The sequence below is a fragment of the Physella acuta genome, unplaced genomic scaffold, assembly GCF_028476545.2.
Source record: "Physella acuta isolate Inbredline_101_S28 unplaced genomic scaffold, ASM2847654v3 ptg000579l, whole genome shotgun sequence".
Lineage (NCBI taxonomy): Eukaryota > Metazoa > Mollusca > Gastropoda > Physidae > Physella > Physella acuta.
In genome coordinates, this window is record NW_026732098.1 from 1,334,125 (window position 1) to 1,406,213 (window position 72,089).

Consider the following 72,089-nt stretch of genomic DNA (forward strand, 5'->3'; position numbering starts at 1 on the left):
ATAATTTCACTTTAAACAGTGCGATAGACTATGGATAAGAAAGGTTATTATAGTCTTTAAGTGAATCGAATCCGGGCGTCCTCTGTCGCCCAGACAGGGTGCTATTTGAGGCTGGTGTAGTGTGGGCTGGTGTAGTGTGGGCTGGTGTAGTGTGGCCTGGTGTAGTGTGGGCTGGTGTAGTGTGGGCTGAAGTCTGACAATGTGGGGGAAAAGAGCAGAGACTGTGAGTAGTGGCTGAGTGAACCAGTCATATCCTGACTGTCCTTGCTGTCCTGACTGTCCTTACTGTCCTGACTGTCCTGACTATCTGCCTTTATGCGGTGGTAGATGGGCTGATGTTGGAGTCATCTGAGCGTCTGATAAAGTCACTGGACGTCTGATAAAGTCACTGGACGTCTGACTCAAGTCACTGGACGTCTGACTCAAGTCACTGGACGTCTGACTCCAGTCACTGGACGTAAATCAAGAGCAGGGTTAGTAAAACCATTGGTTAGTTATTAAAACGTTTTTTTTCAGTATTTTACATGTTTTATTTACAATAGAGTTACATGACTAAAAACCATTGCGCGCCTAGCTACTGAACGTGATGACGCAGCCATTGAACGTGATGGCGCAGCTATTGAACGTGATGACGCGTGTGGTGTGGTTGCAAAAAATGCCTACTAATTCGGTCCAAATTTTAATTAATTCAAAAAAATTTTTGTGACCGAACGAAAGGATATTTTTGAAAACTTTCTTCGGCAATATTGTTCTAAATTATGGCAGGAATTGATTGGTACATGTTTCAAGTCGCTAAGTGGTCTGGTTGCCGAGATATGGGCAAAAAAGTGCATTTTTTCGAGTTTTTTTGGCTTTTCCGGGAAATCCATGAAAGAAACCCGGAATTTTTATGGCCTCTGCTCATCCTCGTAACTTGCTTAACATAATTGCTTTTGGAACTAGTCCTCGATATTGCTTCGTTGAGGAGGAGATACGACTTAAAGCTGCGAACATACATCCATCCAGAAATGACGGGTTAATAAACGCAATTCTCCAGAATGGAAATTGCGCTAAAAAATAAACCTCACAATGTGAGAGTTTGATCTTTCAAAAGGTGTATATTTGCAAACGAATAAAATACACCTGGCAGAAATTATACGAAGCGGCCAAGGTCAACCCTAACCCAAGGTCAAGTTTCCGTACTAGGTTTTCGCCTCAGGTGACTAATAATTATCTCAGTAATTAATTTACAAAAAGCAAACGACAGAAATCTTTCCCTGGAAGTCTAGTAGCGCTGGATGTACCGTTTCCATGGCTAGCTCCAGTAAACGTGACGTCAGATGGAGGGTTAGCTTCGTTGGGCAAAGACTGGATATGACAACAGAAAACTACTAATTAGCATACATAGATATGACAACAGACAGAAAACTAATTAGCTTACATAGATTTGACAACAGCCAGAAAACTACTAATTAGCATACCTAGATATGAAAACAGCCAGAAAACTAATTAGCTTACCTAGATATGACAACAGACAGAAAACTAATTAGCTTACATAGATATGACAACAGACAGAAAACTAATTAGCTTACCTAGATATGACAACAGACAGAAAACTAATTAGCTTACCTAGATATGACAACAGACAGAAAACTAATTAGCTTACATAGAAATGACAACAGACAGAAAACTAATTAGCTTACCTAGATATGACAACAGACAGAAAACTAATTAGCTTACATAGAAATGACAACAGACAGAAAACTAATTAGCTTACATAGAAATGACAACAGACAGAAAACTAATTAGCTTACCTAGAAATGACAACAGACAGAAAACTACTAATTAGCATACCTAGATATGAAAACAGCCAGAAAACTAATTAGCTTACCTAGATATGACAACAGACAGAAAACTAATTAGCTTACATAGATATGACAACAGACAGAAAACTACTAATTAGCTTACCTAGATATGACAACAGACAGAAAACTAATTAGCTTACCTAGATATGACAACAGACAGAAAACTAATTAGCTTACATAGAAATGACAACAGACAGAAAACTAATTAGCTTACCTAGAAATGACAACAGACAGAAAACTACTAATTAGCATACCTAGATATGAAAACAGCCAGAAAACTAATTAGCTTACCTAGAAATGACAACAGACAGAAAACTACTAATTAGCATACCTAGATATGAAAACAGCCAGAAAACTAATTAGCTTACCTAGAAATGACAACAGACAGAAAACTAATTAGCTTACATAGAAATGACAACAGACAGAAAACTAATTAGCTTACCTAGAAATGACAACAGACAGAAAACTAATTAGCTTACCTGGATGGGTAGCATGTAGAAAACTAGTAATGGACACATTTCTGACACACCAACACACCAACACACCAACACACCAACACACCAACACATCGAACACAACTCACACACGTCGTCCGTGTCAATGTTTTGTTTTAGCACGTGAGTTCTTCTTTAGTTCGACCTTTTCTAGTTGCCGACAATTATTTTTCCACAGTCATAGACACAAGTTAACTAAATCACTTGTCCGAAAATGCAGTTGGTCTTTTTGTTACCATGGCAACACCAGGTTTCACAGACCTAGTTTCTGTGTGTTTGTCTTGTCAAGTGTGTAAACAAACACAGACCTAGTTTCTGTGTGTTTGTCTTGTCAAGTGTGTAAACAAACACAGAATATTTTCAAAAAGAAATTTATTGTAGCATGGAAAGTGGAAGCAAGAATACATTCATCCATAAGGACATCACGTCAGTAATTACGTCAGTCGTAGGTAAGCTCTGTACACATCAGTCGTAGGTAAGCTCTGTACACATCAGTCGTACACAGCTGGAGTGCGAACAAATGACGTCATCAATACGTCCAGCTCTCACACGTCAAAGATGATATCGCAGCTTTGTATCAAGACAAGAGCGATAACTCAAACAATCTTAGTCGAGTTGCAAACCATGCATTACCCCCCTTTAAATATAAAAAAAATGTAACTGCTCACAAAAAAGGGGGGGGGGGGTAAAATTAATTTTTTACCAAAAGCTTAACTCTTACACACCAGATACAAATGTAAGTCAAGTTTTAAAATTACAATTCACATCGGTAGCGTTATAATACATTAAATACAGTCACAATGGCCAACACATTAGCGCTTAACAGGCAGACACATATTTCGATGAAAAATAAATTTGTCAATAAATCTGCATATCTTGAAACCCTTGGGTAGATGTCGTTGACAGCATATCCCATGTATCCACAGACAGCATATCCCATGTATCCACAGACAGCATATCCCATGTATCCACAGACAGCATATCCCATGTATCCACAGATAGCATGTCCCATGTATCCACAGACAGCATATCCCATGTATCCACAGACAGCAGTTGCTCATGTATCCACAGACAGCAGTTGCCCATGTATCCACAGACAGCAGTTGCTCATGAGGTCAGTTGCCCATGAGGCAGACAGCAGTGACCGCTGTCCAGAGATACAGCAACATCAGGTCCATCATGGCTGATCCGGCTGTAAACAAACAACACGTGTCACTTTCTGTACCCAATATTTGTGTAAACAAACAACACGTATCACTTTCTGTACCCAATATTTGTGTAAACAAACAACACGTGTCACTTTCTGTACCCAATATTTGTGTAAACAAACAACACGTGTCACTTTCTGTACCCAATATTTGTGTAAACAAACAACACGTGTCACTTTCTGTACCCAATAGCGTTATAATACATTAAATACAGTCACAATGGCCAACACATTAGAGCTTAACAGGCAGACACATATTTCGATGAAAAATAAATTTGTAAATAAATCTGTCTGCATAACAACATATGTGGCTTCTTGTACCCAATATTTGTGTTAACTAACAACATATGGGGCTTCTTGTACCCAATATTTGTGTTAACTAACAACATATGTGGCTTCTTGTACCAAATATTTGTGTTAACTAACAACATGTGTGGCTTCTTGTACCCAATATTTGTGTTAACTAACAACATATGTGGCTTCTTGTACCCAATATTTGTGTTAACTAACAACATATGTGGCTTCTTGTACCGAATATTTGTGTTAACTAACAACATATGTGGCTTCTTGTACCCAATATTTGTGTTAACTAACAACATATGTGGCTTCTTGTACCCAATATTTGTGTTAACTAACAACATATGTGGCTTCTTGTACCCAATATTTGTGTTAAATAACAACATATGTGGCTTCTTGTACCCAATATTTGTGTTAACTAACAACATATGTGGCTTCTTGTACCCAATATTTGTGTTAAATAACACCATATGTGGCTTTTTGTACCCAATATTTGTGTTAACTAACAACATATGTGGCTTCTTGTACCCAATATTTGTGTTAACTAACAACATATGTGGCTTCTTGTACCCAATATTTGTGTTAACTAACAACATATGTGGCTTCTTGTACCCAATATTTGTGTTAACTAACAACATATGTGGCTTCTTGTACCCAATATTTGTGCTAACTAACAACATATGTGGCTTCTTGTACCCAATATTTGTGTTAACTAACAACATATGTGGCTTCTTGTACCCAATATTTGTGTTAACTAACAACATATGTGGCTTCTTGTACCCAATATTTGTGTTAACTAATAACATATGTGGCTTTTTGTACCCAATATTTGTGTTAACTAACAACATATGTGGCTTCTTGTACCCAATATTTGTGTTAACTAACAACATATGTGGCTTCTTGTACCCAATATTTGTGTTAACTAACAACATATGTGGCTTCTTGTACCCAATATTTGTGTTAACTAACAACATATGTGGCTTCTTGTACCCAATATTTGTGTTAACTAACAACATATGTGGCTTCTTGTACCCAATATTTGTGTTAACTAACAACATATGTGGCTTCTTGTTTGTGTTAATATATAAGGCGGTGTTTAGTAAAGTTCTGGGATCTAAGGTCCTATGTTAACTGGCAGCAGGTAGATGTTGTGCCATGTACTCAACTGTTTGTGTGGTGGCTGGCATGTTTGTACAGCAGATAGATGTTGTGCTAGGTACTCAACTGTTTGTGTTGTGACTGGCATGTTTATACAGCAGGTAGATGTTGTGCTAGGTACTCAACTGTTTGTGTGGTGACTGGCATGTTTGTACAACAGGTAGATGTTGTGCTAGGTACTCAACTGTTTGTGTGGTGACTGGCATGTTTGTACAGCAGGTAGATGTTGTGCCATGTACTCAACTGTTTGTGTGGTGACTGGCATGTTTGTACAGCAGGTAGATGTTGTGCCATGTACTCAACTGTTTGTGTGGTGACTGGCATGTTTATACAGCAGGTAGATGTTGTGCTAGGTACTCAACTGTTTGTGTGGTGACTGGCATGTTTGTACAGCAGGTAGATGTTGTGCTAGGTACTCAACTGTTTGTGTGGTGACTGGCATGTTTGTACAGCAGGTAGATGTTGTGCCATGTACTCAACTGTTTGTGTGGTGACTGGCATGTTTGTACAGCAGGTAGATGTTGTGCCATGTACTCAACTGTTTGTGTGGTGACTGGCATGTTTGTACAGCAGGTAGATGTTGTGCCATGTACTCAACTGTTTGTGTGGTGACTGGCATGTTTGTACAGCAGGTAGATGTTGTGCCATGTACTCAACTGTTTGTGTGGTGACTGGCATGTTTGTACAGCAGATAGATGTTGTGCTGGGTACTCAACTGTTTGTGTGGTGACACCTGCCCTTGAGGGACAGTCTGATGGTGTGGGCTGTGGTGGCCCACATCTGACGCAGATCGCTGGGGCAGCTCGGGTTCTCCACAACTGTCATGGTGATGCACTCAATGAACTTGTGCGCCGTCCTGGGAGTAGCAGGTCACAGGGGTCAGTGAAGGTCACATGGGTCAGGAGAGGTCACAATTGGTAGTGGCGGGATAAAAAAGAAGGACATGGTGTTTGTATAGGAGAAAATGTTGACATCGTGGTCGTGACATGACATTGAGATAAGTGACAGATTGTGTGTGACAGATGGTGTGTGACAGATGGTGTGTGACAGATGGTGTGTGACAGATGGTGTGTGACAGATGATGTGTGACAGATGGTGAGTGACAGATGGTGTGTGACAGATGGTGAGTGACAAAAGAAATGTGACATATGTAGTGTGCTAGATGGAATGTCACAAATGAAGTGTGACAGATGAAGTGTGACAGAAGAAGTATGACAGATGGAATGTGACATCTGTAGTGTGACATATGGGCTGTGACAGATGTAGTGTGACATATTGAGCGTCTTAGAAGAAGTGTGACAAATGATATGTGACATATGTAATGTGACATGTAATGTGACATGTAATGTCACATGTAATGTGACATGTAATGTGACATGCCTGCAGTGTTGTGGTGAGTCCTGTGGGGCAGGGATCCTGCAGTTGTTTTGTAAACAGCTGGCGTCGTCTTGGCCCAGCACGGCTGCGGAGGGGATAAAGTATCATCTGAACACATCAAGTTTAAAGTATCATCTGAACACATCAAGTTTAAAGTATCATCTGAACACATCAATTTTAAAGTATCATCTGAAAACATATGTATAAAGTATCATCTGAACACATCAAGTTTAAAGTATCATCTGAACACATATGTATAAAGTATCATCTGAACACATCAAGTTTAAAGTATCATCTGAACACATCAAGTTTAAAGTATCATCTGAACACATATGTTTAAAGTATCATCTGAACACATCAAGTTTAAAGTATCATCTGAACACATCAAGTTTAAAGTATCATCTGAACACATCAAGTTTAAAGTATCATCTAAACACATATGTATAAAGTATCATCTGAACACATATGTATAAAGTATCATCTGAACACATCAAGTTTAAAGTATCATCTGAACACATCAAGTTTAAAGTATCATCTGAACACATCAAGTTTAAAGTATCATCTGAACACATCAAGTTTAAAGTATCATCTGAACACATCAAGTTTAAAGTATCATCTGAACACATCAAGTTTAAAGTATCATCTGAACACATCAAGTAAAAAGTATCATCTGAACACATCAAGTTTAAAGTATCATCTGAACACATATGTATAAAGTATCATCTGAACACATCAAGTTTAAAGTATCATCTGAACACATCAAGTTTAAAGTATCATCTGAACACATCAAGTTTAAAGTATCATCTGAACACATCAAGTTTAAAGTATCATCTGAACACATCAAGTTTAAAGTATCATCTGAACACATCAAGTTTAAAGTATCATCTGAACACATCAAGTTTAAAGTATCATCTGAACACATCAAGTTTAAAGTATCATCTGAACACATCAAGTTTAAAGTATCATCTGAACACATCAAGTATAAAGTATCATCTGAACACATCAAGTATAAAGTATCATCTGAACACATCAAGTTTAAAGTATCATCTGAACACATATGTATAAAGTATCATCTGAACACATCAAGTTTAAAGTATCATCTGAACACATCAAGTTTAAAGTATCATCTGAACACATCAAGTTTAAAGTATCATCTGAACACATCAAGTATAAAGTATCATCTGAACACATCAAGTTTAAAGTATCATCTGAACACATCAAGTTTAAAGTATCATCTGAACACATCAAGTTTAAAGTATCATCTGAACACATCAAGTATAAAGTATCATCTGAACACATCAAGTTTAAAGTATCATCTGAACACATCAAGTATAAAGTATCATCTGAACACATCAAGTATAAAGTATCATCTGAACACATCAAGTTTAAAGTATCATCTGAACACATCAAGTTTAAAGTATCATCTAAACACATCAAGTTTAAAGTATCATCTGAACACATCAAGTATAAAGTATCATCTGAACACATCAAGTAAAAAGTATCATCTGAACACATCAAGTTTAAAGTATCATCTGAACACATCAAGTATAAAGTATCATCTGAACACATCAAGTATAAAGTATCATCTGAACACATCAAGTTTAAAGTATCATCTGAACACATCAAGTTTAAAGTATTATCTGAACACATCAAGTTTAAAGTATCATCTGAACACATATGTATAAAGTATCATCTGAACACATCAAGTTTAAAGTATCATCTGAACACATATGTATAAAGTATCATCTGAACACATCAAGTTTAAAGTATCATCTGAACACATATGTATAAAGTATCTTCTAAAGACATATGTATAAAGTATCATCTGAACACATCAAGATTAAAGTATCATCTGAACACATCAAGTTTAAAGTATCATCTGAACACATATGTATAAAGTATCATCTGAACACATCAAGTAAAAAGTATCATCTGAACACATGTATAAAGTATCATCTGAACACATCAAGTATAAAGTATCATCTGAACACATCAAGTTTAAAGTATCATCTGAACACATCAAGTATAAAGTATCATCTGAACACATCAAGTTTAAAGTATCATCTGAACACATCAAGTTTAAAGTATCACCTGAACACATCAAGTAAAAAGTATCATCTGAAAACATATGTATAAAGTATCATCTGAACACATATGTATAAAGTATCATCTGAACACATCAAGTTTAAAGTAACATCTGAACACATATGTATAAAGTATCATCTGAACACATCAAGTTTAAAGTAACATCTGAACACATATGTATAAAGTATCATCTGAACACATATGTATAAAGTATCATCTGAACACATATGTATAAAGTATCATCTGAACACATCAAGTTTAAAGTATCATCTGAACACATCAAGTTTAAGTATCATCTGAAGACATATGTATAAAGTATCATCTGAACACATCAAGTTTAAAGTATCATCTGAACACATCAAGTTTAAAGTATCATCTGAACACATCAAGTTTAAAGTATCATCTGAACACATCAAGTACAAAGTATCATCTGAACACATCAAGTTTAAAGTATCATCTAAACACATCAAGTTTAAAGTATCATCTGAACACATGTAAAAATACCATCTGACATAGCATATTTAATTAATATATGTGTAGTTGCTGGTTTTTTAGCCGTCGATGAAAAGAAAAAACAAGTTAATAAAAAGTCTAGTGACAATTTAAGCGCAATTTCGTTAATTAATTTTTTTGTGACCAAACGAAAGGATATTTTTGAAAACTTTCTTCGGCAATATTGTTTTAAATTATGGCAGAAATCGATTCGTAAATGTTTCAAGTCGCTAAGTAGCCTGGCGACCGAGATATGGGCCAAAAACTGCATTTTTTCGAGTTTTTTTTGGCTTTTCTTGGAAATCCAGGAATGAATTCCGGGATTTTTTTGGGCCCACAATCATCCTCGGAACTTGCTGAACATATTTGCTTTTGGAACTAGTCCTCGATATTGCTTCGTTGAGAAGGAGATACGATCTAAAGCTGCGCACATCCATCCATACGGAAATGACGAGTTAATAATCGTTTTTCCTGTAAGAAAATTGCGCTAAAAAATTATTATGGTCGGCTATGGGCCCTTAAATGGCGTGCCGCCCCCCCCCCCCGCGCATTGCGGCGTCTGGAGGCACTGTAGTTCCGCCCCTGACCACACCACTGACCACATCAATGACCACATCACTAACCACATCACTGACAACATCACTGACAACATCACTGACCACAACACTGACAACATCAATGACCACATCACTGATCACATCACTAACCACATCACTGACAACATCACTGACCACATCACTAATCACATCACTAACCACATCACTGACAACATCACTGACCACAACACTGACAACGTCACTGACCACAACACTGACCACAACACTGACCACATTACTGACAACATCACTGACCACATCACTGACCACATCACTGACCACATCACTGACCACATCACTGACCACATCACTGACCACATCATTGACCACAACACTGACAACGTCACTGACCACAACACTGACTACAACACTGACCAGATTACTGACAACATCACTGTCCACATCACTAACAACATCACTGACCACATCACTGACCTAGCACTAGCCCAGCAAGAAAAGCACATCCAAACACGTCCATGGTTGATAGCAGCCCACCACCTCCACGCCAGCTCTTTTATAGCCAGATGGCCAAGGGGAGGTCAATGATCACTTGACTGGTCTAAAAGAGTCACAACAATTTTCGAGTGGTTTCCCTCTAATCCCTTAAATAAAACGTCGAGTTATTAGGGCAGCCCAATGATGGACAGTCAAGTCTAGGTCCAATTTAAGTCTAGGTCCAATTTAAGTCTAGGTCCAATTTAAGTCTAGGTCCAATTTAAGTCTAGGTCCAATTTAAGTCTAGGTCCAATTTAAGTCTAGGTCCAATTTAAGTCTAGGTCCAATTTAAGTCTAGGTCCAATTTAAGTCTAGGTCCAATTTAAGTCTAGGTCCAATTTAAGTCTAGGTCAAATGGTCCCAACGAGAATGACCTTGAAGTTATTCGAGATGCCCATTCAATATTTTTAAAATTATTCACGGTGTAATTAAAATTAAATAAAATTCTGACTTTTTTTTTGTTCTTGTGGATGTAATTGACGCTTTGGTATTTTCGGTAATTAAACACAATTTTAAATAAACCGAGAGTGATCTCCCCTAAACTTTCTCGAATATTCTAATATAAAATTACGAGGGATGGCAACTCAGGACATAGACACTATTTGTTATCCATTTTTAATTACTTAAATTTTTATAATAGAATAGAATCTCGTAAAAACAAACCGGGAGTGATCTCCCCAAAACTTTCTCGAATATTCTTATATAAAATATCAGGGGATGGGAACTCGGGCTATAGACATGATTTTTAATCCATTTTAAATACTTAAAGTTTTAAAAATAGAATAAAATCTCGTAGACAAAAGAATTGCACACCAAGTGAATGCCAAAACAAAATGTGCATAATAGTGCGCAATATTATTAGTACTTTATAAATTTACATGCGTTTTTTGAGAAATCGGAAGTAGGGTAAATTACTACTTCCGGTCAACGGAAATTACTCAAAATGTAACAGAAGGTAGAGAATTAGATCTTTTACTTACATGTGAAATTTCATTTATCTATCTGAAATAGTACTCAAGTTATAGGCTTTTGAAAAATTTAAAGTAGGAAAAGTACCACTTCCAATTATCGGAAATCGCTCAAAAATTGATACGGATCTACGATTTTGATAAAATACTTATATATGAAATTTCATCAACCTAGCTGTAACGGTACTCAAGTAATCGTGTTTACACACGGACAGACACACACACACACAGACATACGGACAAGATTGCAAAATTATGTTTTTCCGTATCAGTGAGGTGTAAAACGTCGAGATTTGTAAAAATCTCGACTTTTTTTTGCACGATTACAAGACTTTCTCTATACTTCGTATATACGAGAAAGTAAAAAAGGCAAAAGCAATTTGGCTATCACGTAGTGATGGCGATATCACGAAGACATTCTGCTATAGGCTAGAATAAATGTACATCGTTTGCCTTGCGATATTGGATAAAAAGTACCAGCGGTATTAAACCACCGACCTTGTACACATATCAATATATCAATTGCTATGATTTAGACTAGTCTTAGAGTCTTAGCACCCAATGTCTTATATTTTCTTTATTTTATGTTTTAAAGCTACTGACCTACGTTGTTTCTATCATCATTTTTTTTTTTAAAAATATGTAAGTTTACTTTCAAGACATTCGAATCTACATGGATTAAAGATTATTTCAAAAAAAGATTATTTCAAAAAGATTATTCCAAAATAATTATTTAAAGAGATTATTTCAAAAAGATTATTTCAAATAGATTATTTCAAAAAGATTATTTCAAAAAGATTATTTCAATAAAGATTTTTTCAAAAAGATTATTTCAAAAAGATTATTTCAAAAAGATTATTTCAAAAAGATTATTTCAAAAAGCACTTCAGAGATTAGTTTACTACTCGCACATTTTACACTTGAAGCTGACATTTTATACTTGAAGCCGACATCTGCTAAAACAAGTTAATTAAAAAGTCTAGTGACATTTAAGCGCAATTTCCTTATGTTATCTAAAAATAGCTCTGTCGTAGCGTAAATCAAGAGCAGGGTTAGTAAAACCATTGGTTAGTTATTAAAACGTTTTTTATTAATTTTTTTTCAGTATTTTACATGTTTTATTTACAATAGAGTTACATGACTAAAAACCATTGCGCGCCTGCTGAACGTGATGACGCAGCCATTGTACGTGATGGCGCAGCTATTGAACGTGATGACGCGTGTGGTGTGGTTGGATAAATATGCCTACTAATTCGGTCCAAATTTTAATTAATTCAAAAAACTTTTTGTGACCGAACGAAAGGATATTTTTGAAAACTTTCTTCGGCAATATTGTTCTAAATTATGGCAGGAATCGATTGGTACATGTTTCAAGTCGCTAAGTGGTCGAGATATGGGCAAAAACTGTTTTTTCCCCGAGGTTTTTTGGCTTTTCCGGGAAATCCACGAAAGAAACCCGGAATTTTTATAGCTTATGTTCATCCTCGTAACTTGCTTAACATAATTGCTTTTGGAACTAGTCCTCGATATTGCTTCGTTGAGGAGGAGATACGACTTAAACCTGCGGACACACATCCATCCATCCATCCATCCATTCATTCATACATTCATACATTCATACATCCAGAAATGACGGGTTAATAAACGCAATTCTCCAGAATGGAAATTGCGCTAAAAATATTTGATAGGCAGGGCATCAAGTCAAGTGTGATCTTGTTTGGCCCACCCTGCCTCACTCTGCCTCACCCTGCCCCACCTGCCCCACCCTGGCCTACCCTGGCCCACCCTGCCTCACTATGCCCCACCCTGGCCCACCCTGGCCCACCCTGCCTCACTATGCCCCACCCTGCTCCACCCTGCCCCACCCTACCTCATCCTACCTCACCCTGCCTCACCCTGCCTCACCCTGCCCCACCCTGGCCCACCCTGCCTCACCCTGCCCCACCCTGGCCCACCCTGGCCCACCCTGCCTCACTATGCCCCACCCTGGCCCACCCTGCCCCACCCTGGCCCACCCTGGCCCACCCTGCCTCACCCTGCCTCACCCTGCCCCACCCTGGCCCACCCTGCCTCACCCTGCCTCACCCTGCCCCACCCTGGCCCACCCTGCCTCACCCTGTCCCACCCTGGCCCACCCTGTCCCACCCTGTCCCACCCTGTCCCACCCTGCCTTTCTTACTGACTTTCTTACTCTTTTATATTATTATTTTAAAAGAAGAATCGACTCACGTTGCTATAATGACATATAAATCTAGGGTTATATAAATCTAGCCAATTTTTTTATAACGGTAAGCAACTACCATTAAATTATGACATAAAGTAATGACATTTAAATTATGTCATTTATGTTATGACATTTAAATTACGATATTTAAATTACGATATTTAAATTATGATATTTAAATTATGACATTTAAGTTATCCGCTTTACATAGTGACTGTATGTGACGGTAAAGATGTGGCAAAGTTTCCCAAGTTAAGTACAAACATTTGTTTGCTAGAACAGTTTCCCTTTGTATTTGTTTGCTAGAATAGTTTCCCTTTGTATTTGTTTGCTAGAATAGTTTCCCTTTGTATTTGTTTGCTAGAACAGTTTCCCTTTGTATTTGTTTTCTAGAATAGTTTCCCTTTGTATTTGTTTGCTAGAATAGTTTCCCTTTGTATTTGTTTGCTAGAACAGTTTCCCTTTGTATTTGTTTGCTAGAATAGTTTCCCTTTGTATTTGTTTGCTAGAACAGTTTCCCTTTGTATTTGTTTGCTGGAATAGTTTCCCTTTGTATTTGTTTGCTAGAACAGTTTCCCTTTTGTATTTGTTTGCTAGAATAGTTTCCCTTTGTATTTGTTTGCTGGAATAGTTTCCCTTTGTTAGTTTGCTAGAATAGTTTCCCTTTGTATTTGTTTGCTAGAACAGTTTCCCTTTGTATTTTTTTGCTAGAATAGTTTCCCTTTGTATTTGTTTGCTAGAATAGTTTCCCTTTGTATTTGTTTGCTAGAATAGTTTCCCTTTGTATTTGTTTGCTAGAATAGTTTCCCTTTGTATTTGTTTGCTAGAATAGTTTCCCTTTGTATTTGTTTGCTAGAACAGTTTCCCTTTGTATTTGTTTGCTAGAACAGTTTCCCTTTGTATTTGTTTGCTAGAATAGTTTCCCTTTGTATTTGTTTGCTAGAACAGTTTCCCTTTGTATTTGTGTGCTAGAATAGTTTCCCTTTGTATTTGTTTGCTAGAATAGTTTCCCTTTGTATTTGTTTGCTAGAATAGTTTCCCTTTGTATTTGTTTGCTAGAACAGTTTCCCTTTGTATTTGTTTGCTAGAACAGTTTCCCTTTGTATTTGTTTTCTAGAATAGTTTCTCTTTGTATTTGTTTGCTAGAACAGTTTCCCTTTGTATTTGTTTGCTAGAATAGTTTCCCTTTGTATTTGTTTGCTAGAATAGTTTCCCTTTGTATTTGTTTGCTAGAATAGTTTCCCTTTGTATTTGTTTGCTAGAATAGTTTCCCTTTGTATTTGTTTGCTAGAATAGTTTTCCTTTGTATTTGTTTGCTAGAATAGTTTCCCTTTGTATTTGTTTGCTAGAATAGTTTCCCTTTGTATTTGATTGCTAGAATAGTTTCCCTTTGTTAGTTAGTTTGCTAGAATAGTTTCCCTTTGTATTTGTTTGATCGAATAGTTTCCCTTTATTAGTTTGCTAGAATAGTTTCCCTTTGTATTTGTTTGCTAGAACAGTTTCCCTTTGTATTTGTTTGCTAGAACAGTTTCCCTTTGTATTTGTTTTCTAGAATAGTTTCTCTTTGTATTTGTTTGCTAGAACAGTTTCCCTTTGTATTTGTTTGCTAGAATAGTTTCCCTTTGTATTTGTTTGCTAGAATAGTTTCCCTTTGTATTTGTTTGCTAGAATAGTTTCCCTTTGTATTTGTTTGCTAGAATAGTTTCCCTTTGTATTTGTTTGCTAGAATAGTTTTCCTTTGTATTTGTTTGCTAGAATAGTATCCATTTGTATTTGTTTGCTAGAATAGTTTCCCTTTGTATTTGATTGCTAGAATAGTTTCCCTTTGTTAGTTAGTTTGCTAGAATAGTTTCCCTTTGTATTTGTTTGATCGAATAGTTTCCCTTTATTAGTTTGCTAGAATAGTTTCCCCTTGTAAGTTTGAAGTCGCCTCTCTAAAGATAGCCGAGTTGCTGAAGTAGTGGCCTGTTATCAACAGCCAATCAAAACAGCTCTTGTTGTAGCACACAAGTCAAGGTCAGGCTTACAAAACTCAGACTATGGACAACAAAGTATTCACAAGTTTTATTTGAATCAATATACATTGAAAGATCAACATAATGCGAAGTGAGTCAGAGGAGATGTCAGATTCATGGTTTCAAATATAAAACAATATTATTGTAAACATAGTTTCCAAAACAGTGGTAATACCACAAACACACACACACATAAACACACACATAAACACACACATACATACATACACACACAAACGTCACATTGGAAAACAAAATTCTTGAGGTCACGTAAACCCCACAGCTGGGTCAAGTTGGCGCTTTTTAAATCTGTTGCAAACAACAACTTTATCATGTCATCGATAAAACAGAAAAACTTTATCATGTCATCGATAAAACAGAACAACTGTATCATGTCATCGATAAAACAGAACAACTTTATCATGTCATCGATAAAACAGAACAACTTTATCGTGTCATCGATAAAACAGAACAACTTTATCATGTCATCGATAAAACAGAACAACTTTATCATGTCATCGATAAAACAGAACAACTTTATCATGTCATCGATAAAACAGAACAACTTTATCATGTCATCGATAAAACAGAACAACTTTATCATGTCATCGATAAAACAGAACAACTTTATCATGTCATCGATAAAACAACAACTTTATCATGTCATCGATAAAGCAGAACAACTTTATCATGTCATCGATAAAACAACAACTTTATCATGTCATCGATAAAACAGAACAACTTTATCATGTCATCGATAAAACAACAACTTTATCATGTCATCGATAAAACAGAACAACTTTATCATGTCATCGATAAAACAGAACAACTTTATCATGTCATCGATAAAACAGAACAACTTTATCATGTCATCGATAAAACAGAACAACTTTATCATGTCATCGATAAAATTACTTTTGTAAGGACATATTGACCCAGGACATCTGAACTAGGACGTATTGACCCACGACATTTGACCCACAATTGTTTTTACCCTGACCTAGTTCATCCGGGTCAGCTGATTGTCCGGCTTTAATGTTGAACCACGGGATCCACACATTTGACAAATGACCAACTGGACATTTACAAAGGTCAACTTAGGTGATTAACATTTTGAAAAGTTTATTTTTTTAGCTTCAATTACACGAAACATCTACCACCAAACATTTACCAATTTACCGCCAAACGTGTACCAATTTACCAACAACAGTGTACCAATTTACCACCAAACGTGTACCAATTTACCACCAAACGTGTACCAATTTACCACCAAACGTGTACCAATTTACCACCAAACGTGTACCAATTTACCACCAAACGTGTACCAATTTACCACCAAACGTGTACCAATTTACCACCAAACGTGTACCAATTTACCAACAACAGTGTACCAATTTACCAACAACAGTGTACCAATTTACCACCAAACGTGTACCAATTTACCACCAAACGTGTACCAATTTACCACCAAACGTGTACCAATTTACCACCAAACGTGTACCAATTTACCAACAACAGTGTACCAATTTACCACCTAACGTGTACCAATTTACCACCAAACGTGTACCAATTTACCACCAAACGTGTACCAATTTACCACCAAACGTGTACCAATTTACCAACAACAGTGTACCAATTTACCACCTAACGTGTATCAATTTACCACCAAACGTGTACCAATTTACCACCAAACGTGTACCAATTTACCACCAAACGTGTACCAATTTACCACCAAACGTGTACCAATTTACCACCAAACGTGTACCAATTTACCACCATACATCTATCAAGGACATTCAGCATTTACTGTGGTGGAGTTTCTTGTCGTCAGGTCGAGGGCTGGTGTGTCGCGAGTTGGTGTGTGCCATGTCGATGAAAGACGAGCGAGTTTTGGACTCCAGGCTGTCGGCACCGGATGTGACGTTGGTGGACGGCGCCCAGCTCCGTGACTGCTTCCGGTTGGAGCGGGTCCAAGGGCAGGAGCGTCCGGAGAAAGCCAGATAGATCCAAGGGTTGGTGCAGCTGTTGAGTGAGGGCAGGAGCATTGATATAACGACGACAGGATCTGTGGAGTAGACAGGGTCAATGTCAGACAAGGTCACACAGTCATACAGTCATACAGTCATACAGTCATACAGTCATACAGTCATACAGTCATACAGTCATACAGTCATACAGTCATACAGTCATACAGTCATAGAGTCATACAGTCATACAGTCATACAGTCATACAGTCATACAGTCATACAGTCATACAGTCATACAGTCATACAGTCATACAGTCATACAGTCATACAGTCATACAGTCATACAGTCATACAGTCATACAGTCATACAGTCATACAGTCATACAGTTATACAGTCATACAGTCATACAGTCATACAGTCATACAGTCATACAGTCATACAGTCATACAGTCATACAGTCATACAGTCATACAGTTATACAGTCATACAGTCATACAGTCATACAGTCATACAGTCATACAGTCATACAGTCATACAGTCATACAGTCATACAGTCATACAGTCATACAGTTATACAGTCATACAGTCATGCAGTCATACAGTCATACAGTCATACAGTCATACAGTTTTACAGTCATACAGTCATACAGTCATACAGTCATACAGTCATACAGTCATACAGTCATACAGTCATACAGTCATACAGTCATACAGTCATACAGTCATACAGTCATACAGTCATACAATCATACAGTCATACAGTCATACAGTCATACAGTTATACAGTCATACAGTCATACAGTCATACAGTCATACAGTCATACAGTCATACAGTCATACAGTCATACAGTCATACAGTCATACAGTCATACAGTCATACAGTCATACAGTCAGACAGTCATACAGTCATACAGTCATACAGTCATACAGTCTTACAGTCTTACAGTCATACAGTCATACAGTCACACAGTCATACAGTCATACAGTCATACAGTCATACAATCATACAGCCATACAGTCATACAGTCATACAGTCACACAGTCATACAGTCATACAGTCATACAGTCATACAGTCATACAGTCACACAGTCATACAGTCACACAGTCATACAGTCATACAGTTATACAGTCATACAGTCATACAGTCATACAGTCATACAGTCATACAGTCATAAAGTCATACAGTCACACAGTTATACAGTCATACAGTCATACAGTCAAATAGTCATACAATCAAATAGTCATACAATCAAACAGTCATACAGTCATACAGTCATACAGTCATACAATCATACAGTCACACAATTATACAGTCATACAGTCATACAGTCATACAGTCATACAGTCATATAGTCATACAGTCATACAGTCACACAGTCATACAGTCACACAGTCATACAGTCATACAGTTATACAGTTATACAGTTATACAGTCATACAGTCATACAGTCACACAGTTATACAGTCATACAGTCATACAATCATACAGTCACACAGTCATACAGTCATACAGTCATAAAGTCATACAGTCATACAGTCATACAGTCATACAGTCATACAGTCACACAGTTACACAGTTATACAGTCATACAGTCATACAGTCATGCAGTCATACAGTCATACAGTCATACAGTCATGCAGTCATACAGTCATACAGTCATACAGTCATACAGTCATACAGTCATACAGTCACACAGTTACACAGTTATACAGTCATACAGTCATACAGTCATGCAGTCATACAGTCATACAGTCATACAGTCATACAGTCATACAGTAATACAGTCATACAGTCACACAGTCATACAGTCATACAGTCATACAATCATACAGTCACACAGTTATACAGTCATACAGTCATACAGTCATACAGTCATACAGTCATACAGTCATACAGTCATACAGTCATACAGTCAAATAGTCATACAGTTATACAGTCATACAGTCATAAAGACATAGTGCAGATCGTGGTCCTACTTAAAAGCCAACAAACAAATAAGTGGACTATAAAACGACATTTTTAAAGCTCAGACTCTACAGAGCTGACACAGAGCTAAGACATACAGAGCTAACACAGAGCTAAGACATACAGAGCTGACACAGAGCTAAGACATACAGAGCTAACACAGAGCTTAAACAGAGCTGGCTCATACAGACATCGTTGGAGGCAAAAGATTTTGTTTGGAGGCCAAGCAGCGAGCAGGTAGAGAGGACGAGGATTTGAACTCACGCTCAAAGTCCACGGCGGTGGTGTAGACAGTCAGGATGTTGCAGATGTAGAAGGGCGACAAGCAGAACAGGTAGCACAGGACTACAGACAAGGTCAGCTTGACCGTCTTCATCTTGGACTTGGACACGCCCCGCTGGTGACCACGTGGTTTCTTGTCGACAGATGATTGGTCCAGGCGGTCACGTGGTCCCAGAGAGCCGTTGGCGCCGTCCCTCTGAGGCCTAAACGACACCCTCATCCTGAACTCTTTGGCGCTCTTGTGGTGCCCGCATTGGCGGACAGAACTGTGGACGGTCATCATAAAGGGAGAGTTGGTCATTTACATAACAAATTGTAAGGGCATCATAAAGGGAGAGTTGGTCATTTACATAACAAATTGTAAGGGCATCATAAAGGGAGAGTTGGTCATTTACATAACAAATTGTAAGGGCATCATAAAGGGAGAGTTGGTAATTTACACAACAAATTGTAAGGGCATCATAAAGGGAGAATTGGTAATTTACACAACAAATTGTAAGGGCATCATAAAGGGAGAGTTGGTCATTTACACAACAAATTGTAAGGGCATCATAAAGGGAGAGTTGGTCATTTACACAACAAATTGTAAGGGCATCATAAAGGGAGAGTTGGTCATTTACACAACAAATTGTAAGGGCATCATAAAGGGAGAGTTGGTCATTTACACAACAAATTGTAAGGGCATCATAAAGGGAGAGTTGGTCATTTACACAACAAATTGTAAGGGCATCATAAAGGGAGAATTGGTAATTTACACAACAAATTGTAAGGGCATCATAAAGGGAGAGTTGGTAATTTACACAACAAATTGTAAGGGCATCATAAAGGGAGAGTTGGTCATTTACACAACAAATTGTAAGGGCATCATAAAGGGAGAGTTGGTCATTTACACAACAAATTGTAAGGGCATCATAAAGGGAGAGTTGGTATTTTACACAACAAATTGTAAGGGCATCATAAAGGGAGAGTTGGTCATTTACACAACAAATTGTAAGGGCATCATAAAGGGAGAGTTGGTAATTTACACAACAAATTGTAAGGGCATCATAAAGGGAGAGTTGGTCATTTACACAACAAATTGTAAGGGCATCATAAAGGGAGAGTTGGTCATTTACACACCAAATTGTAAGGGCATCACAAAGAGAGAGTTGGTAATTTACACAACAAATTGTAAGGGCATCATAAAGGGAGAGTTGGTCATTTACACAACAAATTGTAAGGGCATCATAAAGGGAGAGTTGGTAATTTACACAACAAATTGTAAGGGCATCATAAAGGGAGAGTTGGTAATTTACACAACAAATTGTAAGGGCATCATAAAGGGAGAGTTGGTCATTTACACACCAAATTGTAAGGGCATCATAAAGGGAGAGTTGGTAATTTACACAACAAATTGTAAGGGCATCATAAAGGGAGAGTTGGTAATTAACACAACAAATTGTAAGGGCATCATAAAGGGAGAGTTGGTCATTTACACAACAAATTGTAAGGGCATCATAAAGGGAGAGTTGGTCATTTACACAACAAATTGTAAGGGCATCATAAAGGGAGAGTTGGTCATTTACACAACAAATTGTAAGGGCATCATAAAGGGAGAGTTGGTAATTTACACAACAAATTGTAAGGGCATCATAAAGGGAGAATTGGTAATTTACACAACAAATTGTAAGGGCATCATAAAGGGAGAGTTGGTCATTTACACAACAAATTGTAAGGGCATCATAAAGGGAGAATTGGTAATTTACACAACAAATTGTAAGGGCATCATAAAGGGAGAGTTGGTCATTTACACAACAAATTGTAAGGGCATCATAAAGGGAGAGTTGGTCATTTACACAACAAATTGTAAGGGCATCATAAAGGGAGAGTTGGTCATTTACACAACAAATTGTAAGGGCATCATAAAGGGAGAGTTGGTCATTTACACAACAAATTGTAAGGGCATCATAAAGGGAGAATTGGTAATTTACACAACAAATTGTAAGGGCATCATAAAGGGAGAGTTGGTAATTTACACAACAAATTGTAAGGGCATCATAAAGGGAGAGTTGGTCATTTACACAACAAATTGTAAGGGCATCATAAAGGGAGAGTTGGTCATTTACACAACAAATTGTAAGGGCATCATAAAGGGAGAGTTGGTATTTTACACAACAAATTGTAAGGGCATCATAAAGGGAGAGTTGGTCATTTACACAACAAATTGTAAGGGCATCATAAAGGGAGAGTTGGTAATTTACACAACAAATTGTAAGGGCATCATAAAGGGAGAGTTGGTCATTTACACAACAAATTGTAAGGGCATCATAAAGGGAGAGTTGGTCATTTACACACCAAATTGTAAGGGCATCACAAAGAGAGAGTTGGTAATTTACACAACAAATTGTAAGGGCATCATAAAGGGAGAGTTGGTCATTTACACAACAAATTGTAAGGGCATCATAAAGGGAGAGTTGGTAATTTACACAACAAATTGTAAGGGCATCATAAAGGGAGAGTTGGTAATTTACACAACAAATTGTAAGGGCATCATAAAGGGAGAGTTGGTCATTTACACACCAAATTGTAAGGGCATCATAAAGGGAGAGTTGGTAATTTACACAACAAATTGTAAGGGCATCATAAAGGGAGAGTTGGTAATTAACACAACAAATTGTAAGGGCATCATAAAGGGAGAGTTGGTCATTTACACAACAAATTGTAAGGGCATCATAAAGGGAGAGTTGGTCATTTACACAACAAATTGTAAGGGCATCATAAAGGGAGAGTTGGTAATTTACACAACAAATTGTAAGGGCATCATAAAGGGAGAGTTGGTCATTTACACACCAAATTGTAAGGGCATCATAAAGGGAGAGTTGGTCATTTACACAACAAATTGTAAGGGCATCATAAAGGGAGAGTTGGTCATTTACACAACAAATTGTAAGGGCATCATAAAGGGAGAGTTGGTCATTTACACAACAAATTGTAAGGGCATCATAAAGGGAGGGTTGGTCATTTACACAACAAATTGTAAGGGCATCATAAAGGGAGAGTTGGTCATTTACACAACAAATTGTAAGGGCATCATAAAGGGAGAGTTAGTAATTTACACAACAAATTGTAAGGGCATCATAAAGGGAGAATTGGTAATTTACACAACAAATTGTAAGGGCATCATAAAGGGAGAGTTGGTCATTTACACAACAAATTGTAAGGGCATCATAAAGGGAGAATTGGTAATTTACACAACAAATTGTAAGGGCATCATAAAGGGAGAGTTGGTCATTTACACAACAAATTGTAAGGGCATCATAAAGGGAGAATTGGTAATTTACACAACAAATTGTAAGGGCATCATAAAGGGAGAGTTGGTAATTTACACAACAAATTGTAAGGGCATCATAAAGGGATAGTTGGTCATTTACACAACAAATTGTAAGGGCATCATAAAGGGAGAGTTGGTAATTTACACAACAAATTGTAAGGGCATCATAAAGGGAGAGTTGGTATTTTACACAACAAATTGTAAGGGCATCATAAAGGGAGAGTTGGTCATTTACACAACAAATTGTAAGGGCATCATAAAGGGAGAGTTGGTAATTTACACAACAAATTGTAAGGGCATCATAAAGGGAGAGTTGGTCATTTACACAACAAATTGTAAGGGCATCATAAAGGGAGAGTTGGTCATTTACACACCAAATTGTAAGGGCATCATAAAGGGAGAGTTGGTAATTTACACAACAAATTGTAAGGGCATCATAAAGGGAGAGTTGGTAATTTACACAACAAATTGTAAGGGCATCATAAAGGGAGAGTTGGTCATTTACACAACAAATTGTAAGGGCATCATAAAGGGAGAGTTGGTCATTTACACAACAAATTGTAAGGGCAACATAAAGGGAGAGTTGGTAATTTACACAACAAATTGTAAGGGCATCATAAAGGGAGAGTTGGTCATTTACACAACAAATTGTAAGGGCATCATAAAGGGAGAGTTGGTATTTTACACAACAAATTGTAAGGGCATCATAAAGGGAGAGTTGGTCATTTACACAACAAATTGTAAGGGCATCATAAAGGGAGAGTTGGTAATTTACACAACAAATTGTAAGGGCATCATAAAGGGAGAGTTGGTCATTTACACAACAAATTGTAAGGGCATCATAAAGGGAGAGTTGGTCATTTACACACCAAATTGTAAGGGCATCATAAAGGGAGAGTTGGTAATTTACACAACAAATTGTAAGGGCATCATAAAGGGAGAGGTGGTAATTAACACAACAAATTGTAAGGGCATCATAAAGGGAGAGTTGGTCATTTACACAACAAATTGTAAGGGCATCATAAAGGGAGAGTTGGTCATTTACACAACAAATTGTAAGGGCATCATTAAGGGAGAGTTGGTAATTTACACAACAAATTGTAAGGGCATCATAAAGGGAGAGTTGGTAATTTACACAACTAATTGTAAGGGCATCATAAAGGGAGAGTTGGTAATTTACACAACAAATTGTAAGGGCATCATAAAGGGAGAGTTGGTAATTTACACAACAAATTGTAAGGGCATCATAAAGGGATGGTTGGTCATTTACACACATCTATTTACCTGTAAGAATCTATTTACAGTAAGAATCTATTTATATGTAAGAATCAATTTACCTGTAAGAATCTATTTACCTGTAAAAATCTATTTACCTGTTATAATCTATTACCTGTATGAATCTTTTTACATGTATGAATCTATTTACCTGTAAGAATCTATTTACCTGTATGAATCTATTTAAATGTATGAATCTATTTACCTGTATGAATCTATTTAAATGTATGAATCTATTTACCTGTATGAAGCTGTTTCCTTCGAGCCAACACTGAGCCAGACCACGTGACAGATCTTGCCGTAGCAGAAGGCCAGCAGAAGAGAAGGTATGACGTAGACAGAGAGAAACATCCAGGTGACGTAGGCTGTCAATGACGTCTCAGACATGGTCTCCTGACACAGGTACCAGCCAGAATAATTTCCTGCAACATGGTATGATGATCAGTCACATCACTTGCTGGTCAGTCACATCACTTGCTGGTCAGTCAAATGTGTTGGTCAGTCAATCTTTTGTTGGTCAGTCACATCACTTGCTGGTCAGTAAAATGTGTTGGTCAGTCAATCTTTTGTTAGTCAGTTACATCTTTTGTTGGTCAGACGCGTCTTGTTGGTCAGTCAAATCGCTTGTTGGTCAGTCACATCTTTTGTTGGTCAGTCGTGTCAGGTAACGGTCAGTTATGGGATGTGTTGGTCAGCAATGTAGCTAGACCTACCTTCTGTCTCCAGCTGTAGCTAGACCTACCTTCTGTCAATAGCTGTAGCTAGACCTACCTTCTGTCTCTAGCTGTAGCTAGACCTACATTCTGTCTCTAGCTGTAGCTAGACCTACCTTCTCTAGCTGCAGCTAGACCTACCTTCACTAGCTGTAGCTAGACCTACCTTCTGTCTCTAGCTGTAGCTAGACCTACCTTCTGTCTCTAGCTGTAGCTAGACCTACCTTCTGTCTCTAGCTGTAGCTAGACCTACCTTCTGTCAATAGCTGTAGCTAGACCTACCTTCTGTCTCTAGCTGTAGCTAGACCTACCTTCTGTCTCTATCTGTAGCTAGACCTACCTTCTGTCTCTAGCTGTAGCTAGACCTACCCTCTGTCTCTATCTGTAGCTAGACCTACCTTCTGTCTCTAGCTGTAGCTAGACCTACCTTCTGTCTCTAGCTGTAGCTAGACCTACCTTCTGTCTCTAGCTGTAGCTAGACCTACCTTCTATCTCTATCTGTAGCTAGACCTACCTTCTGTCTCTAGCTGTAGCTAGACCTACCTTCTGTCTCTAGCTGTAGCTAGACCTACCTTCTGTCTCTAGCTGTAGCTAGACCTACCTTCTCTAGCTGTAGCTAGACCTACCTTCTCTAGCTGTAGCAAGACCTACCTTCTCTAGCTGTAGCTAGACCTACCTTCTGTCTCTAGCTTTAACTGAAACAAGAAGAGCTGTGGGATAGCAAAGAGCAGTGAGAGGAGCCAGGCTAGTGCGATCATGAGGTGAACACGTTTGGGCGTCATGATCTGACTGGTCAGTGGGTGACAGATGGACAGGTACCGGTCAATGGCCGTCATCACCAGCACATAGGAGGAGGCGAAAAACGCAATCACCTGGGGACAGAACCATTTTTTACAGTTGCACGATACTCTATACACGATACTCTTTACACGATACTATATACACGTTACTCTATACACGATACTCTCTACACGTTACTCTATACACGATACTATATACACGTTACTCTATACACGATATTCTCTACACGATACTCTCTACACGATATTCTATACACGATACTATATACACGTTACTCTATACACGATACTCTCTACATGATATTGTCAACTCCTTTTGTTAAAACGATACTGTGTACTTCCTTATCTGACTCTCTACACCACTGTCTATACGAACTACATACATGACACTGTGTGCACCATCATAATATTGTCTCGCGATGCTTGCTACACGATACTGTCTTACGATACTGTTTACACGATACAGTCTACGCGATACTGTATTCGAGCTTTAGTGCAACTTACCTGCGAATATTTGACCAGTTTACACAGAAAGTCATTGCCCCGGAAGTCTCCGGTGATCTCCTCAATGAGGTGGGTCATGGTGTTTGAGATGGCCACAAAGATGTCCGTCACTGCCAAGTGAGCGATGAACCACTGCATACGGGACAACTTCTGTCTGCGCAGTTTGAGAACCAGTAGGACAACCCCGTTCCCAAACAGCGCCATATACAGAATCAAGGCCTGTCCAAGACAATCAAAAGTTTACAAGTGTGCAAACAATCTTTAGATACAATCTTTAAAACAATCTTTAAAACAATCTTTAAAACATCTTTAAATATAATCTTTAGATACAATCTTTAAAACAATCTTTAAAACAATCTTTAAAACATCTTTAAATATAATCTTTTGATACAATCTTCAGATACAATCTTTAAAACAATATTTTAAACGTCTTTAAATACAATATTTAGATTCAATCTTCGGATACAATCTTTAAATCAATCTTTAATAAACCGGGAGTGATCTCCCCTAAACTTTCTCGAATATTCTTATACGAGAAAAATGGCCCGTTGAGGAAGGGTACAACGGGCGCTAGGCTGATAGTGCTGTCTCTTTTCTCTAAACTAAAACCAACCCCCCCCACACACACCACCCCACCCCCCCACCCCCACCCCCACACACCCCCCCCCCCCACACACACCGCCCCCCACCCCCACCCCCCCCACCCCACCCCCCAAAAAAACATGTCTACCGTCCCATTCAACGAAATATAATTATATACTTTTTCCAGTGTCCGCCTCCCTTCCCGAAAATTCTACCCCCGCCCCCGAAAATTTCAATTACCCCCACCCCTCTCCGGGGAGGAAAAAGTCTGAAAGAAACACTGGTGTCGCGCTTAGCCACTACCCGAAGAATTGCATTAAAGAAATTGCAAGAAAACCACTTTTTAGATTAGACACATTAATTAGGCGGTAATTTTATTATAGAGTGTCGATGAGGAAACCACCGCCCCACCCCCCCCCCCCCCCCCACTCACACCTCCCCCCCCCATTCCCCACCTCCCACCCCCCCCCCCCCAACTCCCAAAAAAAACATGTCTACCGTCCCATTCAACGAAATATAATTATATACTTTTTCCAGTGTCTAACCCCGCCCCCGAAAATTTCAATTACCCCCACCCCTCTCCGGGGAGGAAAAAGTCTGAAAGAAACACTGGTGTCGCGCTTAGCCACTACCCGAAGAATTGCATTAAAGAAATTGCAAGAAAACCACTTTTTAGATTAGACACATTAATTAGGCGGTAATTTTATTATAGAGTATCGATGAAGAAATTTCTTTTGAGTTGGGGAGGGGGGGGGGGGCTCAGACGTTCTTACGCGGGGGTTGGAGCTTCGCCCCTACACGAAGAACTGTATGCAAGAAACTCTTCACGCAAACCATTAAGATTAGACAACATTTCCTTTTTATTCAATGTTAACGCGAAAATCAATGACGTCATATAACTGTGAGCACTCTCTGGGTTTGAGATTATTTTCTACTCTATGCTAAATGTGTCGACGTCATACTTCGTCTTTCGTTTCACTGTGAGAGTTTTTAAATTGCTTGTGTTTTCTCTAGAGCGTTCTTGTCAGATAGAATTTTTGCTTATGTTTTCTCTAGAGCGTTCTTGTCAGACAGAGCGTTCTTGTCAGACAGATAGATAGATAGATACACAGACAGCGAAACTATTAGTATAGATAAAATAACAGGGGATGGGAACTCGGGCTATAGACATGATTTTTAATCCATTTTAAATACTTAAAGTTTTAAAAATAGAATAAAATCTCGTAGACAAATTAATTGCACACCAAGTGAACGCCGAATTGAAAAGCGCATAATAGTACGCAATATTATTAGTACTTCTAAAATTTCCATTAGTTTTTTGAGAAATCGAAAGTAGCGTAAATTACTACTTCCAGTCAACGGGAATTACTCAAACTTTAAAAGAAGGTAGAGAATTAGATCTTTTACTTACATGTGAAATTTCATGTATCTATCTGAAATAGTACTCAAGTTATAGGCTTTTGAAAAATTTAAAGTAGGAAAAGTACCACTTCCGGTTATCGGAAATCGCTCAAAAATTGATACGGATCTACGATTGTGATAAAATACTTATATATGAAATTTCATCAACCTAGCTGTAACGGTACTCAAGTAATCGTGTTTACACACGGACACACACACACACACAGACATACGGACAAGATTGCAAAATTATGTTTTTCCGTATCAGTGAGATGTAAAACGTCGAGATTTGTAAAAATCTCGATTTTTTTTTTTGCACGATTACAATACTTTCTCTATACTTCGTATATACGAGAAAGTAAAAAAATCTGTAAATAAAATCTTTCGGTACAAGTGGCTACATGTCCATGGGACAAGATGCTACATGTCTGTGGGACAAGTTGCTACATGTATGTGGAACAAGTTGCTACATGTCTGTGGGACAAGTTGTGGAACAAGTTGCTACATGTATGTGGAACAAGTTGCTACATGTCTGTGGGACGAGTTGCTACATGTCTTTGGGACAAGTTGTGGAACAAGGTGCTGCATGTCTGTGGGACAAGTTGCTACATGTATGTGGAACAAGTTGCTACATGTATGTGGGACAAGTTGCTACATGTCTGTGGGACAAGTTACTACATGTCTGTGGGACAAGTTGCTACATGTCTGTGGGACAAGTTGTGGAACAAGTTGCTACATGTCTGTGGGACAAGTTGCTACATGTCTGTGGGACAAGTTGCTACATGTCTTTGGGACAAGTTGTGGAACAAGTTGCTGCATGTCTGTGGGACAAGTTGTGGAACAAGTTGCTGCATGTCTGTGGGACAAGTTGCTACATGTCTGTGGGACAAGTTGCTACATGTCTGTGGGACAAGTTGCTACATGTATGTGGAACAAGTTGCTACATGTCTGTGGGACAAGTTGCTACATGTCTGTGGGACAAGTTGCTACATGTCTGTGGGACAAGTTGCTACATGTCTGTGGGACAAGTTGTGGGACAAGTTGCTACATGTCTGTGGGACAAGTTGCTACATGTCTGTGGGACAAGTTGCTACATGTCTGTGGGACAAGTTGTGGGACAAGTTGCTACATGTCTGTGGGACAAGTTGCTACATGTCTGTGGGACAAGTTGTGGGACAAGTTGCTGCATGTCTGTGGGACAAGTTGTGGGACAAGTTGCTGCATGTCTGTGGGACAAGTTGTGGGACAAGTTGCTGCATGTCTGTGGGACAAGTTGTGGGACAAGTTGCTGCATGTCTGTGGGACAAGATGCTACATGTCTGTGGGACAAGTTGTGGGACAAGTTGCTACATGTCTGTGGGACAAGTTGTGGGACAAGTTGCTACATGTCTGTGGGACAAGTTGCTACATGTCTGTGGGACAAGTTGCTACATGTCTGTGGGACAAGTTGCTACATGTCTGTGGGACAAGTTGCTACATGTCTTTGGGACAAGTTGTGGGACAAGTTGCTACATGTCTGTGGGACAAGTTGCTACATGTCTGTGGGACAAGTTGCTACATGTCTGTGGGACAAGTTGTGGGACAAGTTGCTACATGTCTGTGGGACAAGTTGCTACATGTCTGTGGGACAAGTTGTGGGACAAGTTGCTGCATGTCTGTGGGACAAGTTGTGGGACAAGTTGCTGCATGTCTGTGGGACAAGTTGTGGGACAAGTTGCTGCATGTCTGTGGGACAAGTTGTGGGACAAGTTGCTGCATGTCTGTGGGACAAGATGCTACATGTCTGTGGGACAGTTTGTGGGACAAGTTGCTACATGTCTGTGGGACAAGTTGTGGGACAAGTTGCTGCATGTCTGTGGGACAAGTTGCTACATGTATGTGGGACAAGTTGCTACATGTTTGTGGGACAAGATGCTACATGTATGTGGGACAAGTTGTGGGACAAGTTGTGGGACAAGTTGTGGGACAAGTTGCTACATGTCTGTGGGACAAGTTGCTACATGTCTGTGGGACAAGTTGCTACATGTCTGTGGGACAAGTTGCTGCATGTCTGTGGGACAAGATGCTACATGTATGTGGGACAAGTTGTGGGACAAGTTGCTACATGTCTGTGGGACAAGTTGTGGGACAAGTTGCTGCATGTCTGTGGGACAAGTTGTGGGACAAGTTGCTGCATGTCTGTGAGACAAGATGCTACATGTATGTGGGACAAGTTGTGGGACAAGTTGCTACATGTATGTGGGACAAGTTGTGGGACAAGTTGCTGCATGTCTGTGGGACAAGTTGTGGGACAAGTTGCTGCATGTCTGTGGGACAAGATGCTACATGTATGTGGGACAAGTTGTGGGACAAGTCGCTACATGTCTGTGAGACAAGTTGCTACATGTCTGTGGGACAAGATGCTACATGTCTTTGGGACAAGTTGTGGGACAAGTTGCTGCATGTCTGTGAGACAAGTTGCTACATGTCTGTGGGACAAGATGCTACATGTATGTGGGACAAGTTGTGGGACAAGTTGCTGCATGTCTGTGGGACAAGTTGCTACATGTATGTGGAACAAGTTGCTGCATGTCTGTGAGACAAGTTGCTACATGTCTGTGGGACAAGATGCTACATGTATGTGGGACAAGTTGTGGGACAAGTTGCTACATGTCTGTGGCAAAAGTTGTGGGACAAGTTGCTACATGTCTGTGGGACAAGTTGCTACATGTCAGTGGGACAAGTTGTGGAACAAGTTGCTGCATGTCTGTGGGACAGGTCGCTACATGTCTGTGGGACAAGATACTACATGTATGTGGGACAAGTTGTGGGACAAGTTGCTACATGTCTGTGGGACAAGTTGTGGGACAAGTTGCTGCATGTCTGTGGGACAAGTTGCTACATGTCTGTGAGACAAGTTGCTACATGTCTGTGGGACAAGATGCTACATGTATGTGGGACAAGTTGTGGGACAAGTTGCTACATGTCTGTGGCACAAGTTGTGGGACAAGTTGCTACATGTCTGTGGGACAAGTTGCTACATGTCTGTGGGACAAGATGCTACATGTATGTGGGACAAGTTGTGGGACAAGTTGCTACATGTCTGTGGGACAAGTTGTGGGACAAGTTGCTACATGTCTTTGGGACAAGTTGCTACATGTCTGTGGGACAAGATGCTACATGTATGTGGGACAAGTTGTGGGACAAGTTGTGGGACAAGTTGCTACATGTCTGTGGGACAAGATGCTACATGTATGTGGGACAAGTTGTGGGACAAGTTGCTACATGTCTGTGGGACAAGTTGTGGGACAAGTTGCTACATGTCTGTGGGACAAGTTTCTACATTTCTGTGGGACAAGTTGCTACATGTCTGTGGGACAAGTTGCTACATGTATGTGGAACAAGTTGCTACATGTCTGTGGGACAAGTTGTGGGACTAGTTGCTACATGTCTGTGGGATAAGTTGTGGGACTAGTTGCTACATGTCTGAGGGACAAGTTGCTACATGTCTGTGGAACAAGTTGCTGCATGTCTGTGGGACAAGTTGCTACATGTCTGTGGGACAAGTTGTGGGACAAGTTGCTACATGTCTGAGGGACAAGTTGCTACATGTCTGTGGGATAAGTTGTGGGACTAGTTGCTACATGTCTGTGGGAAAAGTTGCTACATGTCTGTGGGACAAGTTGCTACATGTCTGTGGGACAAGTTGTGGGACAAGTTGCTACATGTCTGTGGAACAAGTTGCTGGCTGTCTTGGGACAAGTTGCTACGTCTGTGGGACAAGTTGCTTCATGTCTGTGGGACAAGTTGCTACATGTATGTGGAACAAGTTGCTACATGTATGTGGAACAAGTTGCTACATGTCTGTGGGACAAGTTGTGGGACTAGTTTTTGCATGTCTGTGGGGCAAGTTGCTACATGTCTGTGGGACAAGTTGCTACATGTCTGTGGGAGAAGTTGCTACATTTCTGTGGGACAAGTTGCTACATTTCTGTGGGACAAGTTGCTACATGTCTGTGGAACAAGTTGCTACAAGTTGTTGGACAAGATGTGGGACAAGTTGCTACATGTCTGTGGAACAGGTTGCTACATGTCTGTGGGACAAGTTGTGGGACAAGTTGCTACATGTCTGTGGAACAAGTTGCTGCATGTCTTGGGACAAGTTGCTACATGTCTGTGGGACAAGTTGCTACATGTCTGTGGGACAAGTTGCTTAATGTCCTGTGGGACAAGTTGTGGAACAAGTTGCTACATGTCTGAGGGACAAGTTGCTACATGTCTGTGGAACAAGTTGTGGAACAAGTTGTGGGACAAGTTGTGGGACAAGTTGCTACATGTATGTGGGACAATTACCTGCATGTCTTGGGACAAGTTGCTACATGTCTGTGGGACAATTAGCTGCATGTCTTGGGACAAGTTTTGGGACAGGTTGCTACATGTCTGTCGAACAAGTTGCTACATGTCTGTGGGACAATTTGCTGCATGTCTTCGGGACAAGTAGCTGCAAGTCTGTGGGACAAGTTGTGGGACAAGTTGCTGCATGTCTGTGGGACAAGTTGTGGAACAAATTGCTGCATGTCTGTGGAACAAGTTGCTGCATGTTTGTGGGACCAGTTGCTGCATGTCTTGGGACAAGTTGCTACATGTCTGTGGGACAAGTTGCTGCATGTCTGTGGGACAAGTTGTGGGACAATTTGCTGCATGTCTGTGGGACAAGTTGTGGAACAAGTTGCTGCATGTCTGTGGGACAAGTTGCTACATGTCTGTGGAACAAGTTGCTGCATGTTTGTGGGACCAGTTGTTGCATGTCTTGGGACAAGTTGCTACATGTCTGTGGGACAAGTTGCTACATGTCTGTGGGACAAGTTCTGGGACAAGTTGCTTCATGTCTGTGGGACAAGTTGTGGGACAAGTTGCTGCATGTCTGTGGGACAAGTTGCTACATGTCTGTGGAACAAGTTGCTGCATGATTGTGGGACCAGTTGCTGCATGTCTTGGGACAAGTTGTGGGACAAGTTGCTACATGTCTGTGGGACAAGTTACTGCATGTCTTGGGACAAGTTGCTACATGTCTGTGGGACAATTTGCTGCATGTCTTGGTACAAGTTGTGGGACAAGTTGCTACATGTCTGTGGGACAAGTTGTGGGACAAGTTGTGGGACAAGTTGTGGGACAAGTTGCTGCATGTCTGTGGGACAAGTTGTGGGACAATTTGCTGCATGTCTTGGGACAAGTTGCTACATGTCTTCGGGACAAGTAGCTGCATGTCTGTGGGACAAGTCTTGGGACATGTTGCTGCATGTCTGTGGAACAAGTTGCTGCATGTTTGTGGGACCAGTTGCTGCATGTCTTGGGACAAGTTGTGGGACAAGTTGCTACATGTCTGTGGGACAAGTTGCTACATGCATGTGGGACAAGTTGCTACATGTATGTGGGACAAGTTGCTACATGTCTGTGGGATAAGTTGTGGGACTAGTTGCTACATGTCTGTGGGACAAGTTGCTACATGTCTGTTGGACAAGTTGCTGCATGTCTGTGGAACAGGTTGCTACATGTTTGTGGAACAAATTGCTACATGTCTGTGGGACAAGTTGCTACATGTCTGTGGGACAAGTTGCTACATGTCTGTGGCACAAGTTGCTACATGTCTGTGGCACAAGTTGCTACATGTCTGTGGCACAAGTTGCTACATGTCTGTGGGACAAGTTGCTACATGTCTGTGGGACAAGTTGCTACATGTCTGTGGGAGACGTTGCTACATTTCTGTGGGACAAGTTGCTACATTTCTGTGGGACAAGTTGCTACATGTCTGTGGGAGACGTTGCTACATTTCTGTGGGACAAGTTGCTACATTTCTGTGGGACAAGTTGCTACATGTCTGTGGAACAAGTTGCTGCATGTCTTGGGACAAGTTGCTACATGTATGTGGGACAAGTTGCTACATGTCTGTGGGATAAGTTGTGGGACTAGTTGCTACATGTCTGTGGGACAAGTTGCTACATGTCTGTTGGACAAGTTGCTGCATGTCTGTGGAACAGGTTGCTACATGTTTGTGGAACAAATTGCTACATGTCTGTGGGACAAGTTGCTACATGTCTGTGGGACAAGTTGCTACATGTCTGTGGAACAAGTTGCTACATGTCTGTGGGACAAGTTGCTACATGTCTGTGGGATAAGTTGTGGGACTAGTTGCTACATGTCTGTGGAACAAGTTGCTACATGTCTGTGGGACAAGTTGCTACATGTCTGTGGGACAAGTTGCTACATGTCTGTGGGATAAGTTGTGGGACTAGTTGCTACATGTGCTGTGGAACAAGTTGCTACATGTCTGTGGAACAAGTTGCTACATGTCTGTGGGACAAGTTGCTACATGTCTGTGGGATAAGTTGTGGGACTAGTTGCTACATGTCTGTGGAACAAGTTGCTACATGTCTGTGGGACAAGTTGCTACATGTCTGTGGGACAAGTTGCTACATGTCTGTGGGATAAGTTGTGGGACTAGTTGCTACATGTCTCTGGAACAAGTTGCTACATGTCTGTGGGACAAGTTGCTACATGTCTGTGGGACAAGTTGCTGCATGTCTGTGGAACAGGTTGCTACATGTTTGTGGAACAAATTGCTACATGTCTGTGGGACAAGTTGCTACATGTCTGTGGAACAAGTTACTACATGTCTTTGGGACAAGTTGCTACATGTCTGTGGGACAAGTTGTGGGACAAGTTGCTACATGTCTGTGGGACAAGTTGTGGGACAAGTTGCTACATGTCTGTGGGACAAGTTGCTACATGTCTGTGGGACAAGTTGCTACATGTCTTTGGGACAAGTTGTGGAAAAAGTTGCTACATGTCTGTTGGACAAGTTGCTACATGTCTGTGGGACAAGTTGCTACATGTCTGTGGGACAAGATGCTACATGTCTGTGGGACAAGTTGCTACATGTCTGTGGGACAAGTTGTGGAAAAAGTTGCTACATGTCTGTTGGACAAGTTGCTACATGTCTTTGGGACAAGTTGCTACATGTCTTTGGGACAAGTTGCTACATGTCTTTGGGACAAGTTGCTACACGTCTGTGGGACAAGTTGCTACACGTCTGTGGGACAAGTTGCTACATGTCCTTGGGACAAGTTGTGGAAAAAGTTGCTGCATGTTTGTGGGACAAGTTGCTACATGTCTGTGGGACAAGTTGTGGAAAAAGTTGCTACATGTCTGTTGGACAAGTTGCTACATGTCTGTGGGACAAGTTGCTACATGTCTGTGGGACAAGTTGCTACATGTCTGTGGGACAAGTTGCTACATGTTTGTGGAACAAATTGCTACATGTCAGTGGGACAAGTTGCTACATGTCTGTGGGACAAGTTGCTACATGTATGTGGGACAAGTTGTGGGACAAGTTGCTACATGTCTGTGGTACAAGTTGCTACATGTCTGTGGGACAAGTTGTGAGACAAGTTGCTACATGTCTGTGGGACAAGTTGTGGGACAAGTTGCTACATGTCTGTGGGACAAGTTGCTACATGTCTTTGGGACAAGTTGCTACATGTCTTTGGGACAAGTTACTACATGTCTGTGGGACAAGTTGCTACATGTCTTTGGGACAAGTTGTGGAACAAGTTGCTGCATGTCTGTGGGACAAGTTGTGAGACAAGTTGCTACATGTCTGTGGGACAAGTTGCTACATGTCTGTGGGACAAGTTGTGAGACAAGTTGCTACATGTCTGTGGGACAAGTTGTGGGACAAGTTGCTACATGTCTGTGGGACAAGTTGTGGGACAAGTTGCTACATGTCTGTGGGACAAGTTGCTACATGTCTGTGGGACAAGTTGCTACATGTCTGTGGGACAAGTTGCTACATGTCTGTGGGACAAGTTGTGGGACAAGTTGCTGCATGTCTGTGAGACAAGTTGCTACATGTCTGTGGGACAAGTTGTGGGACAAGTTGCTACATGTCTGTGGGACAAGTTGCTACATGTCTGTGGGACAAGTTGCTACATGTCTGTGGGACAAGTTGCTACATGTCTGTGGGACAAGTTGTGGAACAAGTTGCTGCATGTCTGTGGGACAAGTTGCTACATGTCTGTGGGACAAGTTGTGGGACAAGTTGCTACATGTCTGTGGGACAAGTTGCTACATGTCTTTGGGACAAGTTACTACATGTCTGTGGGACAAGTTGCTACATGTCTTTGGGACAAGTTGTGGAACAAGTTGCTGCATGTCTGTGGGACAAGTTGCTACATGTCTGTGGGACAAGTTGCTACATGTCTTTGGGACAAGTTGTGGAACAAGTTGCTGCATGTCTGTGGGACAAGTTGCTACATGTCTGTGGGACAAGTTGCTACATGTCTGTGGGACAAGTTGCTACATGTATGTGGGACAAGTTGTGGGACAAGTTGCTACATGTCTGTGGGACAAGTTGCTACATGTCTTTGGGACAAGTTGTGGAACAAGTTGCTGCATGTCTGTGGGACAAGTTACTACATGTCTGTGGGACAAGTTGCTACATGTCTGTGGGACAAGTTGTGAGACAAGTTGCTACATGTCTGTGGGACAAGTTGCTACATGTCTGTGGGACAAGTTGTGGAACAAGTTGCTGCATGTCTGTGGGACAAGTTGCTACATGTCTGTGGGACAAGTTGCTACATGTCTTTGGGACAAGTTGTGGAACAAGTTGCTGCATGTCTGTGGGACAAGTTGCTACATGTCTGTGGGACAAGTTGCTACATGTCTGTGGGACAAGTTGCTACATGTATGTGGGACAAGTTGTGGGACAAGTTGCTACATGTCTGTGGGACAAGTTGTGAGACAAGTTGCTACATGTCTGTGGGACAAGTTGTGGGACAAGTTGCTACATGTCTTTGGGACAAGTTACTACATGTCTGTGGGACAAGTTGCTACATGTCTTTGGGACAAGTTGTGGAACAAGTTGCTGCATGTCTGTGGGACAAGTTGCTACATGTCTGTGGGACAAGTTGCTACATGTCTTTGGGACAAGTTGTGGAACAAGTTGCTGCATGTCTGTGGGACAAGTTGCTACATGTCTGTGGGACAAGTTGCTACATGTCTGTGGGACAAGTTGCTACATGTCTGTGGGACAAGTTGCTACATGTCTTTGGGACAAGTTTTGGGACAAGTTGCTGCATGTCTGTGGGACAAGTTGTGGGACAAGTTGCTACATGTCTGTGGGACAAGTTGCTACATGTATGTGGGACAAGTTGTGGGACAAGTTGCTACATGTCTGTGGGACAAGTTGCTACATGTCTTTGGGACAAGTTGTGGAACAAGTTGCTGCATGTCTGTGGGACAAGTTGCTACATGTCTGTGGGACAAGTTGTGGGACAAGTTGCTACATGTCTGTGGGACAAGTTGCTACATGTCTGTGGGACAAGTTGTGGAACAAGTTGCTGCATGTCTGTGGGACAAGTTGCTTCATGTCTGTGGGACAAGTTGCTACATGTCTGTGGGACAAGTTGCTACATGTCTGTGGGACAAGTTGCTACATGTCTTTGGGACAAGTTGTGGAACAAGTTGCTACATGTCTGTGGGACAAGTTGCTACATGTCTGTGGGACAAGTTGTGGAACAAGTTGCTGCATGTCTGTGGGACAAGTTGCTTCATGTCTGTGGGACAAGTTGCTACATGTCTGTGGGACAAGTTGCTACATGTCTGTGGGACAAGTTGCTACATGTCTGTGGGACAAGTTGTGGGACAAGTTGCTACATGTCTGTGGGACAAGTTGCTACATGTCTTTGGGACAAGTTGTGGAACAAGTTGCTGCATGTTTGTGGGACAAGTTGCTACATGTCTGTGGGACAAGTTACTATAGTATTTTATGAAATAATCTGGGAGCTGTAAAACACTCCAAACACACACATATTCATTTCCGAAAGGCCGACACCAAAAGTTCCATTGGACATAAGGCAACAGGCAGACACGCAAAAGGCAGACAAACATTATAAATAGGAACCGGAAAGTGCAATAGAGGAGACGTTGCTATGGAGGGAGAGTTGGTCATTTACACAAGTCGTAGTGACGTCACTAAGTACAAAAAATTGAAAGAAACCGAATGACGTAGACCTATCACGTAACCGGACTACATATTCAATGCAGACACAATTTGAATTACATTCCAGGAAAAGTGAGAGTTGAGATGCAGGCAATTATTGCTTGGTGAGCCATAAAAATAAACGGTTGCAGAAAGAGGACAGGATAGCAAATGTAATTGCTGAACGTGAAAAAGGAAATAGACTTGAATTTTACATGGCATAGCATACACTTTATCCTACTAGGCCCTATTTATTAATATGTTATACTATCACTTTTTCATTAAGTAACTGTATTTTTTACTAACGGCTGAACACGCCTGTAATTGTAGTTTGTTGTTTTACTAACGACTGAACATGTCTCTAATTGTAGTCTGTTGTTTTACTAACGACTGAACATATCTCTAATTGTAGTTTGTTGTTTTTCTAACGACTGAACATGTCTCTAATTGTAGTTTGTTGGTTTACTAAACTTTTGGCCCCTTTCTCGGACTTTCAGATGTCGGCCTTTTATCAGGATCGGTCTTTTGTCCGGATCGGCCTTTTGAACACATGAACACACTATACACATTCATAATTACACACATGCACATACATTATTACACACATACACAGATATATTTACACTTATACACATACATAATATAGGCTACATATGTACATCCATTATTTCACACTTTCACTTAATTAAACATATACACATATATAATTACATACATAGACTTACATTATTACACACATACATAATTACACACATACATAATTACACACATATGGACCAGTATACGTGTAGCATTGTACAGCTCTCTTGACCCAGAACACACTCAAACACACGAGTTAACAATTTACACGCACACATACACAATTTCACCACCACACATTAGCGATCACCTACACATGAACATAAGTAAAAAATATGCAACTACACACACCCATAGCGCCACATCGCTGCCACGAATACGCCCATAGCCCCACATCAACACATCAACCTTATCAATACATCAACACATCAACACATCGACACATCAACACATCAACACATCAACACATCAACACATCAACACATCAACATATCAACACTCCACACATCAACACATCAACACATCACCACATCACCACATCAACACATCAACACATCAACACATCGACACATCAACCACACATAAACACTCCAGACAAACACATAAATACCTCACAACCACACAACCACACAGAAACACACAAACACGGCCCCCACAAACCTGGACTGCTATCTCCAGCTTCTGTAGCTCATGATCAATTCCACCGCTTCTATTGGTCCCATTCCCATCGGAACTGCTTAACTCGACAGTGTCATTGACCGTCTTAAATAGGTCCACGTCATATCCGGGCATAGAGTTGGTCTCAATTTCAATGACAGCTTGTCTGGTGGGTGGCATCAGGACTAGGGCGTCCTGGGCGCTGATGTTTAGTTCTAGTGCCATGGTGGGGGTGGGGTGGGGGCGGGATTGGAGGAGCCTGTCTCAGATATTTAGGTGACGTCACTTGTGTCTCCTGTTATATTGTGTCTCCTGTTATATTGTGTCTCCTGTTATATTGTGTCTCCTGTTATATTTGTTGGATGTACATCTTTAGTGTATCTGAAATAAACAATATTAGATTTGTCATGACGTCATTATACTTGTTTTATTAGACTAAGTACGTCATATGGAGCACGTAGGACACGACATATACTACAACGTCCAATGAACCACTACAGCTACAATGCCTACAACGACGTCTACCCACCAGTTACATTATACTCACTACTACTGTCTATACAGATGTATGCCACTAACAATATTTTCATTTATACAAAGTTGAAATTTGATCTAATAAAAAATTAATTAAAGTTAGACCAATAGATAATGTGTTATAGAGAATCACCAAATCCGCTGAACAAAATAGAATTAATTATTGACTTCAGCTGGTGGCATCATTTCATTCTATTTACATTTCCAAATGAAAGAAAAAAGTCTTGATTTAACTTATTTGGTTCGTAATTGTTGATATATTGTAGAGATGATGTAAAGACGGTGTATAAATGACGTTGTAAAGATGATGTAAAGACGTTATATCAATGACGTTGTAAAGATGACGTAAAGGAACGAAAGAAAAGCGCACAGCAACATCCGACTTTTGCCTTGATGGTGATGGGTGCTTGTTTCTCACACTTTTGTTTACAGGAATAATTGATGACTGACACAGATCTGTTGATGGAAGATCATGAATGACACAATCTGTTGATGGAAGATCATGAATGACACAGATCTGTTGATGGAAGATCATGAATGACACAATCTGTTGATGGAAGATCATGAATGACACAATCTGTTGATGGAAGATCATGAATGACACAGATCTGTTGATGGAAGATCATGAATGACACAATCTGTTGATGGAAGATCATGAATGACACAGATCTGTTGATAGAAGATCATGAATGACACAGATCTATTGCTGAAGATCACGAATGGTCCTTTATTGAAGTAACTACTGCTACTACTGCCATGATACATGAATGTTGGTACATATTTATAAATATCGACCTTTGGCAGGTCCTAGTTCAATTTATCCTGGAAGATAACCTGTGACTTATGCATTATGCCATGTATTACATATTTTTAATATCCACTTGGAAAGTGTATTTAGTTTTATACTGAATGTTTACAATAATATTGTATGTAATGAGTATCATTTTTGTAAGGTTGTTACCTTAATGACATATCTACTTTGTAGATTGATACCTTTGTTTTAAAGGTTGGCTTTTTTTGCACACGTGTCATTGTTATGTAGCACTTGCTGTATTAGTTTTGATAGCTTGTGGTACTTTTTCTGTACTTCATGAAAATATTTCTCAATACTTACGTTAGTTATTGGCTTTCATGTTACTTCAACTCACTAGAATTTAGAAACCACTGTTTCACTGGTTAAAAGGTTTTGAGTAAAATTACTTTTCATATAATTTTGGAATTACCGGTGGGACCGTGGGGGGTGTAGTGAACCAGTGGGGGAATGGTGGTGAATTTTGTTTGTACTCCCATTCGTTCCTGTTCAGTTCTCGTGCTGTGAGTTGTAATAGTCCGGTTTGTGCCAGTTTATGAAATGGTATATAAGGTGTGGGAAAACGTGGGTGACGGCCTCAGTTTCGCCCAGATCTCCAAGGTTAGTACAGGTTAGGTTTATACTCGTTTTTAGCCACTGTATCGTAGTTTTACTAGCTTTTTGTATTTTTACTTTCTCGTAGACAAACACAGATCAAAACATAGTTCAAAAACAAACACAGATCAAAAGAAACACTGTTCAAAACACAGTTCAAAACACAGTTCAAAACAAACACTGTTCAAAACACAGTTCAAAACAAACACTGTTCAAAACACAGTTCAAAACAAACACTGTTCAAAACACAGTTCAAAACACAGTTCAAAACAAACACTGTTCAAAACACAGTTCAAAACAAACACTGTTCAAAACACAGTTCAAAACACAGTTCAAAACAGATAAAAACACAGTTCAAAACACAGGTCAAAACAAACATAGTTCAAAACAAACAAAGATAAAAAAAAAAACAGTTCAAAACACAGTTCAAAACACGGATTAAAACAAACAAAATTGGAAACACGGTTTAAACTTGGCAATGTATGACATAATGGCTGGCATTGAAGTCGTTGTGCTGACTGGCTATGACGTATTCATCCCATATTTGTTTAATTGTACACAAGCTAACAGCTAAAGGGTAGCCGTGTTTACTTCAGTTATGACAAGTGTGTTTAGCTCTCCAGATTCTACTCGGCCTTTCAGGGTGAGTACTGTATTGAAATACTAATGAGTGTTTGCTTTTCATGGGCTAATGGCTGTCCTTGTATGATGATCAGAAAGCGAAAGCTAAGTGGGTTGGCGAGGGCACAAAACTAACGCTGGTTAATAACTGTAAGATCGGTACAGGAGGTGTCATCGATTGAGATCGATATTCGTCTACTGATATATTTACTATTGGATTTAACAAGTGACATACAATCTACGGGGTTAGACGCTCAATAATATCCTTAGAGGCCCCAGTGGCCAGATCGACAGAATCACATATATGCGGGATAGGGTAGCTGAGATAGACCAGACACCAGCCGGAGTTTAGTACTAGAGGAGGGCGCTAACCCGTCGTACAAGAAAGCAAGTGTTTTACCATGCAGTTTTTCATTGGTCTTTACCCAACACATACAGAAATATTGGTTGACAAAGCGAGGAGTTTCATTCAGTGTTTCTTTCAGGCATCTCTTCGGGGTCTTCCACCCCTCCAATCACTTCCCTCACCATTCCAATCACTTCCCTCCCCCTCCAATCACTTCCCTCCCCCTACCATCTCACATCACTTCCCTCCCCCTTCCATCTCACATCACTTCCCTCCCCCTACCATCTCACATCACTTCCCTCCCCCTACCATCTCACATCACTTCCCTCCCCCTTCCATCTCACATCACTTCCCTCCCCCTTCCATCTCACATCACTTCCCTCCCCCTTCCATCTCACATCCATTCCCCCCCTCCAATCACTTCCCTCCCCCAATCCCTTCCCTCCCCCTCCAATCCCTTCCCTCCCCCTCCAATCCCTTCCCTCCCCCTCCAATCCCTTCCCCCCTCCAATCACTTCCCTCCCCCTCCAATCCCTTCCCTCCCCCTCCAATCCCTTCCCTCCCCCTCCAATCCCTTCCCCCCTCCAATCCCTTCCCTCCCCCTCCAATCCCTTCCCCCCTCCAATCACTTCCCTCCCCCTCCAATCCCTTCCCTCCCCCTCCAATCCCTTCCCTCCCCCTCCAATCCCTTCCCCCCTCCAATCCCTTCCCTCCCCCTCCAATCCCTTCCCCCCTCCAATCCCTTCCCTCCCCCTCCAATCCCTTCCCCCCTCCAATCCCTTCCCTCCCCCTCCAATCCCTTCCCCCCTCCAATCACTTCCCTCCCCCTCCAATCCCTTCCCTCCCCCTCCAATCCCTTCCCTCCCCCTCCAATCCCTTCCCCCCTCCAATCACTTCCCTCCCCCAATCACTTCCCTCTCCCCCAATCACTTCCCTCCTCTTTAATCTCACAGCACTTCTCCCCCTTCAATCACTTCCCTCCCCCTTCCATCTCACATCACTTCCCTCACCCTCCAATCACTTCCCTCCCCCTCAATCACTTCCTCCCCCCAATCACTTCCCTCCTCTCCAATCTCACATCACTTCCCCCCCTCCAATCACTTCCCTCACCCCTCCAATCACTTCCCTCCCTCTCAATCACTTCCCTCCCCCTTCCATCTCACATCACTCCCCCCCCCTCCAATCACTTCCCTCACCCCTCCAATCACTTCCCTCCCCCTTCCATCTCACATCACTTCCCTCCCCCTTCCATCTCACATCACTTCCCTCCCCCTTCCATCTCACTTCACTTCCCTCCCCATCCAATCACTTCCCTCCCCCCAATCACTTCCCTCCTCTTCAATCTCACATCACTTCCCTCCCCCTCCAATCACTTCCCTCCCCCTTCCATCTCACATCACTTCCCTTCCCCTCCAATCACTTCCCTCCCCCTTCCATCTCACATCACTCCCCCCCCTCCAATCACTTCCCTCCCCCTTCCATCTTCAATCACTTCCCTCCCCCTCCAATCACTTCCCTCCCCCTCCAATCACTTACCTCCCCCTCCAATCACTTCCCTCACCCATCCAATCACTTCCCTCCCCCTCCAATCACTTCCCTCACCCCTCCAATCACTTCCCTCCCCCTCCAGTCACTTCCCTCCCCCTTCCATCTTCAATCACTTCCCTCCCCCTCCAATCACTTCCCTCACCCCTCCAATCACTTCCCTCCCCCTCCAATCACTTCCCTCCCATTCCTCAGATTGAGGAAGTCTACATTGAAATCTTGTCGAGCGTGCAATGAGAAAATGGGAGAGGGGGGGGGGGGCGACGACACACGGGGGTGAGGGGATATGGGTTGGGGAGGGGGGAGTCTCGAGTAGTCGACTCCAGTTAGCTCCCACACAGTGAGATATTTTTTCCCCTTCCATTTTTTTCTTTCTGCTTTTCCACTTAATCGTCTGTAAAACTTGCTCAGTGTTGTGGTGGGGCATTTAGGGTTATTTCAGAGGTGTTCTGTCTATGGCCTTAAAACATCTCCCCCAATATATCCCACACTACACCTCCCCACTATACCTCCCACACTACACCTCCCCCACTACACCTCCCCCACTACATCTACCTCACTACATCTCCCCCACTACATCTACCTCACTACATCTACCTCACTACATCTCCCCCACTACATCTACCTCACTACATCTCCCCCACTACATCTCCCCCACTACATCTACCTCACTACATCTACCTCACTACATCTACCTCACTACATCTACCCCACTACATCTCCCCCACTACATCTACCCACTACATCTACCCCACTACATCTCCCCCACTACATCTCCCCCACTACATCTACCCCACTACATCTACCTCACTACATCTACCTCACTACATCTACCTCACTACATCTACCTCACTACATCTACCTCACTACATCTACCTCACTACATCTACCCCACTACATCTGCCTCACTACATCTACCTCACTACATCTACCTCACTACATCTACCCCACTACATCTGCCTCACTACATCTCCCCCACTACATCTACCTCACTACATCTCCCCCACTACATCTACCTCACTACATCTACCTCACAAAACACAATCTTTTGGATAATTCAAGTTTGCTGTTGCTTCAAACTTTCTAGTTGTGGAAAAGTGTGTGGGAGAATGTGTGCGAAAGTGTGTGGGGGTTTGGAGAGTGTCTATGTGAAATTGTGGGGTCCATCCGCCTGGGGCTCATAAACAGTGACCCAGCCCACCCCAAGATAACCCAGAGAAATGGGCTTGTTGTTTTTATTTAATTTAATCTATCGATTAACACAACACAATTTACAAAGATTAGAAGTGAAATGACCCTTGACAACCCTTCAACGTTTGACAATATCTTAAAACATGTGCAGCGTAGAGGCTTTGTGTATAGTGGAGTAGATTGTGTAGGTGGAGTATATTCTGTAGGTGGAGTAGATTGTGTAGGTGGAGTAGATGGTGTAGGTGGAGTAGATGGTGTAGGTGGAGTAGATGGTGTAGGTGGAGTAGATGGTGTAGGTGGAGTAGATGGTGTAGGTGGAGTAGATGGTGTAGGTGGAGTAGATGGTGTAGGTGGAGTAGATGGTGTAGGTGGAGTAGATGGTGGAGGTGGAGTAGATGGTGGAGGTGGAGTAGATGGTGGAGGTGGAGTAGATGGTGGAGGTGGAGTAGATGGTGGAGGTGGAGTAGATGGTGGAGGTGGAGTAGATGGTGGAGGTGGAGTAGATGGTGGAGGTGGAGTAGATGGTGGAGGTGGAGTAGATGGTGGAGGTGGAGTAGATGGTGGAGGTGGAGTAGATGGTGGAGGTGGAGTAGATGGTGGAGGTGGAGTAGATGGTGGAGGTGGAGTAGATGGTGGAGGTGGAGTAGATGGTGGAGGTGGAGTAGATGGTGGAGGTGGAGTAGATGGTGGAGGTGGAGTAGATGGTGGAGTAGATGGTGGAGGTGGAGTAGATGGTGGAGGTGGAGTAGATGGTGGAGGTGGAGTAGATGGTGGAGGTGGAGTAGATGGTGGAGGTGGAGTAGATGGTGGAGGTGGAGTAGATGGTGGAGGTGGAGTAGATGGTGGAGGTGGAGTAGATGGTGGAGGTGGAGTAGATGGTGGAGGTGGAGTAGATGGTGGAGGTGGAGTAGATGGTGGAGGTGGAGTAGATGGTGGAGGTGGAGTAGATGGTGTAGGTGGAGTAGATGGTGTAGGTGGAGTAGATGGTGTAGGTGGAGTAGATGGTGTAGGTGGAGTAGATGGTGTAGGTGGAGTAGATGGTGTAGGTGGAGTAGATGGTGTAGGTGGAGTAGATGGTGTAGGTGGAGTAGATTGTACTTCTAGTTTAGAACGGAGGAGATGTAATTAGTCAGGACGATAATGTGTCAGTAAATAATTAGTAACTCGTTCAACTGCAGAAATTTCTTAAATCGAAGCTTACGTTGACCAAAAACTTGTGACCTGTATCTGAATCGGTCAAATAAAATGCTAAATAAACACCAGCCAATCAGACGCCGTAGCTGTGTGAGATAACTCACTGCTGATTGCTGCCAGGGAGAGATAAAGGGATTAAGGAATGATTAATCCCTGATTAAAGTTTAAATAAATAGACGGAAAATCCAGCGGATTATCGCCTGATTAATCGGCTTAAAACGTAACGCATTCATTTTGAATGAGGTAGCTAAGATTGATTGAAACTTGAATTTTAAAAAAGTAATTGGTTCGATATAAGGAAATACTGATGTGATCCAGTAGACTGATGTGATCCAGTAGACTGATGTGATCCAGTAGATTGATGTGATCCAGTAGACTGATGTGATCCAGTAGACTGATGTGATCCAGTAGACTGATGTGATCCAGTAGACTGATGTGATCCAGTAGACTGATGTGATCCAGTAGACTGATGTGATCCAGTAGACTGATGTGATCCAGTAGACTGATGTGATCCAGTAGACTGATGTGATCCAGTAGACTGATGTGATCCAGTAGACTGATGTGATCCAGTAGACTGATGTGATCCAGTAGACTGATGTGATCCAGTAGACTGATGTGATCCAGTAGACTGATGTGATCCAGTAGATTGATGTGATCCAGTAGACTGATGTGATCCAGTAGACTGATGTGATCCAGTAGACTGATGTGATCCAGTAGACTGATGTGATCCAGTAGACTGATGTGATCCAGTAGACTGATGTGATCCAGTAGACTGATGTGATCCAGTAGACTGATGTGATCCAGTAGACTGATGTGATCCAGTAGACTGATGTGATCCAGTAGACTGATGTGATCCAGTAGACTGATGTGATCCAGTAGACTGATGTGATCCAGTAGACTGATGTGATCCAGTAGACTGATGTGATCCAGTAGACTGATGTGATCCAGTAGACTGATCCAGTAGACTGATGTGATCCAGTAGACTGATGTGATCCAGTAGACTGATGTGATACAGTAGACTGATGTGATACAGTAGACTGATGTGATACAGTAGACTGATGTGATCCAGTAGACTGATGTGATCCAGTAGACTGATGTGATCCAGTAGACTGATGTGATTCCCGCCCATCTCCAGCCAAGGCCACCGGAAGTCTAAGATTAGACTCGTTACTTGCGTCATGGATCAAACGATGCCAATGAACGGAAGTGACGTCAGGCCGCCGAATACAGGCACAAATAGCTGAGTATTTTGTCTCCCATTAAGTTTGCAGTTGGTTGGTCATTCTATGGGCTTGAAAGTTTTGGAGGGTTGGTCAATAAATGAGTTGGACAATATCTTCTATATTCTTTTTTGTAATGTTGGACGGCTATATATGTCATTGACTCCGATTCTAGACTGCTTTTTTTTTTACTTGCTGCCATAGCCTTTCTCCAAACAAGAACAAACTACAAGGCAGCAGTTGTTTGATTAGCTTCCATAGCCTTTCTCCAAACAAGAACAAACTACAAGGCAGCAGTTGTTTGATTAGCTTCCATAGCCTCTGTCCAACCAAGAACAAACTACAAGGCAACAGTTGTTGGATTAGCTTCCATAGCCTCTGTCTAACCAAGAACAAACTACAAGGCAACAGACCAAACCACGAGCTTTACCGCCGACCAAACAATGAGCTTTACCGCCGACCAAACCACGAGCTTTACCGCCGACCAAACAATGAGCTTTACCGCCGACCAAACCACGAGCTTTACCGCCGACCAAACCACGAGCTTTACCGACCAAACCACGAGCTTTACCGACCAAACCACGAGCTTTACCGACCAAACAATGAGCTTTACCGCCGACCAAACCACGAGCTTTACCGCCGACCAAACCACGAGCTTTACCGACCAAACCACGAGCTTTACCGACCAAACCACGAGCTTTACCGACCAAATCACGAGCTTTACCGCCGACCAAACCACGAGCTTTACCGACCAAACCACGAGCTTTACCGACCAAACCACGAGCTTTACCGACCAAACCACGAGCTTTACCGACCAAACCACGAGCTTTACCGACCAAACCACGAGCTTTACCGCCGACCAAACCACGAGCTTTACCGACCAAACCACGAGCTTTACCGACCAAACCACGAGCTTTACCGACCAAACCACGAGCTTTACCGACCAAACCACGAGCTTTACCGCCGACCAAACCACGAGCTTTACCGACCAAACCACGAGCTTTACCGACCAAACCACGAGCTTTACCGACCAAACCACGAGCTTTACCGACCAAACCACGAGCTTTACCGACCAAACCACGAGCTTTACCGACCAAACAATGAGCTTTACCGCCGACCAAACCACGAGCTTTACCGACCAAACCACGAGCTTTACCGACCAAACCACGAGCTTTACCGACCAAATCACGAGCTTTACCGACCAAACCACGAGCTTTACCGACCAAACCACGAGCTTTACCGACCAAATCACGAGCTTTACCGACCAAACCACGAGCTTTACCGACCAAACCACGAGCTTTACCGGCCAAACCACGCTTAGAAGGTTGAAAGGTAGAATATTGGTAAAGAATATCTCTTAAAGTTTTCTTAAACATTAATGATATTTGTAAGCCAATTAATCTATGTCAGGGTCATTAATGATATTTGTAGGCCAATTAATCTATATCAGGTTATTAATGATATTTGTAGGCCAATCAATCTATGTCAGGGTCATTAATTATATTTGTAGGCCAATTAATCTATGTCAGGGTCATTAATGATATTTGTAAGCCAAGTAATCTATGTCAGGGTCATTAATGATATTTGTAAGCCAATTAATCTATGTCAGGGTCATTAATAATATTTGTAGGCCAATTAATCTATGTCAGGGTCATTAATGATATTTGTAGGCCAATTAATCTATGTCAGGGTCATTAATGATATTTGTAGGCCAATTAATCTATGTCAGGGTCATTAATAATATTTGTAGGCCAATTAATCTATGTCAGGGTCATTAATGATATTGTTATAGATTATAGGTTAATCGGTTGAATGTAATTTAATGAATACAATAAAACTGTTATATATTCTGTGAAACTCCACCTCCCCACTCCCCCTCCTTCTTCCCCCCCCCCCCCTTCACACCGCTACTCTTCATTACCGGCCTTGTCTTGAGGCGTCCCGTTGTTCTGATTAAAACCATTTGGTCGTTGGGAAATATTTTTAGCACAACCAGACCTTACATTAGAATATGCCTTGGGCCTTGAAGGTAACTTGTGGGGCTGTTATTAGAAGGTTTTAATGTGTGGGCGTGTGAGTATTATAAAGTAAATGATGGTGTGGAGGTGTGTGGGTCACATATGTGTGTGAGTGTGGGTCACATAGGTGTGTGTGTGGGAGGTAGTCATATAAGTGTGTGTGTAGGTTTGTGTGAGATATATATGTGTGTATGTAGGTGTGTGGGGTGTGGGGTCACATAGGTGTGTGTGTGTGTAGGTGTGTGTGGGGTCATATAGGTGGAGGTGTGTGGGTCATATAATTGTGTGTGTGGGGGTCACATAGGTGGGGGAGTGTGTGTGTGGGTAATATAAGTGTGTGTGTAGGTTTGTGTGTGGGTCACATAGGTGTGTGTAGGTGTGTATGGGGTCACATAGGTGGGGGAGTGTGTGTGTGGGGTCATATAGGTGGGGGTGTGGGTCACATAGGTGTGTGTAGGTGTGTATGGGGTCACATAGGTGGGGGAGTGTGTGTGTGGGGTCATATAGGTGTGTGTAGGTGTGTGTGGGGGATGTGGGGATCATATATGTGGTTGAACGGGGGTGTGTGTGTATAATTTAGGTTGTCTTCGTGTCACATAAGTTGGAGTGTGCTGGTGTGTGTGGTGTCTGAGTGTGAGTGTGTGAGAGTGTGAGTGTATAATTTAGTTTGTCGTCTTGTCATTATCTATTTATGTTACAGCCGAAATAAAACTATTGAACATTTTTAGACTGGACGGCTAAGCACATCTTTAGATGACATTGGACGGCTAGGCACATCTTTAGATGACATTGGACGGCTAGGCACATCTTTAGATGACATTGGACGGCTAAACACATCTTTAGATGACATTGGACGGCTAAGCACATCTTTAGATGACATTGGACGGCTAAACACATCTTTAGATGGCATTGGACGGCTAGGCACGTCTTTAGACGGTTAGACATTAGGCCAGAATGACATAAGCACATAGTCATATAGTAACATAGTCACATAGTCATATAGCTAGAAAAAGGATTCAGAGTGAAACTCGTAATAAACATAAACTCTGCTATCTTCACATAGTCACAGAGCTAAGTAGCTACATACACAATCACAACATTTGCCACACACACCTCACATTTGTCACAAAAACATCACATTTGTCACACAAACATCACATTTGTCACAAAAACATCACATTTGCCACACACACCTCACATTTGTCACACTAACATCACATTTGTCATACAAACATCACATTTGTCACACAAACATCACATTTGTCACACAAAAATCACATTTGTCACACAAACATCACATATGTCACACAAACATCACATTTATCACACAAAAATCACATTTGTCACACAAACATCACATATGTCACACAAACATCACATTTGTCACACAAACATCACATTTGTCACACAAACATCACATTTTGTCACACAAACATCACATTTGTCACACAAACATCACATTTGTCACACAAACATCACATTTGTCACACAAACATCACATTTGTCATGCAAACATCACATTTGTCATGCAAACATCACATTTGTCATGCAAACATTACATTTGTCATGCAAACATCACAATTGTCATGCAAACATTACATTTGTCATGCAAACATCACAATTGTCACACAAATATCACATTTGTCACACAAATTTGTGTTTGTAACAGACCTCGATGAAATCTGATGTATTTGTAACAGACCACGATGAAATCTGATTTATTTGTAACAGACCTCGATGAAATGTGAGATTGACGACACGTGAGCAGATTCCCAATCGTGTGACACAATGGCCCAATCGAGAGGCCATCAACTCCTCTAAATGCCACACCGACTGGCCATCCGTCAAAAAAGAATGAGATTTTTTTTGGCCTGGGTTCAACTGTTTTTAAAATTAAAATTCCATTTCCTCTAGCCCTCTCTTCCATCGGTTCGTCAAGTCCCATCACGTGATGTTTACAAGAATTTAATCAATGAACAAAATAAAACTCATCAATACAAGTTGGTTCTGGAATACTCAAGAAGATTACACAATCTTCTAGAACTGAAAAATGTGTTCAGAAATCTCCTATACTGAGTAGAAAACCTTTCTCTGACTAAAGTAGAACACCTTTCTCTGACTAAAGTAGAACACCTTTCTCTGACTAAAGTAGAACACCTTTCCCTGACTAAAGTAGAACACCTTTCCCTGACTAAAGTAGAACACCTTTCTCTGACTAAAGTAGAACACCTTTCTCTGACTAAAGTAGAACACCTTTCTCTGACTAAAGTAGAACACCTTTCCCTGACTAAAGTAGAACACCTTTCCCTGACTAAAGTAGAAAACCTTTCTCTGACTAAAGTAGAACACCTTTCTCTGACTAAAGTAGAACACCTGTCTCTGACTGAAGTAGAACACCTTTCTCTGACTGAAGTAGAACACCTTTCTCTGACTAAAGTAGAACACCTTTCTCTGACTAAAGTAGAACACCTTTCTCTGACTAAAGTAGAACACCTTTCCCTGACTAAAGTAGAACACCTTTCTCTGACTAAAGTAGAACACCTTTCTCTGACTAAAGTAGAACACCTTTCCCTGACTAAAGTAGAACACCTTTCCCTGACTAAAGTAGAAAACCTTTCTCTGACTAAAGTAGAACACCTTTCTCTGACTAAAGTAGAACACCTTTCTCTGACTAAAGTAGAACACCTTTCTCTGACTAAAGTAGAACACCTTTCTCTGACTAAAGTAGAACACCTTTCTCTGACTAAAGTAGAACACCTTTCTCTGACTAAAGTAGAACACCTTTCTCTGACTAAAGAGAACACCTTTCTCTGACTAAAGTAGAACACCTTTCTCTGACTAAAGTAGAACACCTTTCTCTGACTAAAGTAGAACACCTTTCTCTGACTAAAGTAGAACACCTTTCTCTGACTAAAGTAGAACACCTTTCTCTGACTAAAGTAGAACACCTTTCTCTGACTAAAGTAGAACACCTTTCTCTGACTAAAGTAGAACACCTTTCTCTGACTAAAGTAGAACACCTTTCTCTGACTAAAGTAGAACACCTTTCCCTGACTAAAGTAGAACACCTTTCCCTGACGCAAGTAGAACTGCTGACTATGACAATTTCAAAGTTTTTATTGTTATTTAAATTGCAATGTATTATTATATTTTAAAAATCATTTTTTTTCTCGTTTTTAATTTGTTATTAAAACATTTTTACTTTCTCGTACACGAAGTATCGAAAAAGTATTGTAATCGTGCAAAAAAGTAAAAAATAAAATCGAGATTTTTGCAAATGCGCCGTTTACACCTCCCTGAGTCGGAAAAACATAGTTGTTCGTATGTCTGTGTGTGTGTGTGTCTGTGTGTGTGTGTGTGTGTGTGTGTGTGTCTGTGTGTGTGTGTGTGTGTGTGTGTATATACATAATAACTTGAGTACCGTTACAACAAGATTGATGAAATTTTACATATATGTATATTATCAAATTTGTAGTTCTGTTTCAACTTTTCAGCGATTTCCGGTTATCGGAAGTGGAGCTTATTCTACTTTTAATTTTTCAAAAGCCTATAACTTAAGAACTTTTTCAGATAGATGAACTAAATTTCTTATATAGTTAAAAAATCTAATTGTCTGCCTTTTGTCAAATTTTCAGTAATTTCCGTTGATCGGAAGTAGTAATTTATGCTATTTCCTATTTCTCAAAAAAACACATGTGAATTTATAAAGTACTAATAATATTGGGCACTATGATACACATATATTTTGGAGTTCACTAGGTGCGCCATTCTTTTTTTACGAGATTCTATTCTATTATAAAAAGTTTAAGTAATTAAAAATGGATTAAAAATATTGTCTTTATCACGAGTTGCCATCTCCTGTAGTGTTATATAAGAATATTCAAGAAAGTGTAGGAGGGGTAACTCCCGGTTTATTTATATATTTTTCTCAGTACTTTAAAATTTTTAATTCATAGATTTGCATGAACTAAAACTATTGCGCACCAAACGAACATGCTAATGCGCGTATATTAGTGCGGAATAGTAGTAGAAGACAGACACTGTACTAGAAAATTTTAATGAATTCAAAAAAAAAATAGTCATCCAATTTATTAATGTCAGATTGCAATGTCATCGGGTATTGTCAAATTTCGGAAAAGTTGATCGCAGTGGTTCTTACAGACTTTTTTCTCGGGGGGGGGGGGGGGGGGGGCACTTGAAATTTTCGGGGGGGGGGGGGGGGGCGGTAGACTTTCTTCGGGGGGGGGGGGACACTGTTAAAAGTATATATTTTCTATATAAATTATATAAATTTCATTTCGTTCGGGGGGGGGGGGCGGTAAAAATTTTTACCTGGAAGAAACTCTGGTTGATTGGTAAGAATTGCCCGAAATTTTGCTCTCTCTTTTTTTATCTAGGCGGACAGGAGAAAGACAGACGGAGGAAGCAATTTCAAAAAGAAATTGGTAAAAAACAAGTTAATAAAAAGTCTAGTGACAATTTAAGCGCAATTTCCTTAATTAATTTTTTAAATTATAAATAAATTAATAGGGTACAAAAATAACGTTTGAATTAATAAGTAAAAAAAAAGACAACTATATTAACCTATATCAACGGAAATAGTTTTATTTTAACGAGTAGGCCTACAAGATACTCAGTTTAAAAAAGTAGTAAATGTCATCCTAGGCCTACACGATGCTCAGTTTAAATGTTCTTAATTAATTTTTTGTGACCGAACGAAAGGATATTTTTGAAAACTTTCTTCGGCAATATTGGTCTAAATTATGGCAGGAATCGATTGGTAAATGTTTCAAGTCGCTAAGTGGTCTGGTTGCCGAGATATGGAGCTAAAACTGCATTAGTTCGAGGTTTTTTGGCTTTTCCGGGAAATCCAGGAAGGAATTCCGGGAATTTTTTTGGCCCATAATCATCCTTGGAACTTGCTTAACATATTTGCTTTTGAAACTAGTCCTCGATATTGCTTCGTTGAGGAGGAGATACGACTTAAAGCTGCGGACACACATCCATCCATCCAGAAATGACGAGTTATTAAACGCAATTTTTGCCAGTATGGAAGTTGCGCTAAAAATTGCATAAAAACGTTGAAATATCAACTTTTATGTTATAATACACTAAAAATGGATTTTGTTTAAATATGTTATAATACACTTCTATTTAAATTATTATATAGAAAAGCGTGATTAACTTTATGATCTATTTAATAAGTTTACGAATATTTAGGAAGAAATCAACGCTTTTCTTTAGAGTTATTTCAATAGTGGAGAATTATAATTGTCTGAAATATTTTGTCGCACCACTTTCGCACCAATCAACACACTGACATTCCAGCAGGGATGAGAAACTACTTACCCTGTATATCAGCCCAACTCAGCACTAATCGCGTCCCAGCGTTACATTATATATGCAGCTTATTTGAAATTTTTTTGTTCGCATGAAAATTGTTTAAAATTCTCAACACAGTTCCAGATCTATAAAACACAGCTAGATCGCCACGAGCCTTTTCATTAAATAGCAGAGCAACTTTTCCCTCCTATTCAATTCTAACAGGAATAAAAAAGATCTTAAACTTTGTTGTTAAAAACTGCTCATTTGATTCAATTGTTTTAAACACAAATATTGTTGAAGCCACCGAACTTTAAAGTAATTGAAATTATCACCATAATGGTTAACTTTAGCTTCGATAAAATAGGACAAGTCTAAAAATAGCTCAGTTTAGGATACATTGTCGTACCGCGGACAGCAAGCAGCCACGGATGTTTGATGCGGGGTAGATGATCATGTCAGCTAATTCATTCCATTTTCAACACACAAGAAAAAAACGGTCGCGGACCCTCGAGTAGCCGTACCGCAAGGCTAGTCACAGTCTAACCCTGACCCTAACTTAGCGCGCGCGACCAGATGCGCACGTGAGCCGCTCACGCCTGCTGGTGACGTCAGCGGTTCGCCTACGTCTGCTGTAACTAACCACAATTCTCCCCGCTCTCATCTGCCCACATGACACTGTCGTCTGACAGTTTCCATACTAATTTTTTTTATTCTTTTAGACGACATGTGACACAAGTGATCTACATGAAACACGCCGATGAGGCTTATTGTAACCACTAGAGTTTCAGAAAACATCTGACATACTCAAGGCATAGCGAACCCCCCCCCCCCCCCCCTCACCCACCCCACACACACACACCGCCGCTGCCCCTCCTAGATACGCCTCTGGACTTTCTATATATAGTATCTACCTTTTCAGTATTCATTATAAGCAAAACTTATCCAAGTGAACTAAAAGAAAGAACATATTACTCCTCTGCTAAAGACTAGTTTTAGATTTACATTACTCCTCTGCTAAAGACTAGTTCTAGATTTCAGTGACTTTAATAATAGGGTAAAAAAAATTCATAAAAAGAAAAGCGTGGGTCACTTTAGTATCTATTGGATACCTTTACTAATATTTAGGAAGAGCCCCACGCTTTTCTTTATAGTTATTTAAATAGTAATGTATAATTTATTTTCTTCTTTTTAGTGCATTTTTACATAAAAGATTGTTATTAAAACGTTTTTTATGAATTTTTTTTTCAGTACTTAAATTTAAACAAATTTACAATAGAGTTGCATGACTGAAAACCATTGCGCACTAATGAACGTGATGATGCGTGTTTAATTAATAGTGCGGTATAGTTTGATGGGACAGCCTACTAATTTGGACAAACTTTTTATTAATTCATAAAAATTAATTAGGCATCCAATTAAGTTAAATTTAATGTCATGTTGCATCGTCTTCATGTCTTGACCCACGTGCCAACTACGAACCGTATCTGCAATTTCGCTCGGGCGTTTCGATCTAGACAGACTGACGACAGATTGAAGACAGAGGAAGTGAGTTGAATAAAAGCTTGTAATTTTTTTTTCCATAAAAAACGTTTTAAAAACAATCTTTTATGTAATAATGCACTACAAAGTAGAAAATAATTTATACACTAATATTTAAATAATTATAAAGAAAAGAAATAGTCCTTTAGTATCTATTGGATACCTTTACTAATGTTTTGGAAGCGTGGGTCTTTTCTTAAAAATTAGTCTTCATGTATTGACCCACGTACCAACTACGAACCGTATCTGTCAGTTAGAAATGCCTGCTATTTCGCTCGGGCGTTTCGATCTAGACAGACTGACGACTGGCGACAAAGGAAGTGAGTTAAATAAAAACTTGTAAAAAGGTGGGAAATCAAATACGCGAGCTCCCATTGACCACCTGTATCAGCTCCCATTGTCCACCTGTATCAGCTCCCATTGACCACCTCTACCAGCTCCCACTGACCACCTGTTCCAGCTCCCATTGACCACCTGTACCAGCTCCCATTGACCACCTGTTCCAGCTCCCATTGACCACCTCTACCAGCTCCCATTAACCACCTGTACCAGCTCCCATTGACCACCCACCTGTACCAGCTCCCATTGACCGCCTGTACCAGCTCCCATTGACCACCTGTACCAGCTCCCATTGACCACCTGTACCAGCTCCCATTGACCACCTGTACCAGCTCCCATTGACCACCTGTACCAGCTCCCATTGACCACCTGTACCAGCTCCCATTGACCACCTGTACCAGCTCCCATTGACCACCTGTACCAGCTCCCATTGACCACCTGTACCAGCTCCCATTGACCACCTGTACCAGCTCCCATTGACCACCTGTACCAGCTCCCATTGACCACCTGTACCAGCTCCCATTGACCACCTGTACCAGCTCCCATTGACCACCTGTACCAGCTCCCATTGACCACCTGTACCAGCTCCCATTGACCACCTGCACCAGCTCCCATTGACCACCCACCTGTACCATCTCCCATTGACCGCCTGTACCAGCTCCCATTGACCACCTGTACCAGCTCCCATTGACCACCAGTATCAGCTCCCATTGACCACCCACCTGTATCAGCTCCCATTGTCCACCTGTATCAGCTCCCATTGACCACCTCTACCAGCTCCCACTGACCACCTGTTCCAGCTCCCATTGACCACCTGTACCAGCTCCCATTGACCACCTGTTCCAGCTCCCATTGACCACCTCTACCAGCTCCCATTAACCACCTGTACCAGCTCCCATTGACCACCCACCTGTACCAGCTCCCATTGACCGCCTGTACCAGCTCCCATTGACCACCTGTACCAGCTCCCATTGACCACCTGTACCAGCTCCCATTGACCACCCACCTGTACCAGCTCCCATTGACCACCTGTACCAGCTCCCATTGACCACCTGTACCAGCTCCCATTGACCACCTGTACCAGCTCCCATTGACCACCTGTACCAGCTCCCATTGACCACCTGTACCAGCTCCCATTGACCACCTGTACCAGCTCCCATTGACCACCTGTACCAGCTCCCATTGACCACCTGTACCAGCTCCCATTGACCACCTGTACCAGCTCCCATTGACCACCTGTACCAGCTCCCATTGACCACCTGTACCAGCTCCCATTGACCACCTGCACCAGCTCCCATTGACCACCCACCTGTACCAGCTCCCATTGACCGCCTGTACCAGCTCCCATTGACCACCTGTACCAGCTCCCATTGACCACCTATACCAGCTCCCATTGACCACCTGTATCAGCTCCCATTGACCACCCACCTGTATCAGCTCCCATTGACCACCCACCTGTACCAGCTCCCATTGACCACCTGTACCAGCTCCCATTGACCACCTCTACCAGCTCCCATTAACCACCTGTACCAGCTCCCATTGACCACCCACCTGTACCAGCTCCCATTGACCGCCTGTACCAGCTCCCATTGACCACCTGCACCAGCTCCCATTGACCACCTGCACCAGCTCCCATTGACCACCTCTACCAGCTCCCACTGACCACCTGTTCCAGCTCCCATTGACCACCTGTACCAGCTCCCATTGACCACCTGTACCAGCTCCCATTGACCACCCACCTGTACCAGCTCCCATTGACCACCTGTACCAGCTCCCATTGACCACCTCTACCAGCTCCCATTAACCACCTGTACCAGCTCCCATTGACCACCCACCTGTACCAGCTCCCATTGACCGCCTGTACCAGCTCCCATTGACCACCTGCACCAGCTCCCATTGACCACCTGCACCAGCTCCCATTGACCACCTCTACCAGCTCCCACTGACCACCTGTTCCAGCTCCCATTGACCACCTGTACCAGCTCCCATTGACCACCTGCACCAGCTCCCATTGACCACCTCTACCAGCTCCCACTGACCACCTGTACCAGCTCCCATTGACCACCTGTTCCAGCTCCCATTGACCACCTCTACCAGCTCCCATTGACCACCTGTACCAGCTCCCATTGACCACCCACCTGTACCAGCTCCCATTGACCACCTGTACCAGCTCCCATTGACCACCTGTACCAGCTCCCATTGACCACCTGTACCAGCTCCCATTGACCACCTGTACCAGCTCCCATTGACCACCTGTACCAGCTCCCATTGACCACCTGTACCAGCTCCCATTGACCACCTGCACCAGCTCCCATTGACCGCCTGTACCAGCTCCCATTGACCACCCGCACCAGCTCCCATTGACCACCCACCTGCACCAGCTCCCATTGACCACCTGTATCAGCCCACCTGCATACGAATTTATTAAAATAACAATCAAGATGATATCGCGAGGGTTAGTTGATTGCTGTCGTAGTAATGAGGGCAAGTAACGGCAGTACATCATTGATGCCGCAATAATGAGATATTGGCAGTGGGCCTGGGTGGGCATTGATCACGTGATAGCAATAAGATTGGACAAGTCTGAATGTAAACAGTGGGTGTGCCAGCGACTGTTGTTGTAGTCTGCTAGTCCACATTGGATGCGATGAATTTTTCACTCTGGTCTAGCCTGCACAATCAGCAAACACCGAGCAACAATGTCATATTCATCGTCCGCACACGGCGCGGTACACCTGAAAGGACGAACAAACAGAACCCTGAGAACAAAATGTGGACGATATTTATGAACGGTAACTCGACCAACCGCAGTATTCATCAGTCTAAAAATACACAACAGCCCCCTCTCAATGCCACCCCACAACCCACACTAAAACCTTCACATCTTCATCAGCAGTAATATCACATTTCACATCAACCTTAACAAATTTGATGTTTCTTGGTCAACCACCAATAACGCAAAAATAAATGCAACCGCAAACTTCAACTCAAACCCATGAGCAAACAACAAAACCAGGTGCCACACTTTTAGGCAAACTAGGCGGTCCCCTAGGGCGCTTTTCGTAGATGAGGGTGCAAAATTGTGTAATCGACATTATTTAAAAGTGCACAATAATTAATAGCTTTGACAATATTATATAATTAATAGACAGTGATATATAACAAGATAATTCTAGTATTGAATACAAGCCTATTAATGTCGAAGATTTTAGGTGGTTATCTAGTTTAAATGTTGTTTTACTCATAGATTGTAGGTGGTTATCTAGTTTAAATGTTGATTTACTCATAGATTTTAGGTGGTTATCTAGCTAAAACGTTGATTTACTCATAGATTTTAGGTGATTATCTAGTTAAAATGTTGATTTACTCATAGATTTTAGGTGGTTATCTAGTTTAAATGTTGATTTACTCATAGATTTTAGGTGGTTATCTAGTTTAAATGTTGATTCACTCATAGATTTTAGGTGGTTATCTAGTTTAAATGTTGATTTACTCAAAGATTATAGGTGGTTATCTAGTTTAAATGTTGATTTACTCATCGCTCCAGCGCATGACGCGGTGTTCTGAATCACGTGCAATTTTGGTTTTTAATAGGGCTTGTAAGTCTCCTTTTTTCCCACGTTTTCTTTAACTTGCTTTCGCGTCTGTTTGTTTGGTTCTCCAATCAAATCTTGCGATCGAAATTTCGGGCACTTCCCAGTTAGCTAGCGCGCTGAAATTTTCAGCGAAGCTTTGTTTCCGATGACAATAGAATATTCAATTGTTATTATTACTAAATTGATCAATTTAAACATTTTATTGATCATTTTAGACCACTATATAATTGTACAAAAAACGTGGGAAAAGGGGACATAACCCAGTCATTGTAATTTGATGAAAACAAGGTTCGGCACTCTCCCTCTTTTTGCTTACTGAGTAGTGTTCACGTGGTGTTTGTGTACAAACAACCGGAACAACTGGTGGCCAGTATGGGGGAGACGATATGGTCGAGTGGTTGGGCACACGATTGCTAACCCACTCGACACGGGTTCAAGGCACGTGTTTTTTACGAGTTGTCTTCTTTTACCCAAAAGAAAAAAGTGAATGCGAAAAGATAAAATCGATAGCAAGATTTTAATGCAAACAAACAAAGACTAAAAAGTAGAATATAATTATCATTAAAAAAGTTTAAAAAAACCCACGTTTTCTGATTGAACTAAAAAGTAGAAAATAAATGCTATACATCACAATAATGCAAGCGATCACTCTACTATAAGCGATGAAAAACGTGATTTTCTTACAGTTTCTAATACTGTTGACTCTCTACAAGCTCCCTAATAAAAGTCAATAGTATTATCTAATCCAGGGGTCTCCAAACTACGGCCCGCGGGCCGGATGCGGCCCGCGATGTCCTCTCATCCGGCCCGCGGAGATCTTTTTGTCCACGTTAAAAACGTTTGTTGGTGATGGCTGAGGAACTTTGTCCAGAAAAATCAAAGACATGCCTGGAGGAAACTGGCCCTCGAACTGAAATTTGATAGTTAATGCGGCCCTTGGACTGAAAAGTTTGGAGACCCCTGATCTAATCAATAGTAATATAACTTTTACATCTTATATTAACAATGAACGATAAAAAAACTTTTACTTCGGCGCCCCACGTTTTTCATCGCTTATAGTAGAGTGATCGCTTGCATTATTGTGATGTATAGCATTTATTTTCTACTTTTTAGTTCAATCAGAAAACGTGGGTTTTTAAAAACTTTTTTAATGATAATTATTTCTCACTTTTAATGAGAAATCTCGTTAGCTAGGGAGATATTTTGATTTTCTACCTAAAATAATTCTTTGCATCACAAGATCCCAAACAGAATTTCAAAGTGGCATTCTACAACACTATCTTGGTTATGGCGACACAGTCTATTGAAGAGAGGTTCCAACAATTAGAGGTTCCAACAATTAGAGGTTCCAACAATTAGAGGTTCCAACAATTAGAGGTTCCAACAATTAGAGGTTCCAACAATTAGAGGTTCCAACAATTAGAGGTTCCAACAATTAGAGGTTCCAACAATTAGAGGTTCCAACAATTAGAGGTTCCAACAATTAGAGGTTCCAACAATTAGAGGTTCCAACAATTAGAGGTTCCAACAATTAGAGTTGTTAACAAATATTTTTCCCGCATGTTCTTAAGATCCAGTTGTTGACAAATATTTTCCCCGCATGTTCTTAAGATCCAGTTGTTGACAAATATTTTTCTCGCATGTTCTTAAGATCCAGTTGTTGACAAATATTTTTCCCGCATGTTCTTAAGATCCAGTTGTTGACAAATATTTTTCCCGCATATTTTTAAGATCCAGTTGTTGACAAATATTTTTCCCGCATGTTCTTAAGATCCAGTTGTTGACAAATATTTTTCCCGTATGTTCTTAAGATCCAGTTGTTGACACATATTTTTTCCCGTATGTTCTTAAGATCCAGTTGTTGACAAATATTTTTTCCGCATGTTCTTAAGATCCAGTTGTTGACAAATATTTTTCCCGTATGTTCTTAAGATCCAGTTGTTGACAAATATTTTTCCCGCATGTACTTAAGATCCAGTTGTTGACAAATATTTTTTCCGCATGTTCTTAAGATCCAGTTGTTGACAAATATTTTTCTCGCATGTTCTTAAGATCCAGTTGTTGACAAATATTTTTCCCGCATGTTCTTAAGATCCAGTTGTTGACAAATATTTTTCCCGCATGTTCTTAAGATCCAGTTGTTGACAAATATTTTTCCCGTATGTTCTTAAGATCCAGTTGTTGACACATATTTTTCCCGTATGTTCTTAAGATCCAGTTGTTGACAAATATTTTTCCCGCATGTTCTTAAGATCCAGTTGTTGACAAATATTTTTCCCGTATGTTCTTAAGATCCAGTTGTTGACAAATATTTTTCCCGCATGTACTTAAGATCCAGTTGTTGACAAATATTTTTTCCGCATGTTCTTAAGATCCAGTTGTTGACAAATATTTTTCCCGCATGTTCTTAAGATCCAGTTGTTGGCAAATATTTTTCCCGCATGTTCTTAAGATCCAGTTGTTGACAAATATTTTTCCCGCATGTTCTTAAGATCCAGTTGTTGACAAATATTTTTCCCGCATGTTCTTAAGATCCAGTTGTTGACAAATATTTTTCCCGCATGTTCTTAAGATCCAGTTGTTGACAAATATTTTTCCAGCATGTTCTTAAGATCCAGTTGTTGACAAATATTTTTCCCTCATGTTCTTAAGATCCAGTTGTTGACAAATATTTTTCCCGCATGTTCTTAAGATCCAGTTGTTGACAAATATTTTTCCCGCATGTTCTTAAGATCCAGTTGTTGACAAATATTTTTCCCGTATGTTCTTAAGATCCAGTTGTTGACAAATATTTTTCCCGTATGTTCTTAAGATCCAGTTGTTGACAAATATTTTTCCCGCATGTTCTTAAGATCCAGTTGTTGACAAATATTTTTCCCGCATGTTCTTAAGATCGTTAGGTCAGTGCCATAGGCGTCCAATATCTGCTACCAGTGGACTCTAATAGCCTGGTGTGGGTGGGGCCGGCGCTAGATGATGAACTGACTGCTGAAAGGTTATTTGCTTCTAGCTGTTTGGTTAGGTTAAACAGTAGAGTCTGATTAGGTTAAACAGTAGAGTCTGATTAGGTTAAACAGTAGAGCCTGATTAGGATAAACAGTAGAGTTTGGTTAGGTTAAACAGTAGAGTTTGGTTAGGTTAAACAGTAGAGTTTGGTTAGGTTAAACAGTAGAGTTTGGTTAGGTTAAACAGTAGAGTTTGGTTAGGTTAAACAGTAGAGTTTGGTTAGGTTAAACAGTAGAGTTTGGTTAGGTTAAACAGTAGAGTTTGGTTAGGTTAAACAGTAGAGTTTGGTTAGGTTAAACATTTGAGACTGGTTAGGTTAAACAGTAGAGTTTGGTTAGGTTAAACAGTAGAGTTTGGTTAGGTTAAACAGTAGAGTTTGGTTAGGTTAAACAGTAGAGTTTGGTTAGGTTAAACAGTAGAGTTTGGTTAGGTTAAACAGTAGAGTTTGGTTAGGTTAAACAGTAGAGTTTGGTTAGGTTTAACAGTAGAGTTTGGTTAGGTTAAACATTTGAGACTGGTTAGGTTAAACATTTGAGACTGGTTAGGTTAAACATTAAAGTTTGGTTAGGTTAAATATTAGAGTTTGATGGAGACCGACAATTACACAATTTTCATCCCTGCTGGGTTAGGTGCTATTTATAGGTTGTTTATAACCGGGTGAGTATTTCTGGTTCTCACAACAACCCCAAAAATAACTACACAGAAACCCCCTCACAGCAACCTCTCACAAAAAACCACACACAAAACAACCCCCACACAGCAAGCCCCTTACCTTATTTCCTTTCGATATTTGATGCCGTAGGTTGCAGACTTCATGCTGACAAACAGGCCGTGAATGTGTCAGTCACGTGATAAGGTCAACGTCAAACAATCCGCTCATGTTTTCTCTATGGCAGCTGAGTATAAGGAGATACCGGTCAGCATGTCTCGCAGAACTCACGATCTAGTGGCCAGCATGTCTAGCATAACTCACGATCTAGCGGCCAGATTGTCTAGTATAACTCACGATCTAGCAGCCACTTGATCAATTCACGGCATATCGCCTGTCGAGATTTAAGTCCAAACTAGAGAAACGCAAAGGTTAGAGAGGAACGAGTTTGTTTGTGTTTGCTTAAGCTCTCGACAACAATCTGTGAGATCAGATGAGACGAGACACTAGCAGATACATCAGATGGGACGAGACACTAGCAGATAGATCAGATGAGACGAGACACTAGCAGATAGATCAGATGAGACGAGACACTAGCAGATACATCAGATGACACGAGACACTAGCAGATAGATCAGATGAGACGAGACACTAGCAGATAGATCAAATGAGACGAGACACTAGCAGATACATCAGGTGAGACACTAGCAGATATATCAGATGAGACGAGACACTAGCAGATAGATCAGATGAGACGAGACACTAGCAGATAGATCAGATGAGACGAGACACTAGCAGATACATCAGATGACACGAGACACTAGCAGATAGATCAGATGATACGAGACACTAGCAGATAGGTCAGATGAGACAAAGACACTAGCAGATAGATCAGATGAGACGAGACACTAGCAGATAGATCAGATGAGACGAGACACTAGCAGATAGATCAGATGAGACGAGACACTAGCAGATAGATCAGATGAGACGAGACACTAGCAGATACATCAGGTGAGACGAGACACTAGCAGATACATCAGATGAGACGAGACACTAGCAGATACATCAGGTGAGACACTAGCAGATATATCAGATCAGACGAGACACTAGCAGATAGGGATCCCTGAGTCGGAAAAACTTAGTTTTGCGATCTTGTCCGTATGTCTGTGCGTGTGTGTGTGTATGTGTGTCTGTGTGTGTATAAACACGATAACTAGAGTACCGTTACAGCTAGGTTGATGAAATTTCATATATGAGTATTATATTAAACTCGTAGATTCGTAATAACTTTAGAGCGATTTCCAATAAACGGTAGTTGATCTTTTTCTACTTTGAATTTTTCAATAGTCTATAACTTGAGCACTATTTCAGATAGATAAATGAAACTTCACATGTAAGTAAAAGATCTAATTCTCTGCCTTCTTTCTATCTTTGAGTAATGTACGTTGACCGGAAGTTGTAATTTTCACTATTTCCGATTTCTCAAAAAAACGCATGTGAATTTTTAAAGTACTAATAATATTCCGCACTATTATGCACATTTTATTTGGCGTTCACTTGGTGTGTAAATTCTTTTTTTTACGAGATTCTATTCTACTATAAAATAAACCGGGAGTGATCTCCCCTAAACTTTCTCGAATATTCTTATATAAAACAACAGGGGATGGTAACACGGGCTATAGACATGATTTTTAATCCATTTTAAATACTTAAAGTTTTAAAAATAGAATAAAATCTCGTAGACAAAAGAATTGCACACCAAGTGAACGCCAAATAAAAAAAGTGCATAATTGTGCGCAATATTATTAATACTTTAAAATTTTACATTAGTTTTTTGAGAAATCGGAAGTAGCGTAAATTACTACTTCCGGTCAATGGAAATTACTCAAAATTTAATATAAGGTGGAGAATTAGATCTTTTACTTACATGTGAAATTTCATTTATCTATCTGAAATAGTACTCAAGTTATAGGCTTTTGAAAAATTCAAATTAGAAAAAGTACCACTTCCGGTTATCGGAAATCGCTCAAAAGTTGATACGGATCTACGATTTTGATAAAATACTTATATATGAAATTTCATCAACCTATCTGTAACGGTATTCAAGTTATCGTGTTTACACACGGACAGACAGACAGACAGACAGACAGACAGACACACAGACATACGGACAGAATTGCAAAGCCCAGTTTTTCAGACTGGATTACGCATAAAACCTTTTAATTTTGATAAATCTGGATTGATAATTTTTGCCCGATTAAAATAAGTCCTCTATACTTCGGATGTGATGAAGGACTGAGGTGTAATACGGTGAAAATTGTTAAAATTTCAAGTGATTTTTGTGCACGATTACAATACTTTCTCTATACTTCGTATATACGAGAAAGTAAAAATTAAGTAATTAAACATGGATTAAAAATATTGTCTATTTCTCGAGTTGACATCCCCCGTAGTGTTATCTATAATAATAGTTTCGCTGTCTATGTATCTATCTATCTATCTATCTATCTATGTATCTATCTATCTGTCTGACAAGAACGCTCTAGAGAAAACACAAGCAAATTAAAAACTTTCACAGTAAAGCGGCTGGCGAAATATGACGTCATAGAGTAGAAAATAATCTCAAGCCGGAGAGTGCACACGGTAATATGACGTCATTGATTCTCGAGTAAACATTGAATAAAAAGGCAATTTTGTCTAATCTAAATGGTTTGCGTGAAGAGTTTCTTGCATAAAATTCTTCGGGTAGGGGCGAAGCCCCATCCCCGCGTAAGAACGTCTGAGCCCCCCTCCCCAACTCAAAAGAAATGTCTTCATCGATACTCTATAATAAAATTACCGCCTAATTAATGTGTCTAATCTAAAAAGTGGTTTTCTTGCAATTTCTTTAATGCAATTCTTCGGGTAGTGGCTAAGCGCGACACCAGTGTTTCTTTCAGACTTTTTCCTCCCCGGAGAGGGGGTGGGGGGGGTACTTGAAATTTTTGGGGGCGGGAGTAGAATTTTCTGGGAGGGGGGCGGACACTGGAAAAAGTATATAATTATATTTCGTTGAATGGGACGGTAGACATGTTTTTTTGGTGGGGGGGGGGGGGGGGGGGGGGGGTGGTGTATGTGGGGGTGGGGGGGGTGTTTTTAGTTTAGAGAAAAGAGACAGCACGATCAGCCTAGCGCCCGTTGTATCCTTCCTCAACGGGCCATTTTTCTCGTATTAGAATATTCGAGAAAGTTTAGGGGAGATCACTCCCGGTTTTTTTTCAAAAACAATTTCTATGCTTATGCATATAAGCGTACACGTCAACTGGACAAATCTAACAGTCCCAAGGGCAAAAATATTTTTGTTACCTTCCAGGGTCGCTCTACGATCTCACAAAATATCATGCGGGCATTTGGAAATTTGTTTTCGATAAATGGCTCTTATAATATATTGATAATTTTACTCGCAGTCATTTTATAGAGCCCTCATCAGGGCTTAGAGTCTGAACGACAGGTTTTCCATAGGACCCCGGCCTCTGTGAAAATCCATCTGTAAAGTGCCGTTACTTGTGTGTTTATTAAAGCAGCATATATCTAGCGTTGCCCGGGTTTAGGAAATATATTACTTTTCCAATTAATTGTCTATATGCAAATCTGGACGGATAACCCTAAACCTAACTCTCAATCTAAACCTAACATTAACCACAACCATCCACAACAAAACCTGAAACACAAACGCAAACACAAAAGCAAACTAAAACACAAAAGTAAATGTAACTAAACATATGTATTTGGTACAAATGGACGTAATTTGAAAATTTCTTTTAACAAAATTTGAATTTTTGAAAAGGGTAATACATTTATTTTAATTTTTTTTCATGTTATATAAATCAAAACAATGAAGTTGTATAGTAAAAATTCAGTTTGGAAATTATAAATATTGAGTTTTTGTAATAATCAATTTTAATTTTATTTCAAAAGTAAACACTTTAAGAATATTACAATATGGCGACCAATTCAAGTTTTCACTATATGATTGTATTCCACCGGTCCGGCCGCTGCCCTCTACATGTCCATGTGATATATATATATATATATATATACATATATATATATATATATATATATATATATATATATATATATATATATATATATATATATATATATATATATACATATATATATATACTATATATATATATATATATATATATATATATATATATATATATACATATATATATATATATATATATATATATATATACATATATATATATATACATACATATATATATATATATATATACATATATATATATATACATATATATATATATATATATACATATATATATATATACATATATATATATATATATATATATATATATATATATATATATATATATATATATATATATATATATATATATATATATATATATATATATACATATATATATATATATATATATATATATATATATATATATATATATATATATATATATATATATATATATATATATATATATATATACATATATATACATATATATATATACATATATATATATATATATATATATATACATATATATATATATATACATATATATATATATATATATATATTATACATATATATATATGATTTTATACACATGGAAAAATATTTGAAACCCTCCCATGACCAATATCTGGCTACGCCACTGATACAAACATATATGTCATTGATTGTTCTCCTAAATTATAATGTTGATTTTATTCGTATACTTGAAATGATTGTAAATATTAGAAGAGTATAGAATAATATCAACTTGATACATGAAGTGTCCATACAATGTGTCTATGGAAGAAATCCATGTATTGCGTCTGTATAGGAGGATGTTAATATAAAATCTGTATAGGAGGATGTTAATATAAAATCTGTATAGGAGGATGTTAATATAAAATCCGTATAGGAGGATGTTAATATACAATCCGTATAGGAGGATGTTAATATAAAATCTTTATAGGAGGATGCTAATATAAAATCTGTATACTTTTAAAGCAGGCAACAAGTAAAACGGAAACATATTTACGGTGTGAATTCACCTTAAGAGATTTGTGAATTTTGCGCCGAAATTGCTAAGCAGACTATCACACAAGCACCAGACAGTGATTCGGCCAAATGGGGGGGGGGGAGGTGAAAGGGTCATCTGAGGAGCTTGGCGGCGGTCAATAAATGGAGCACTTAAGTGCCGTTCCAGGATGTGAATTTCCCCAGCCATTTTGTAGAGTCAGTTGATCTGAGGCGGTCTAACAGGGGTTGTCTGGATTGGTGGTCGCTCATAAGCTGTCAATCACTGGCTGTAGAGTTTCAGGACTTTATGGCTTCATGACTTTATGACTTCATGACTTTATGACTTCATCACTTTATGACTTCATCACTTTATTGACTTGTTAGTTTTAGTCACACTCGCCACCAACAAAAGTCACGCGATGTAAGTGCTGTCAGAGTTCAGTCAGGGGAAGAGAAGTAAGTGATCCTTTAGTATAAACATGTTGTAGAGAAGTAAGCGATCATTTAGTATCAACGTATCAACATGCTGTAGAGAAGTAAGCGGTCCTTTAGTATCAACATGTTGTAGAGAAGTAAGCGATCATTTAGTATCAACATGTTGTAGAGAAGTAAGCGATCCTTTACTGTCAACATGTTGTAGAGAAGAAAGCGATCCTTTAGTATCAACATGCTGTAGAGAAGTAAGTGATCCTTTAGTATCAACGTATCAACATGCTGTAGAGAAGTAAGCGATCCTTTAGTATCAACATGTTGTAGAGAAGTAAGCGATCCTTTACTGTCAACATGCTGTAGAGAAGTAAGTGATCTTTTAGTATCAACATGCTGTAGAGAAGTAAGCAATCCTTTAGTATTAACGTATCAACATGTTGTAGAGAAGTAAGCTATCCTTTAGTATCAACATGTTGTAGAGAAGTAAGCGATCCTTTAGTATCAACGTATCAACATGATGTAGAGAAGTAAGCGATCCTTTAGTATCAACATGTTGTAGAGAAGTAAGTGATCCTTTAGTATCAACATGCTGTAGAGAAGTAAGTGATCCTTTAGTTTCAACGTATCAACATGCTGTAGTGAAGTAAGCGATCCTTTAGTATCAACGTATCAACATGCTGTAGAGAAGTAAGTGATCCTTTAGTATCAACATGCTGTAGAGAAGTAAGCGATCCTTTAGTATCAACGTATCAACATGCTGTAGAGAAGTAAGCGATCCTTTAGTATCAACGTATCAACATGCTGTAGAGAAGTAAGTGATCCTTTAGTATCAACATGCTGTAGAGAAGTAAGCGATCCTTTAGTATCAACATATCAACATGCTGTAGAGAAGTAAGCGATCCTTTAGTATCAACGTATCAACATGCTGTCGAGAAGTAAGTGATCCTTTAGTATCAACGTATCAACATGTTGTAGAGAAGTAAGCGATCCTTTAGTATCAACATGCTGTTGAGAAGAAAGCGACCCTTTAGTATCAACGTATCAACATGCTGTAGAGAAGTAAGTGATCCTTTAGTATCAACATGCTGTAGAGAAGTAAGCGATCCTTTAGTATCAACGTATCAACATGCTGTAGAGAAGTAAGCGATCCTTTAGTATCAACGTATCAACATGCTGTAGAGAAGTAAGTGATCCTTTAGTATCAACATGCTGTAGAGAAGAAAGCGATCCTTTAGTATCAACGTATCAACATGTTGTAGAGAAGTAAGCGATCCTTTAGTATCAACATGCTGTAGAGAAGTAAGCGATCCTTTAGTATCAACATGTTGTAGAGAAGTAAGCGATCCTTTAGTATCAACATGCTGTTGAGAAGTAAGCGACCCTTTAGTATCAACGTATCAACATGCTGTAGAGAAGTAAGTGATCCTTTAGTATCAACATGCTGTAGAGAAGTAAGCGATCCTTTAGTATCAACGTATCAACATGCTGTAGAGAAGTAAGCGATCCTTTAGTATCAACGTATCAACATGCTGTAGAGAAGTAAGTGATCCTTTAGTATCAACATGCTGTAGAGAAGTAAGCGATCCTTTAGTATCAACGTATCAACATGCTGTAGAGAAGTAAGTGATCCTTTAGTATCAACGTATCAACATGTTGTAGAGAAGTAAGCGATCCTTTAGTATCAACATGCTGTAGAGAAGTAAGCGACCCTTTAGTATCAACGTATCAACATGCTGTAGAGAAGTAAGTGATCCTTTAGTATCAACATGCTGTAGAGAAGTAAGCGATCCTTTAGTATCAACGTATCAACATGCTGTAGAGAAGTAAGTGATCCTTTAGTATCAACATGCTGTAGAGAAGTAAGCGATCCTTTAGTATCAACGTATCAACATGCTGTAGAGAAGTAAGCGATCCTTTAGTATCAACGTATCAACATGTTGTAGAGAAGTAAGCGATCCTTTAGTATCAACATGTTGTAGAGAAGTAAGCGAACCTTTAGTATCAACATGTTGTAGAGAAGTAAGCGATCCTTTAGTATCAACATGCTGTAGAGAAGTAAGCGATCCTTTAGTATCAACATGTTGTAGAGAAGTAAGCGATCCTTTAGTATCAACATGCTGTTGAGAAGTAAGCGACCCTTTAGTATCAACTTATCAACATGCTGTAGAGAAGTAAACGGTCCTTTAGTATTAACGTATCAACATGTTGTAGAGAAGTAAGCGATCCTTTAGTATCAACATGCTGTAGAGAAGTAAGCGATCCTTTAGTATCAACATGCTGTAGAGAAGTAAGCAATCCTTTAGTATCAACGAATCAACATGCTGTAGAGAAGTAAGCGATCCTTTAGTATCAACATGCTGTAGAGAAGTAAGCGATCCTTTAGTATCAACGTATCAACATGCTGTAGAGAAGTAAGCGATCCTTTAGTATCAACATGCTGTAGAGAAGTAAGCGATCCTTTAGTATCAACGTATCAACATGCTGTAGAGAAGTAAGCGATCCTTTATTATCAACATGCTGTAGAGAAGTAAGCGATCCTTTAGTATCAACATGCTGTAGAGAAGTAATTAAATTGTACTTAGATTTGATTGATTCCTGGTATAATTTATAATTTATATTTCTCAGGCAAGGAAACTGGAATAGACTGCTGCGGAACTTTTTTTGTGTGTTAACTCAGTGTGGTAGTCATTGATGCTGTTTAGTCGCCCTAAAAATCTTTGTAAAGACGGGCAGTGCCCCCCCCCCCCCGCAAAATAGCCACTCCAAATGTCTAGCAG

The 72,089-nt window shown here is 40.3% G+C and overlaps 2 protein-coding genes and 1 long non-coding RNA gene across 4 annotated transcripts; all 3 read right to left on the reverse strand.

The window, feature by feature from the left end:
* Positions 1–3,106: 3,106 nt before the first annotated feature.
* LOC131947027 (uncharacterized) lies at positions 3,107–5,934 on the reverse strand. The gene is made up of 2 exons (XR_009387821.1): positions 5,717–5,934; positions 3,107–3,530 (listed from the first exon to the last, which is right to left on the reverse strand). It is a non-coding gene; the product is annotated as an uncharacterized LOC131947027 (long non-coding RNA).
* Positions 5,935–16,924: 10,990 nt separating this feature from the next.
* On the reverse strand, positions 16,925–55,243 carry LOC131946974 (octopressin receptor). Of its 2 annotated transcripts, XM_059308038.1 has the most exons (8): positions 55,114–55,243; positions 54,732–54,922; positions 39,312–39,689; positions 26,072–26,290; positions 25,444–25,639; positions 24,296–24,476; positions 19,452–19,735; positions 16,925–17,317 (listed from the first exon to the last, which is right to left on the reverse strand). In XM_059308038.1, the coding sequence occupies exons 3-8, from the start codon at positions 39,531–39,533 to the stop codon at positions 17,049–17,051; spliced, it is 1,371 nt and encodes a 456-aa protein (XP_059164021.1). In that variant the 5' UTR covers positions 39,534–39,689; positions 54,732–54,922; positions 55,114–55,243; the 3' UTR covers positions 16,925–17,048. The 2 variants fall into 2 exon arrangements, with proteins under 2 accessions (XP_059164021.1, XP_059164020.1); XM_059308037.1 differs by having other exon boundaries at positions 54,732–55,243.
* A 2,987-nt stretch (positions 55,244–58,230) lies between these two features.
* LOC131947023 (uncharacterized) lies at positions 58,231–58,923 on the reverse strand. Its single transcript, XM_059308106.1, has one exon. The coding sequence runs from the start codon at positions 58,921–58,923 to the stop codon at positions 58,231–58,233; it is 693 nt and encodes a 230-aa protein (XP_059164089.1).
* Positions 58,924–72,089: the final 13,166 nt, after the last annotated feature.

What these genes read in the sequence shown, in the direction of transcription:
- LOC131947023 (XM_059308106.1), bottom strand. Translation starts at nt 58,923, where the DNA reads ATGGGAGCTGGTACAGGCGGTCAATGGGAGCTGGTGCAGGTGGTCAAT.
- LOC131946974 (XM_059308038.1), bottom strand. Translation starts at nt 39,533, where the DNA reads ATGGCACTAGAACTAAACATCAGCGCCCAGGACGCCCTAGTCCTGATG. An exon ending in GTTAAAGCTAGAGACAGAAG is followed by an intron (nt 24,477 to 25,443) that starts GTAGGTCTAGCT and finishes ACCATGTTGCAG; the next exon opens with GAAATTATTCTGGCTGGTAC. An exon ending in AAGGAAACAGCTTCATACAG is followed by an intron (nt 19,736 to 24,295) that starts GTAAATAGATTC and finishes GACCGTCCACAG; the next exon opens with TTCTGTCCGCCAATGCGGGC.